Source organism: Gossypium raimondii, chromosome 8 (assembly GCF_025698545.1).
Source record: "Gossypium raimondii isolate GPD5lz chromosome 8, ASM2569854v1, whole genome shotgun sequence".
NCBI classification, from domain to species: domain Eukaryota; kingdom Viridiplantae; phylum Streptophyta; class Magnoliopsida; order Malvales; family Malvaceae; genus Gossypium; species Gossypium raimondii.
Window position 1 is genome coordinate 52,946,073 of NC_068572.1, and position 69,514 is coordinate 53,015,586.

General features: G+C 34.5%; 4 protein-coding genes across 13 annotated transcripts; 3 read left to right on the top strand and 1 right to left on the bottom strand.

The window, feature by feature from the left end:
• Positions 1-25: 25 nt before the first annotated feature.
• LOC105793414 (uncharacterized) lies at positions 26-915 on the top strand. Its single transcript, XM_012622326.1, has 3 exons — positions 26-210; positions 433-509; positions 734-915. Exons 1-3 carry the CDS (start codon positions 26-28, stop codon positions 913-915), a joined length of 444 nt encoding a protein of 147 aa, XP_012477780.1.
• Positions 916-33,722: 32,807 nt separating this feature from the next.
• Positions 33,723-36,790, top strand: LOC105792096 (GRAS family protein RAM1). Its single transcript, XM_012620497.2, has one exon. The coding sequence runs from the start codon at positions 34,356-34,358 to the stop codon at positions 36,528-36,530; it is 2,175 nt and encodes a 724-aa protein (XP_012475951.1). The 5' UTR covers positions 33,723-34,355; the 3' UTR covers positions 36,531-36,790.
• A 1,096-nt stretch (positions 36,791-37,886) lies between these two features.
• LOC105792098 (F-box/LRR-repeat protein 13-like) lies at positions 37,887-52,719 on the bottom strand. Of its 10 annotated transcripts, none has more exons than XM_052634637.1 (9): positions 51,865-51,971; positions 51,429-51,521; positions 51,221-51,319; positions 47,304-47,389; positions 46,500-46,566; positions 39,031-39,976; positions 38,769-38,927; positions 38,267-38,682; positions 37,887-38,179 (listed from the first exon to the last, which is right to left on the bottom strand). In XM_052634637.1, the coding sequence occupies exons 6-9, from the start codon at positions 39,955-39,957 to the stop codon at positions 38,158-38,160; spliced, it is 1,524 nt and encodes a 507-aa protein (XP_052490597.1). In that variant the 5' UTR covers positions 39,958-39,976; positions 46,500-46,566; positions 47,304-47,389; positions 51,221-51,319; positions 51,429-51,521; positions 51,865-51,971; the 3' UTR covers positions 37,887-38,157. The 10 variants fall into 10 exon arrangements, with proteins under 10 accessions (XP_052490597.1, XP_052490594.1, XP_052490592.1 ...); XM_052634634.1 differs by having other exon boundaries at positions 39,031-40,057; XM_052634632.1 differs by lacking the exon at positions 51,865-51,971 and adding an exon at positions 52,491-52,719 and having other exon boundaries at positions 39,031-46,566; positions 51,429-51,487.
• A 2,424-nt stretch (positions 52,720-55,143) lies between these two features.
• On the top strand, positions 55,144-58,390 carry LOC105792099 (acid beta-fructofuranosidase 2, vacuolar). Its single transcript, XM_012620500.2, has 7 exons — positions 55,144-55,609; positions 55,795-55,803; positions 56,197-57,053; positions 57,144-57,305; positions 57,397-57,632; positions 57,705-57,792; positions 57,867-58,390. The coding sequence occupies exons 1-7, from the start codon at positions 55,168-55,170 to the stop codon at positions 58,179-58,181; spliced, it is 2,109 nt and encodes a 702-aa protein (XP_012475954.1). The 5' UTR covers positions 55,144-55,167; the 3' UTR covers positions 58,182-58,390.
• Positions 58,391-69,514: the final 11,124 nt, after the last annotated feature.

Sequence of the window (69,514 nt, forward strand, 5' to 3'; positions counted from 1 at the left end):
TAAGAAAAAAGATGGGTCAACGAGAATGTGTATCGATTATCCACAGCTCAATAAAGTTACGATTAAGAATAAGTATCCATTACTACAAATTGATGGTTTGTTAGAGCAGTTGAAAGGTGCAAAGGTATTCTCGAAGATTGATCTATGTTCTAGTTATTATCAGTTACGGTTTAAAGATTCAGATGTGCCGAAAAATGCATTTAGGACCAGGTACGGACATTATGAATTTCTTGTGATGTTGTTTGGTTTAACTAACACACTTGAAGTATTTATAGATTTGATGAATAGAATTTTTCGACCATAGTTAGACAGATTCATCGTGACTTTTATTGATGATATTTTGATCTATTCCTGAGACGAGATGGAGCATGCTAAACATTTGAGAGTTGTGTTGCAAACCCTGCGTGATAAACAACTTTTTGCCATCTTTAGAAAATGTGCATTTTGGCTTCAAGAAGTCGATTTTCTGGGACATATAGTATCAGCTGAATGCATTAAGGTTGATCCGAGTAAAATTTTAGCAGTTGTTGAATGGAAACCTCTAGAAACATATAAAAAATTACAAGTTTTCTAGGTTTAGCTGGTTATTACAGAAGATATGGTGAAAAATGTCACATTTATACTGATTACAAGAGTTTGAAGTATTTAATGTTGCAGAAAAAATTGAATATGAGACAACGCAGATGACTCGAGTTGTTGAAAGACTATGATTTGATTATTGATTATCATCCAGGTAAAGCAAATGTAGTGGTTGATGCTCTGAGTAGAAAATCTCCGTTTGCCTTGCGAGCGTTGAATACACGGTTGTCATTGTCTATTGATGGTTCGATTTTAGCTGAGTTAAAAGCTAAACCATTGTTCTTACAACATTTTTGTGAGGCTCAGAAAGTCAATGATGCATTGATAGCTAAATAGAAATTTTGTGAGTCGACTCCTGATTCATATTTTCAAATTAGGTCCGATGATTCTTAATTTTTAGAGGTAGAGTTTGTGTACCGAGGGATTCAAAGTTTAGTCGGAAGATTTTGTGTCAAGCTCATTGTGGTTGATTGTTTGTTCATCCTGGTAGCACTAAAATGTACAATGATTTGAAACAGATGTATTGGTGGCCGGGAATGAAACAAGCGATCTCTAATTTTGTATCGAGATGTTTGGTATGTCAGCAAGTGAAAGATGAACATCAAGTACCTTCTAGTTTATTGCAACCAGTGATGACACTAGTGTGGAAATGGGAGCGAGTTACTATAGACTTTGTATCGGGTTTACCCCTATCTCCGAGTAAGAAAGATGTCACTTAGGTTGTTGTTAATCGTTTGACGAAGTCAACACATTTTATTCCGATACGTATAGATTACTCACTTGAGAGACTAGCTGAGTTATACATCTTTGAGATTATCAAATTGCAAAGGGTGTGATGCGGTCATTGAAAGCACCAAAAATATCCTATCCCTAATAAATAATGAAAAAGAATAATAAAAGGGAAGTAAGGTTAAATCCTCAGGGACTGGATTTGCACAATATCTTGTTCCGTCAAATCCCAAGTAGAATCTTGCCCAAGAAAACCTGCGTTCCTTGAAAAAAATAAGAAAATAACAGAATTAAAGGTTTCAATCTGGAAACGACAAATAAAATAAAAACAAAATTAAGAATATTGAATTGAAAATTCGAGAAATTAAAAATAGAGTTGAAAGAAAGGAAATTCTTATGGGAGGTTCCAGCCTTCAGTTGTCTCGTTCCGCTTTGGGTTCAATCCTCGGCTTTAGATGATCCTTCCCAAACTGAATAAGCCACTTATAGTGGAAGAGGACGCCTACGACCACCAGCTCCAAGGATTTAGACTTACGATTTAGTGGAACCTGACTCTAGCCAACAATCGCTTCTGTGGGATCATCTTATGCTAGATCAATGCTTTTCAATGGTGAATCCCGCGCCATTTTGTCTCTTTGGCTCACCAACCTCTGACGCAGTAAGCTAACGAACCGGCTGTGCAACCTTCCAGAACATACAAAGCGGCTGCCTTTGCATACGTTGAAAAGCTTACTTCTTAAGGGACATAGACGGAAGCATCAGCCCCGTAGTACGGAGAAATGATGAATACTCGGCGAGGAGGCTAAGTACGGACTCTAAGCCTCAAGAACCCTTTTTGGGGAATATCGACAACCTTCGGCTAGATGGGTTTAGTGGCTCATGGTTGTGGTGGAAAAGAAAATAAATAAAATAAAAATGGAGATTTTATTGAAAGGAAATATGAGAAGAACAAAAGCCTACACTTTTGGGGAGAGAGTGTTTACAGAAAATGATGGATGCCTTTTGAGTCACTTCACTCCCTATTTATAGTGTTAGGGATGATAGTCTAACCCTACTTAAACTCCCAAAAGATAAATACATTTAATTGAAGATAAATAAAGATAAATTAAATAAAATCCTAAAATTAAATAATCATTAATAATTATCTTAATATTAATTAATCCTAATATAATTAAAATAGAGTCTGATAGAATAAAATCTCTTCTTTTTGCATTTCAACCCTTGTTTCCTCCATGCTTTCACTTTTGGCACCAAATTTTCCTTGTGTCGCACATTGGCCCATTTTATCTCTAAATTCATGCTTTTGGCCCTTAATTTTGCTTTTGCCTCAAATTTAGTCCCTATGAGATAAAAGATCATAAATAGCTTAAATTAGCAGGATCATACTCAGAATAAATACATAATTAATACATAAAAATACGTTATTCTAGAGTGTTTTCAAGGTGCCAGTTTCTATTATTTCATATAGAGATCCTCGGTTTACGTCACGATTTTGGAGTAAGTTGCAACAAGCTCTAGGTACGCAATTACATTTTAGTACTGCATCTCATCCCCAGATAGATGGTCAGTCTGAACAAGTAATTCAGATACTCGAAGATATGCTTCATTGTTGTGTATTAGAGTTTGAAGGCAACTAGGAGAAATATTTACCGTTTGTTAACTTCATGTATAATAATAATTACCAGTCAAGTATAAAGATGGTGTCGTACGAAGATTTGTATGGTTGAAAATGCTAAACTCCTTTGTATTGGACGAAGCTCAGTGAGAAAAATCTTCATGGAGTTGATTTGATTCGAGAGACTGAAGAAAAAGTGAAAGTAATCTGGGATAGTTTGAAAGTAGCTTCTGATCGACAAAAATCAAACGCAGATTTGAAACGTAAAGATATTGAATTTCATATTGGCGACAGAGTATTTCCAAAAGTATCGCCTTGGAAAAGAGTTCTTCGTTTCGGTCGCAAAAGAAACCTTAGTGTGCGATATATCAGACCATATAAGATTATTGAAAGAATAGGGCCAGTGGCATATCGCTTAGCTTTACCATCAGAATTAGAAAAGATTCATAATGTGTTTTATCTATTCACGTTACGACGGTATCGATCAAACCCTTCACACATCATTTCTCCTATAGATATTGAGATTAAACCTGAAATGTCGTATAACAAAAAATCGATCAAAATTTTGGCACGAGAGGTTCAAGAGTTAAAAAATAAAAGCATAGCTTTAGTAAAGGTTCTTTGGCAATGTCATGGGATAGAGGAAGCCACCTGGAAGCCTGAGGAAGCTATGATAAAGCAATATCCGAATCTATTTTTTGGTAAGATTTTTAGGGACGAAAAGTTCTTAGGGGGAGAGTTGTAACAGCTCATTTTTAGTGAAATCAAAATAGTGGTTTCAAGAATACAAATTTGACATCAAAAAATTTATTTTAATATTATTTTAATGTTTACAGCATGATAGTAGTTTCAGTATAAAAAATTAAATGAAGAAATTTTATCGTTTGCATGCTTAATATGATAAAAAGGACTAAATTGTGTAAATTTCAAAACTTGTGTTCTATTAGTAAAAGGTGTTAAATTGCTATGGAATCTAAATATGAGTGGTTGTTTAAGTGGTCAAATATGGGCATTTAATTAAGTGTTATGCATGTTAGTTATAAAGGTTAAAAATGTAAATTAATAAATTAAATTAAGAAATAGAAAGACATCATCTTTCTTCTTCATTATTCAACCAAAAATTAGAAAAAGGAAGCCATTGAAGACCTTTTAAGGTTCAGCCAACATTTCATAGTGCATGTAAGTGTATTTCTGCTCGGTTTTTAATGATTTCTATGCTTTTAGACTCGTTGCAACTGAATCTAGCTAGCCCAATGACTATTTTGCAAAACTATTAAAAGTATAGGGTTTTCATGAATAAATGTTAGTTTTTTATGTTTGATGGATGAAAATGAACATTTGATGATAGTTGAGCAACTTTTGTAAAGGAATTTTTGATGAATTGGTCATAAAAGGATTAAATTGAAAAATAGAAAAATCTCCATGGTGAAAATGTGAACTAATAAAAATGTAGGGCTTGCTAAGGGCTTAGATGATATTTGGCTATAGTGCGCTAGGACTAAATTGCATGAATTTTCATTTTTATGAGCTAATGACTAAATTGTAAAGAATTCAAACTTTTAGGGGAAAAAGCGTAATTTTACCAAAATATGATTTTTGGATTATTAATAGAATGAAATTTGAATGAGCTAAATTTGAAATCGATCCAGAAAAGCAACGTACGGATTTAGATCAGGGAAATTATTGGATTAATCGATCGTATTTCTCCGTTCGTGTTTTGTGGTAAGTTTTTTAATTTAAATAGCATTGAATTATGTTTGGTTTAAATGTTTCATGTTATATATATTGAAATTACGACTCTACGAAAAAATCTAACGAAGTTTCAGCAAATTTCGAATCCTGTTTGTATCTTAGGAATGTATAGGATACAAATGACATGTCATTAGGGGTTACCGTGTTTTGGGTGCTGGTCCTGTACATCCTATCAGTGCCTGAGTTTTCGGCATGTGTTGCGGTTACTTGACAGCTTGTGTGAACAACACCGAGTAGGTACGTCTTGACTAACAGCTTGTGTAAGTAGACCCATTTCTGGCACGAGAGGGAGCATTGATATGAGATATGAGATAGTAATGGTTTTGACCACATGTGGGCACTTAGTGTGCAAGATTTCTCGTGTATCTAATATTATTTTAGTGGTTCAATGGGTATGAAAAAGGGAAGGTTCGATAAATGCTTCAATAAGTGATGCTATAAAAGTATGAAAATATACGAATTGATGATGTTGAATTATGCTTAGCCATTTGTTTGGAAGCATGAATGCTTATAAGTAGTGTGTATTAAAGATATGTTGTTTTGAGTTGAACTGCTAAGCTATGTGATTAACTAACTTGAAAGGTTGTTGTTGCTTAGACTAATGCCAAGCCATGTTGGATTGTTTCAAATTGTTTTTATACTTATAAGAGAATGGTAAGCTTTGCTTGTGAATTACGACCTTACTAAGCATTGTATGCTTACTTCGTGTTATTTTTCCTTTTTGTTCCTAGATAATCGGAAGCTCACTCAAATTGGAAGTTTGTCGGAGATCCATCACACTATCCATCGGCTAAATTGGTAGACCTTAATGATTTTGAGTCATGGTTATAATGGCATGTATAGATGTTTTGTTTTAATGAATTTAGCCATCATGTGTGGCTTGTATATGTATTATTTTGATTGATGATCTAGCTGGTATAATATTGTATTAGATGGTATTTTGTTGTGGTTGCTCTTTTGATATTGTGATAGTTAAAATGATATGGTAATGGTATTTTATAAAGTGGTGAATGGTATGAAATGAGATTGTCCCTAATGTTTCTTATGGCTTAATTTTGTAGTTTAGAGATGATCATCTTTGGTCAAGATTGATGTGGTATATTTTTAGTTGTGAAATGGTGATTTGGTTTATTTTGTGCATGAGTTTTTGGTATATGATCTTTATGGCAATTGTGATATTGAAAATTTTCAATTAGTAATTTGAATGATGAATGAATTGGAAAGTTGTTTAGGTAAGTTTGAATATTGGAGTTGAGGTGCCATTTTAGCATATTGGTTGAATGGATAGTTTACATGTTGTGTAAGCTTGGAATTGTTTATGTTAAGTGAGTTTTTAATCCTTGATTTTAGGCACAATTGGCTTCGGCATAAGGTGGAAGTTTGGGTGAGAAAAATGGGTTATTTTTCGTCCACACAGGCAGAGACACGAACGTGTGACTCAGCCATTGTGACACACGGCTAGGCAACACAGCTGTGTGTCCCCTATAGCTTTCAAAGGGTTGCAAGTCAGCCTGTTACACGGCCTAGCACAAAGCCTTGGCACATGGCTGTGTGGCTTGGCCGTGTGGCCCAAGTCAGTGAGTTACATAGGTGTGGACATAGGTTGGGACACGATCGTGTGTCCCTATTTTGAATGCCCACACGGCCTAAGACATAGGCTTGTCATTTGGCCGTGTAAGTCACACGGCCGTGTGACCCTACAATTTGAAAAATTTTGCTTTTCTTTGAAAATTTTCATATGTTTCCTATTTAGTCCCGAATCATTTCTAATCTCTTTTTAGGGCCTCGAAAGCTCGTATAAGGGACAGTATGTATGTTTTTTATTGATATTTCTATGATTTACTTTAAATTTTGTTTATAATAATCAAATTATTTGTTGTAAGACGTTATTCTTTGGTAATGCTCCGTAGCCCTAATTCGGCAATGGATACGAGCTAAGGGTGTTACAAACTTGTTGTAAGACCACACTGAGCTTTATAACTCACACCCTTTATTTTTTTATTTTACACATAACCACAAGGTTAGGATGCGATGATGGGATTTGGAGGAGTTTCTCAGAATTCTTTTTAAATTAAAGTAATTAAATTTTACTTTCATATTTTGAGTTTGTAATAAGTTTGATTATGGACTGTGGCATGGGATTTTACTTTTGGGATTTTTCATTCTGATTTGCATGAATTGCTTGCATGATATTAAGTTTTAAAAACTGCATAAATTAATATTTGATTAAGATTATGCATAAAACTTGGTTTTTATTAAAACTTGACAAAATCACTCTTTTTCGCTACGCCAATCAAAACGAGTTTTAGAAAAATATGACTTAGTTTTTTTTTTTTGAGGTTTTAAACTGTCTATTGATATTTTATCAAACTTATACGAAATATTGATTTTAGCAAAATATGGGTTTAGCAAAATGGTCCGTTGCAATTTTTCTAAAAATATACCAATATTACATTTTTTTTTTGTAAATCTCGAAATAAGTTCTTAATAAAATTAGACTTAGTTTTAAAATTTATAATGTTTACAAATGAGGTTTCTAAATACATTTGATTTTATGGATTTAACATGTTTTTTAATAGTGACGAATAGTCAAAGTTCTTTAGTTTGGAATAAATGATTATGAAATATGATTGAAATTACGAAGTTTTTAACAACAATCAAACTTTTACAAAAAAAATGCCGAAGTCATCGATTTCTAAAATTTCTTGATTTTCTTAGTTTGAAATGATTTACACAAATGGTTTAAAAAGTACATTTAAAAACTATGAAAGATTTTTTGGGCCATTTCGGTGGCCAATGTAGCTTTTCAAATTTGGCCATAGCGTCTAGGCTGGGTTTTTGGAGTTATATGAGATCCATGAGGAACTAATCCTCTTATGGGGGATTAGCAAGTTAAGGTGTGATTGACTCATTTCTATGCAAGGTTTTCTTAACGAATCAATTGTTTGGGTAGGGATGAACTTAAACCCTAGACATGACGACCCTAGGAAGTCATTTAGGTGGGAATTAACCCAAAATTGGTATGGCCTATCGGTGAACATCTTAGCCCCAAATCAGTCTGGACTCATTAGTTTAGTGGAAGATCGAGAGATCCTACTAGGTTAATGACTAGTTGATTGAATAAAAAGCCAAAATAGGAATTACTTATAACCACCAAAGCGAGGTAATCACCCATAGCTAGATTTGATAAAGTTTATCAATTAGTTTTCTTAAGTTCATTTTATTTACGTTATTTTTATTTATTTCTTTATAAAACACCAAAAAGTTTTATTTATATTTTATCGTAATATGATTTATTTAAAGTACTAATTACATCTATTTGCATTTATGTTAGAATTAATTTAGTACTTGCCTCCCTTGGGTACGATTCTCAAAGTACTTACCTAATTCGTTTTAAATATATTACAACATGACCCGTATACTTGCGGACATTGATTCAAATCTCTATCTTTAGTTGCAATATTCACACTATGAACGTTGGTACGTCCGGAGGTAGAAACTTTACAATCTTCTCTCTCCTCTAATCCAGGTTCGTCTCCTCTCACACTAATGGCGGACTCCTCCCAAGCTCTGTCCATAGAATATAATCTTTGGAGTGGTTTCCTTTAAGAATTCGATGACCTCTATAAGGCAAAGATTGTTGTAACATGCCAAACCCGATCCTTTAGGAGGATCCAAGTATGTCGTGTCACTACTTTGAAACCATTATATTTAAAACTGATTTTGGCATAAACGTAATAAAACTATAGTTTGAATTATTTTTGATACGATGAAAGAAATAAAGTTTAAGCCATTTGGTTTTCAAAACTTAATAAAAACATGTTTATTAAATAAAGCATAACACTTGAAAGTCATTCCAACATTAATGAAACTTCAATAGAAACATAGTTTATCAAATGTAAGTTCTCTATAAAAATTCCATATAAAAGTAAACTTCTAAACATCACCCCCACATGTCATGCATAGTACGTAATAACAGAAGTCTCATAGCAAAAGATGTCCTCCAACGTAGTCTAACAAAAATTCATTTTCTTCAACAACAAGCTTGAGAAGAAAAGGTAACTATGTAAGTTCAAAAGAACTTAGTGAGTTTCAGAAAAAAACATTTCAATAATTACTAATACTTCAAGCATATCCTTTCAAAGATTCAAACTCAAATTACATAATTTTCTAGATAGCAAGTACCATACATAGACAGAAAATACGCCGGTTTACTTTTCCTTTGGTGAATACAATACACCCATATGACCATAAAGGCAAACCTTCTTCATGTTAGCCATATACCAGATCCATAGTTAGATTATTATCATTCATTTCTTTCATATTTGACCACCTCTAGACATACCAACGTCCAGAGTAGAAATCTTGCACAGAAGATGTGAAAAGCAATATCCGCAAGTATATGAGTTAGGTTGTAATATAGTTACAACGGAGTAGATAAGTACTCTAAGGATCGTACCCAAAAGAGGCGAACACTAATTTAATTCTAATCTAAACATTAATAGATCTAATTAATATTTTCATGGAAGCATGGCTGAACCTTTTGTTCTTCTTGCCATGGTGTTTCAGTGAAGAACATAACAATTAAAAAATAAAACCTTTTGTTTTCTTATTTTATTAACCATTTTTTCTTTATTTATCTTTATGTTTTAACAATAATATTATAACATATAAAACACATAAAATATAACAGTCCATTTTTCAATGGTGTCGGAAGCAGTGGTTTCGGGGCCACCAAATCCAACAAGTAAGTTTGTAAATATTATTATTTAATATTTACAAGTCAAATATAGTTTTAAAAAGATTTTCAGTTTGATAATTTATATTATATAAGCGGTTTATTAAGTTCAAATGGTAAGACCTTAAGGTCAAGTGGTTTTAGAAAATGAGGTATTGGGACCTCGTTTCTATAAATCGAGTCGTGAATATTTTTATAATTATTTACGAAACATCATTAAGGTGGTACTAAATTTTCATTTAAAAAATTTAACGTTTCAATAGTTAATTAAGCGAAAAGGACTAAATCGTAAAAGTTGAAAAATTCAATCGCTATTAGTTTAAATGTGTTAATTGATTAAAGAATCATAATTGGATGGCTTTAATGGGTAAATTACCACTCTTAAGATGGTGGACGGTTTAAGTTTTAATTTATACATTATTTTAAATATTAAAATAATATTATAATGTTAAAATAAGAAAACATAAGGTTTTCTTCTTCATTTTGGCTTTGTTCACCACTAAATCCACCATGAAAATGCTTCAAGGTTCGACTATGGGTATACCTTTGTATGATAAGCCATTTTTCACCCATTTCTTTTAATTTTTATATTTTTAAGATCGTTGCAATTAGGTTCAGCTAGCTCGTACCTTCGATTTTGAAACTGTTAAAGATTTTCAATGTTGTCATTGATGAATCTAGTGATTTTTTATGTTAAATGATGAATTTGAGATATTGGTTGTTATTTAAAAGTGTTTTGTTAACTGATTTTTGATGAATTTATCGATTAGGGGCTAAATTGTTGAAATAGTAAAAATGTAACACCTCGATTTTGGGGTTAGAATTTTTGATAATTGTAGGTAGGGTCAGTGTCTGAATGGGCCTGATTGTCTAGTGGTTGGTTGTGTGTTAGTTTAGTTGGGGTTTTTGGTTCTAGTCCTCAGGTGTGCTTTAAGGGAATTATTTCGATTTAGCATTGTTTTGTTTTAAAAGGGTTAGATATTTACATTTATTAATTTTATTTTATTTATTTTTATTTTTATTTTGGTTAAAAAAGGAAAAAAGTTTTTGACGTTCTTTCTCTTCATATCTTTTCTCTTCCTACTCTCTCAATTTTTTTTGCACAATTAATTTATTTGCTTAACCTCTTGGATTTTCTTGTGGCATTGGTTTGTTTATATTTTTCGTCAACTAGAGCTTCGAGTTCATATTCAGGTCATCGACGTGTGTCGATTGAGTTCTAGGTGTTTTGATCGCAAATCAGGTGTGGATTCTGAACTCTTCTTTTTTGTTATTGAAATAATGGTGTGTTTCAGAAATTCTTGGAATGGGGGTCGATTTAGTAATCGAAAAGCTTATTTTTCAAGCTGATTTTGGGTGGTTTTGTGACTACACGGGTGGCCACACGAGCCTGTGGCCGCACACGGGCGGTCTACACGGCTATGTACGATTTAGAACTAGGGCTTTCGAGCAAATTTTGGTGTCACACAGTCGTGTGGCCAATTTGGTGATTTTAGTCAATTTCTACACTGTTGTGTCTTGTAGGCACATGGGCGTATGAGTTTGGGATTTAGAGTTTATGTAATGTGGTGCCATACGGTAGTGTGGCTAATTTGGGGATTTAGGGACACCATACGAGCGTGTGTTTTGGGACACATGGTCGTGTTCGCCCTGAACCTTATTTTAGCACAAACGAACAGAAAGTTACACGGCCTGTTCACACGGCCATGTCCTTAGGTCACACAGGCGTGCGCCTTAGTCACACGGCCCGTGTACGTTCTCTCACACGGGCATGTGCTTACTCACACGAGCATGTGCCTCCTCCACATGGGCATGTTTACCCCACACGGCCTAGGCATTTCTACATGGCTGAAGCACACGACCGTGTGGCCCTATCTCGTCAAATTTTATACTGTGTCGATTTAAGGCTCGATTATGTTTTTGTGTGTTCCAACCCTTAGCGAAGTCTTAGTAAGGATGGTCGAGACTTTGTAGGCCTAAATTTGTATGTTGTTCGTAGCCACCACTTTAATTGATTGATTCCAATTCTGTCTAACTATATGTATGATGTACTCATTATTCTGTGAGACTGTTTGTGTACATGTGCATTTCTGATTCTGTTTAACTAGTGTATGACTGACTGGAAACTGTGTAAATCGATTTTGTATTTGAATGATTGATTACAAGCTTATGTTTCTGTGTGACTAATGGTGTTGGGTGTGCATTCTTGCATTTGCATTATGATTTCGGGTTCGAGATATGAAGAGAAGGAAATCTATTCTGATCTGGCAGTTTAAACTACAACATATCTGTACAGCGGTTTACCGCATTACACTATACTAAATATACGTCAGCTTTACTACGTATTATTATCTGAGTGGCTTAGTCCACATATGTGGTGTGTAGGGTTGGATGGGCCTTTTCGAGGTCCTGTGTGGTGCGTTGGGTTGGATGAGCTTGCACAGCTTTTTTGTGGTGTGATCGGGGGACGGAGAGGTGTTTCGGCTGGATGGGTGGGTTTTCACTACTTGACTACATTCATAAGCATCTGATTAAGTGGCTGGGTGTAAGTTTGTTTGTCTGTATTCTATATGTTTGACTTAACATTTGTGGTTGATTTTGCGTGCAATGACTTTTTGGAACACCGTGCTTGTAATGATAATTACTTTCATTGATTACGTTCGTTTGGGATGTTGGCTTTGTTTGTACCTTTTAGTTCTGTATATCTTTGTAACTACATTTCACTATTGAACTATTATCTAGAATTCAAACCCATAATTCTGTTATTAGTCATGTCTCCAACTTACACTGAGCTCGTGTAGCTCACCCCCTTAGTGTTTCCCCTATCAGGTACACTTCCGTCTTTTGTAGCTGGACTAGGCTCGCTAGAGGCATTGGAAATGTCACGTTTTTAAAATCGGTTAATAAAGTGTTTTCTGTAAATTTGGGTTTTAAGTAAACGATTTTGGACTGTAAGTTTTATTTTAAATACTGTGGTATGAAATTTTGTGTTAAATGCAAGTAGACGTTATTTGGATTGAACAAGTTTTTTGAAATATCGGGATTTGATATTTGAAAATTTTTACGTAACCTAAATAATGTTTGTTTTCTCACTTGCTAAACCAAAATTTTTCTACGATCACTTCGGTGATTAATGTAACCTCTGAGATTAGGTCTAAAATTCTAGGTCGGGTTTTGGGGCGTTACATCTATTGGTATCAAAGCCAAGTTTACAAAAACTCAGCCTCTATTTTTACATAATCGTGTGTAACGCCTCAAAATTTGGGCCTAGAAGTATTGGGCCTTGAGCAAGGGAACGTTTAGGAAACTGTGCATAAAAGTATGTCTGTTTTAGTGGTTAAGGTTCCTAAGAGGAGTCGGAAAAGTCCTGGGTTCAAACCTGGGCTTTAGCAAAAATTTTGGTTTAAGTGGATAAAACCCTGGATGCTTGGATGTTGGGCTTTTAAATTTTTGTGTTAAAAAATGTTATAAGGAAGCATGTGGTCTAGTGGTTTTGGCATCATTAAGGTTACAAGGGAGCCTAGGTTCAAGTCTTGGCTCCTGTAATTTATTTTGTTCTTTTAAAGGAACCTAGCCTTTGGCCTTTAGACCTTTTTATTAATTCAAGATAAAATGTGACCCAAAAAAGCTTGTGGTAAGGAGGCAAGTGACTTGTTGAACTATTGAGGGGGGCTTGAGTTCGAATCCTATTGCAAACAAAAAGGATATTTATTTTGCTAGTATGAGGCGGCAGGAGTTTGAAGTGGAATTCGGCTGGGGGGAATAGGGAGCATTTTCGGCACTAGGCATTTCTTTGTTTGGTTTTGTGGGGTTTTGGAAGAGAGTGCCAAATTTTCTTTAGGTTTTTACCATTCAGGGATTTCTTTCGGGTTTTGGGTTTTAGTTATTGAGGTGACCAAATTTGTTGTTATTTCCTTCCTTTCTACATTTGTCGCATAGGTAACTTTCTTTTTGTGTTTTCTTTTTCTTTCTTTGCTTTGCCGAAATCTCTTTCCTCTCCCACTTTTGGTTCTGCTTCTTCTTTTCTTTCTAAATCCTTCACCTCTTGACCTCCCTTCTAAACAAAACCTACTCTCTATCTTCTTTTTCTCTGCTTCCCACTCTCCTCCAATCATAGCCGAATTCTTCATAAGGCTTTTTGTGTACGTTCAATTTATCATCTTTCCCTATTGTGTTTGGCCAAATACACCTAAACTTTTCCAACCGATCCCATCATCATCAATTCTGGGTTCTAAAATCTCTAGAAGGGAAATGGAGGTTTCCGATTATATGTTGTGTAAAGAGATATCAATGGTGGCAAATAGTAGCCATTCTGAGGGAGGATCAGGAATTGTGCTCGCTGAGAATGGGCACGTAGCCCCTGTCCCAAAGTTAAGTAGCGTAAAGTGTCAGCTGTTCGGGATTTTTCACTGGGGTGCGACAAGGTGGCTGTACAAATCTCTGGACCAAGTGGGAAACCACAACCGACTGATCTAGTCAAGGGAGAGGTAATCTATTGGACAAATATTTTTTTCGGTAGAGGCTATTTTGATAAGTTGATTGGGATTCGATTAACCCGATTGACAAATGATTAATGGACTGGCTTGATTGATTGTAGGTTGGAGCTCTTGTAAGTCATTCACACTTTTCGCAATCAGGTGTGTATCTGTACACCATAAATCATTACTGTCGTAAAGCTGAAAGAGTGTGTGTAATCACACCCTCTCTACTGAGAATCGACAAAAGCTAAAAAGCCGTGAACACGATGTTTGAGACCACAGGGGCATGCGATCACTCGAGTGGTAAGCCTAACGTACGATTCGTGGGCAAATTACTGAAATACCCTCAAAGGGTAAAATTACTAAAATACCCTCGAAGGGTACAATTATTGAAATACCCTCAAAGGGTAAAATTACCGAAATACCTTCGAAGGGTAAAATTATCGAAATACCCTCAAAGAGTAAAATTATCGAAATATCCCCGAAAGGTAAAATTATTAAAATACCCTCGAAGGGTAAAATGACCGAATTACCCTCGAAGGGTAAAATGACCGAGATACCCCTCTAGGGTAAAATGACCAAAATACCCCTATAAGGTAAAATGACAATAATGCCCCCAGAGGGTAAATGACTATTTTGCCCCTCGACGTTAAATGATTGATTTGTCCATAATGAAATGACTGATTTGTCTGTGATTGAAATGATTGTTTTGCCTATGAATTGTATGACTGATTCTGAGCATGGCATTCCGCATACACGACATACTGCATGGGGTTGGGATACTGTTATGAAGTATTGTACTAGTGGCTCTGCCACAATCACTGTTACTGGTGGCTTGGCCACATATTCTGATTATTGGCAGCTTTGTTGTGATACTGTTGCTGGCAGTTTTGCTGCGATGTTGCTAATGGCTTTGTGTAGATCATATTACCGTTACTGATGGCTTTGTACAGGTCATACCACTGCTACTGATGGCTTTGTGTTGGTCATATTACTGTTACTGATGGTTGTGTGCCGATCATATCACTTCTACTGATGGCTTTAGGTCGATCATATTACCGTTACTGATGGCTGTGTGTCGATCACATCACTGCTACTGATGGCTTTGTGCCAATCATATTACTGTATTTATGGCTTGTAGCCATTCTATTTATAGCTTATAGCTTGTTTACGGCTTTTAGCCATTCTGATTACTAGCAGCTTTGCTGCGGTACTGATTAGTGCCGCAACCGGTGCTGATATTGGTGTGATGGCTGGGTGGGTCGATTTTATCCCTACATGGCGTGTTGGTTGGTACGGGCGGTGTATTGGCTAGATTGGGATGGGTTGCATTATTACATTGTACCGATACTGTATTGCGCTAAGGCCCACTCTGTTGCTGCATGTTGTATGCTGACTATTTGATAGGGGATTACACAGTGAGTTTTCGTAAACTCACCCTTCTGTCTAACTGTACAGGTAATCCCCAGCCTTAGGCGATTTGGAGCCGCGGGAGACACGAAGGTGGCCACACACCGCTGATGCTCTGCTGTAGACTTTTCATTTGAATTTTATATTTTGGGTTTTAATTTTGTTATAAGGCCTTTGAGGGATTAATTTTTTTTAAAAGGGCTTTAGATTTCCTTATTTAAAACTACTAAACACAAATTTTCAAAATTAACAACTATTTTCCAAAACACTTAAAAACAGACATTTTTACATTTCAAACTTTAGTAGCTTCCGCGATTGGAATAACCTAAATTATCAATGCCAAACATTAAGTAAACGTTTTTGACGAGATGATTTGCTAAACTAGAGCAAAAGGATTTAAACATATAAATGAACCTTTAATGAAAAACTCAATTTTTGATCGACGGTTTAATGTGACACTCCAAATTTGGCCATAACGTTTGGGTCGGGTTTGGGGTGTTACATCGTGTGTTCATTTTAAAAAAATTAGGAAATTATACCACAGTTTTTGAAATGACTTGTGTTTAGAAAAAGTTATGAAAATGAGATGCTTGAGACTCTGGTGTCGGTCTGTGTGAAACTTAGGAAATTGTAATACTAGTTCTGTAATTTTAGAAATGTAGCAACTAAATACTTCTGTTTGTATTTGGTTTTGGGTTCGAAGACTCGTAAATATAAGTAATGGATCTGGTCAGTGGGTGTGTGTGATAAGATAAATATGTATATGCTTCAGTGGTTGTGTTCTGATTGTGTGTTTAAGGTCTTGGGATTAAGTCTTATTCTTGGAATGTGTGTGTGAGATTTTAAAGTTTAGTGCGGTAGTGCTCCGAGATCAGAGTGCGCAACAGGAGTGTAGTGGTGTAGCTTGTGTTGTACCACTGTTCTGTTAGCTGGAAATTTCAAAGACGAAATTTCTTTAAGGAGAGGTGAGTTGTAACACCTCGATTTTTTAGGTTAGAAGTCTTGATATTTGCATGCAGGGTCAATGGCTAGATCAAGCATTTGAGTTTGTTTCAGCGTTTTAGTGTCAGAATGGGCCTGCTGGTTTGGTGGTTGGTTGTCTATTAGTTTAGCTTAAGGTCTTGGGTTTGAGTCCTCAAGTGTGCTTTGAAGGAATTATTTTGATTTAGCATTGTTTTGTTTTAAAAGGGTTAGTTCAACTTGAGCTTCGAGTTCGTCTTGAGGTCGTCGACGTGTGTCGATTGAGTTATAGGTATTTTGATATCAAATCAGGTGTGGGTTATGAACTCTTCTTTTCCATTATTGAAATACTGAATTGATTCTAAGTAATTCAACATAATGAGCGTGTTTTAAACTGTATAACTCGGTACCGAATTGCTTTGAAATTCGGTAACCCTTTTTGTGTGATTTGGTAGTTGAGTAATTAAGGTTTGTATTGGCTTTAAATAGCATGAATTCAATTTATTATGGTGTGTTTCGAAAATACTTGGAATGGGGGTCGATTTAGCAATCGAAAAGATTATTTTTTAGGCTAATTTTGGGTGGTTTTGTGACCACACGGGTCATCCACACGACCGTGTAAAATCGAGAACTAGGGCTTCCAGGCAAATTTTGGTGCCACACGGTCGTGTGGCCAATTTGGAAATTTTAGTCGATTTCTACACGGTCGTGTGCCTAATTTGGGGATTTAGGGTTCCCACACGAACGTGTGTATTGGGAAACGTAGCCATGTCTGGCGGGCACACGGGCATGTGAGACTCTCACACGGCCGTGTCCGCCTTAAGCCTTAAACTTGGTTTTGGCTTGATTTAATTGTCTTCTATTGGTTTGTGAATATGTTCAAGTGTTAATATAGGTGAAAGGCAATTTTGGGTGAGAAATATGGCTAGAAAATGACTTTATTTCGTCCACACGGGCAGAGACACGGGCGCGTGTCTCAGCCGTGTGTGACACACAGCCTAGCACATAGATGTGTGGTTTGGCCGTGTGTCCCCTGCATCTTTAAAATTCAAAACAGAATGCTCAGAATTTCTCACACAGCCTAGCATACGGGCATGTGGCTTGGCCGTGTGACCTAAGTAAGAATGCTCCCAAATTTGGACACAGGCTGGGACACGGCCGTGTGCTCTACTTCGAATGCCTACACGGCCTAAGATACGAGCATGTGTCTCAGCTGTGTGTGACACACAGCCTAGCACATAGGTGTGTGGTTTGGCCGTGTGTCCCCTGCATCTTTAAAATTCAAAACAGAATGCTCAGAATTTCTCACATAGCCTAGCACACGGGCGTGTGGCTTGGCCGTGTGACCTAAGTAAGAATGCTCCCAAATTTGGACACAGGCTGGGACACGGCCGTGTGCTCTACTTCGAATGCCCACGTGGCCTAAGACACGGGTATGTCTCTTGGCCGTGTGAGCCACACGGTCTGACCACACGGGCGTATGTCCGTTGCAACTTGAAAAAATATTTTGAGATTTTGCGAAAAATTCTTTGAGTACCCGGTTTAGTCCCGACTTGTTTCTAATGTATGTTTTGGGCCTCAAGGGCTCATATAAAGGACTTTATGAATAATATCTGACATGAATGTTAAATTTTATCAAATATATGTATTTGATCTGTAAGTTCTGGTAATGCTTCGTAACCTTGTTCCGGCGACGGATACAGGTTAGTGGTGTTACAGCTTACTAAGCATTCATTACTTACGTAGTTATTTTTCCTTTATCTTAAAAATTATCGAAAGCTTGATCGAGTTAGAAGTTAGTCGGAGATCCATCACACTATCCATCAATTTTATTGGTAGATTTCTATGTTTTGGTCACGGTTATAATGGCATTTAGAGGTGTTTTGTACTTAATGATATGGCCACTAGTTTGGCTTGTAAATACGGTTTTATGATTGATGAAATTTTGACATTTTTGGGCTTGATGGCTAATGTTGAAATGGTCTAGTGATAATATGTTTGGAATGACCAAATTGGTATGCTTGTTTGTGATATTGGCATGAAATGTTGCTTTGAATTTGTGAAACTTATGTTATTTTGATGCATTGATGGTTGGTGTGCTTTTGGCACTTTGATGCTTAATGGTTGGTGTTTATATGATCAAATTGATGCATGGTTTTATGGTCAAAGTGGTATGTGTTGGCATGTTAGCAAAGTGATCATTCAGGGCATATTTTGATATAAAAATTTAATTAAGTATGTTTAGTTGAATTATGACAATTTGGACCTAAGTTTGGTACCATTTGGTAATGGCTAATTTTGTGTCATTTATATGGTTTTGATACATGAAAGAAGTGGTCCAAATGATAAAATTAATTTGCTATGGTATGAACCTAATATAGTAAGGTTGGTATGTGTCAATTATGGTATGTTTTGGTATGAAAACAAGTAAATTGATAAATGGTTAAATATGCACAAGTTTAGGTATGTTTAATGTATGTGTTTGAGGTGTCTTTATGGCATATTGGTTGAATAGATTTTGGTCATTTGAAATTGGTCATTTTATGCATGGTTGAACATGTTTTGATACATTGCTCATAGGTGCAAATGGCTTGTTTAGGTGTGCTTAAATTGGGTGAAAGAAATGGCTTGCATTTGTCCTATTTCTTTTCCACACGGCAATGCGACATGGTCGTATGTCCTCTGTAGGTTTTTAAAGGTTGCATTTTGAGAGTTACACGGCTTGGCACACGGGCGTGTGGCTTGGCCATGTGAACCAAGTTAGAGAGTTACACAGGCAGAGACACAAGCTAGGACACAGCCATGTGTCCCTACTTCGAATGTCCGCATGACCTGAGACACGGACATGTGTTTCAACAATGTGAGTCAGACGACCTAGCCACACAGTCGTGTGACCCCTACAGTGTGAATTTTTCTATCTTTTTCCATGAAGTTTTAAATGTTTCTGATTTAGTCTCGAATTATTTCTAAAGTGTTTCTAAGGCCTCCAGGGCTCGAAAAAGGGACATTATGCATGTGTTTGATCGGATTTTGCAATGATTATGATATGTTGGAAATGAATGATTTGAGCTACACTTTTACGGTAATGCTCTGAACCCTATTTTGACGATGGATACGGGTTAGGGGTGTTACATAAAATTAAAATAAATTAAAGCTTTAACTTTAACGCCCTAAAATTCTAGTATTTAATTTTTGTATGTTTTAGCACAATTAAATATCTGCTTTAGTGGCTAAGTGATTTGGGTGTGTAGAGGAGTGTTTGAGAAGCTTGGGTTCAAGTCTTGGCCTTGGCAAAATTTTTAGTTTTCCCTAAATTGAATATGGACGCTAGGTTATAGGCTTTATAAATATTAATACTTGTTTTATGTCACAAGGAATCTATTGGTCCAGTGATAGGTGGCATGTGTTGTTTCCTTGAGGTCTGAGGTTTAAGTCTTGTGGTGTGCAAGGAAGCAATTATTTTGCTACTTGAGCTATGTAGGAGGTAGTGTTGGGCTGGAACACTATGGTGGAGAGTTTGAACTGGTCGTAGAGAGGGAGTTAAGGAGAAAATGGTGGAGAAAATTGAGGAGGGATAAGGGGAGGATTTTTAGGAGGAAATCAAGAAGTTGGATGGGGAACGGGAAGTGTGTGATGTTTAGGGTAAGTGAAGGCTTTGGAATTCAGCTAGAGGGGTTAGTTTGGCATTTTCGGCTTTTGGAGGTTTTCTTTGGGGTAGCTCTGCCAAATTTGGTTTTTAGATTCTCAAAATACTCAGTTTTGGGTCATTTTCTTTGGGGTTATCCTTTTGTCTTGTACCGAATTCTGTCTAGTTTTTGAAGAACATTTCGGGACTGACCACTTTGCTGTTCCTTTCTGCTTTTCCTCTTTTTGTTTTTCCCATTGTCTAAACCTCCTTTTTCTTCTTTTCCTCCTCGCTTTTTCTTTTCTTTTTCCTTCACTGGCTGAATACTCTCTTTGATCCCCTCGGTTTGTCCCTGTCAAGTTTCTCCTCTCTTGTCTTTTAGCCGAACATTGTCCAACCATTATATCATTCTCTATGTTGATCCTTGTTGTTGCTTCTTGTCGTATCTACGCTGTAGGTCTCTAACTTTTTTTAAGTGGCGTTACTAATCACTTGGGTATATTTGTTCTTCTTCTTTCTTGTTCAAAGCCGAATATCTTTCTTCCTTGACCTCTGGTTGTTTCCTTTCTTGTATGGTGTGGATCGTTGCGATTTTAGGGTTACTTCAAGGAGTGGTGGTTTGCAAGGTTGTTGAAATAATCAATCTTGGTTTCAACATTCAATCGAGGTAAGGAGGGTGCTTGGGTTTGAGTGCTCTTAAGACGGTGTTGTACTCTATCGATTATGAACTAACTATGGGACATGTTTGTTTCTAGGTGGACGTTCGTGGAAACAATACTTTTTTTCGTAAACAGGTGTGTATCTGTACACCTTAAATCATGACTGTTGTAAAGCCGAAAGTGTGTGTGTAATCACACTCTCTTTCAACTACAAAGCGGCAAAAGTCGAAAAGCCGTGAACACGGCGTTCGAGACCACACAGGCGTGCGAGCACACAAGTGGTAAGCCAACGTGCGATTCGTGGGTATAATTATCGAAATACCCTCGATGGATAAAATTATCGAAATACCCCCAATGGGTAAAATTACCGAAATACCCTCGATGGGTAATATTACCAAAATACCCCCAATGGGTAAAATTACCAAAATACCCCTAATAGGTAAAATTATCGAAATACCTCTAATGGGTAAAATTACCGAAATAACCTTGATGGGTAAAATTACTGAAATACCTCTAATAGGTAAAATTACCAAAATACCCCCGATAGGTAAAATTACTGTAATACCCCCGTTAGGGTAAAATGACTGCTAGGGTTCTATGATATATATATGATTGTTACTGAGAAAGACATTCTGCATACACGAATAATTTATGACATGACATACTGCATGGGGTTGGGATTTTGTTATAGAGGAAGTACTATTTCTGATGGCCCTACCACAATTACTGTTATTGGTAGCTTTGCCACATATACTGTACTGGCAACTCTGCTGCGTTATTATTACTGGCAGCTATGTTGCAATATTGGTGTGTGAGCTGGGTGGGTCGACTTAGTCCCCACATGGTGTGTTGGGTTGGTACGGGTGGTGTGCTGGCTGGATTGGGGTGGGTTTGCATACTTGCATCATACTGATACTGTATTGGGCTTAGGCCCACACTGTTTCTATATTGGGCTAAGGCTCACACTGTACTGATACTGAATAGGGCACGGGCCCAGACTGTTACTGCGTGATAGGGGATTACACACTGAATTCTCGTAACTCACCCTTTTCTTTTGACCGTGCAGGTAATCCCCAACCTTAGATGATTTAGAGCTGCGAGGGACTCGGAGGTGGCCACACGTTTGCCAATATTTTATTCTGGACCAGTTATTTAAATTTTTACTTTAGAGTGATTTTTATGTAATAAGGCCTCTGGTATTTTAATTTTCTTTAATTGGGTTATAATTGCTTATTTTGAACTTCTTAACGGATACAAATAAATTTTTACAACAAAAACAGTTTTTCAAGGCAAACACGTATTTTTCAACCTCAAGATATCTGTATAAGGAGTAGCTTTCGCGAATTTTAAACCCACAATAACAAACCATTTTACCATGTGGTTTTTTTAAAAACTTACCAAATGGTGCTAAGAAGTAAGAAATAATTATTATTTTTTGTTGTTGAACGAATTTCTCCATTAGACTTTGGTTTCATAAGACACTTCTACGTGACATGTCAGATTCAGTCGTAACGTCTAGGCCGGATTTAGGGTGTTACATTAACCATCCACCAACTTAAGAATGGGTAATTTACCCATTAAGGTCACCCAATTATAATTCTTTAATAAATTAACACCTTTAAACTAATAGTGATTGACTTTTTCAACTATTACGACTTAATCATTTTTGCTTAATTAACTATCCACACATTAAAATTTCTTAACAAACTTTAATACAATCTTAATAACACTCTATAAATATTTATAAAGATATTTACGGCTTAGTTTATAGAAATGAGGTCCTGATACCTCATTTTCTAAAACCACATGACTTTAAGGTGCTACTATTTGAACTTAATTAATCATTCATATATCATAAATTACCATATAAAAAACCTTTTTAAAACCATATTTAACTCATTAATATTAAATAATAATATTTACGAACTTACTCGTCAAATTTGTGGCCCCAAAACCACAGTTTCCAACACCATTGAAAAACGGGCTGTTATAGTCGCGACACAACCAAGGGATGTCGCAACACACCTCTGAAACTACCCTGAATGTGAGCATACTACCTTCGATATCGTGACACAAGCAATAGGGCGTCAAGGCACCGATCCTGTACGAGAAATACTTACGAGTCAGGGGCGTTTTAGCCAGTACTGTAACACCCCTAACCCGTGTCCATCTCCAGAATAGGGTTATAGAGCATTACCGGAGTTTACAAATTAATTTACAAACATTTCATTTCATCAAGCATTCATATTTATAACCAGTCAAAATCAAAACATTAATGAGCTAACGTTGGCCAATTTAACTTATACATGCCATTATAACCAGAATCAAAACATCCAAAATTACCAATAGAATTAATGGATAGTGTGATAAACATTCATACATCAATTCAATGCATCATTCCCTTTTAACAAATATATCAATGTTTCATCAATTTTCATACAATAAACATTCAAATCATATTCACATCAATAACATGCATTTCAAGCATTTAAGAATATAATTCAAGTTACAAGAACTTACCGGACTAAATTGTAGAAATACCAAAATTTAGGGACATTTTGGTAATTTTCTATTTTCTCAATTTCCACCCAATCTTGATCTAAATTAATATTTCATTCAATTTATTAATTTAAATAATAAAAATTTCATTTCATGCAATTTGGTCACTTTTTGACATTTTACCAATTTACCCTTAAAATATTACTTTTATTCAATTTAGTCCCTGAACCTAAAACATGCAAATTGGTCATTTTAATGAAAACTCATGCTAGTTGAATAATCATATATTTTCCTCCTCCTCTCCATTCAACATCCTTAATGTATAATATGCTTATATGTAACATTATCTATAATTCCACCATTTATTTATATATTCATTCAAAGTCATCCACTTGAGTTATAGTCACTAAATTATTTATATCTTCGTCTCTGAAACTCTAAATTAAGATCTGCTAAATTCCTATGAAACTATACTCACATATATTCTTACCATAAAATTTTCAAAATTTATGGTTTAGCCAATAATTACAGTTTATTCTTTAAAATAATATTTATTCTTATGTCCGACAATTTCGACACTTCTTCACTAAAATTAATTATCTCCTCGTACACAATTAGGATGATGTTCTCGTTTATTTCTCTTGAAAATATACTCATTCAATATTTTATACATATAAATTTAAGCCCTAATCATTTTTATCCAATTTTTATGATTTTCCAAATTTAGAACAGGGAACCCAAATCATTCTCCTTTATCTCACAAAATTTATTATAACTCATGATTTATAATTACATTGCTTACATCGTTTCATTTATAAGAAACTAGACTTAATAAGATTTAATTACATATTTTTTCATCCTCTAATTAAATTTCTATGATTTTTGGTAAAATTTCAAATTCAGGACTCTTCGTCATTGTCTCAAAACTGTTTTAGTGTAAAATGTTGATAACTAAATTTATAACACCTTCCTTTCCTTTCTCTTCAATATTTTCCATCACTTTCTCTTATTTACCTTTACATAATAACAAGAATATAGAACTTTATATAATGAAACTCTACATTAACATCAATTTCCTACTTTTTCAATAATATCAAACTCAAAAGTATATTAAAATCTTGATGTTCTTACCTTGTGCTATTGATTTCAATCTTTAACTTGATTTTCTCTCTCCTCCAGCTTCTATTTCTTAAATCTAACTTGATATTCTAGCTCGCCATTGTCTCCTTATTATTTTTCTCTCTTGGAAGCTATGGAAATTCTTTTGATTTCTAGGTGAAAATAGTGAATTTTTGGTAAAATGGCCAAATTGTAAAGAAAGAAAAATTTCTTTCTTTTCCCCTCTTCTCACGTTGGTTGCATGGGAAAGATGATGGTTTCTCATCATCTTTCCTCCCTTTTATATTAATCATTTAATAATAAAATAATACTAAAAATATTAATAAAATATTAATTAAATAATATTTATCTAATTAATTAATTAAAAATAGCACAAACATCATCATTACCTTCTAGAATTCTCTCTCTCTCTAATTGACCATTTTTCCCGTTGTAATCTTTTGAAATTTCATCCTTGAGTCATCACTTAATTTGGTAAAATTATAATTTAGTCCCTCAAAATTCTTCACCTTTTCAATTTGGTCCTAATTCATCCATTTTCCTTAGTTTCTAGATTATTCCACCCTTAAATTATTTACACTATTGTTCCTTCAAATTTTTCGTATTTACACTTTAACCCCTCAAAATTTGAATATTTACTCTTGGGCAACAAAACTTTTCTCACTTTTGCGATTTAATCCTTTCTTGAATTAATATGTCATAATATACTTCCTAATGTTGACATAACTCAAAATTTCCCTTTTTACCACTTTATTTCCTTATTTTACTATATCAGGGATATTATCTTACTTTCTTACTGTAGAAATTTTCGGGGTATTACAAGCACAATCAAATATTAAACACGAGAGCGTCAGCTAACCTATGGTTGAGGATGATGGCAACCCTAACTCTATAAATAGGCTCATTTAACACTTGTTATGGACAACTTTTCATATTGTATAATTTTCTTCATAGTTTCAGTTTTTAGTTTTTCTCTTTTCTTTGACTTTAGGTTATTTTCAATTTTACATTTTTCGAGAGATCTAATTTGTGGAACTTGATCAACTCTTTGTGGATTCTGTACTTCAATTCAATACAATCTAGGCTTCTCTTAAACCTTAATCTCTTGATTTGTTATTAATGTTCATCTTTTACATCAAGTTTATCATGTTTTTGAGATCTATGAGAAACTAATCCTCTTGTGGGGGATTAGCGAGTAGAGGTATGATTAATTGCTTGTTGTGAAAGGCTTTCTTAAGCAGATAAGCTATTTAGGAAAGGAATAATTTAAATCTTAGGCTTGACGACCCTAGGAAGTCATCTAGGAAGGAATTAACCCAAAATTGGTATGACCTATCCATGAACACCTTAACCCCAAACCAGTCTGGACTATGAGTTTGAGAGGTAAGTAGTTCTTGTTAACTCATTATTCTAGTGGAAGATCTAGAGATCCTACTAGGGTAACTACTAGTTGATTCAACAGATAGCTCAAAGCAATAGTTAGTTATGATTATCGAAGCGAGCTAGTCACCCATGCTTCGATATGATTAAGTTTCCATAGCAAATTTTCCAAGTTTTTATATTTATATTATTTTATTTCTTTAGTTATTAATAACTCTTTCTTTATGTTTATTCGTAATATAATTTATTTAACGTACTAATTAGCTCTATTTTTGCTTAGGTTAGAATTAATTTAGTGTTCGCCTCCCTTGGGTACGATATTCAGAGTACTCACCTACTTTGTTGTAACTATATTATAACTTGACCCATATACTTACGGATACCGTCTATCTAGCATATTTTGTGCAAGATTTTTACTCTGGACATTGGCACGTCTGAAGGCGGTCAGGCTCCTTCCAGATAAGTTGTTTGCGAACTGGTTGAACTAGGCTCTGATTCTAACCTGTAACACCCTCAACCTGATCCAATTTACCGAATCTGGATCTGGGGTATTACCGAATGGAAAACTAACAAAATTTAAACTATTAACAAAACTTTGTAGAGTTTACAACCTTACTTAACTTCATTCGTATGAAGAAAATAGTAAACTAAATGATAACACTTAAATAATTTTATTTAAGTATTTCTAAACACATAACTTATTACAATTATTTAAAGAAACAGACTTTTGAAGACTATATCCTACAACTCTATTGATTAGTCAACAAAATAGCGATGTATGCATAATAATCTGACATGCCTCTTTCCTTGGATTGGTCTTAACCTCATCCCTCTCGGTGCAGTTGTACTTCTACAACCCTTGTAAAAAAACATAAAATACAGATAAGTTCTCAAGAAATTAGTGAGAAAATACATAATTTACCTTAACTTGAAAATGTCAGTTGATAATTCATCATGATGATCTTCCCATTCCTAACATTTAACTTTTATTCTAGCGAATACTTTCCCAAATTTAGTTCTTTTTATTCACACTAGTTATCATACCTTACTCTAAATCCATTTCTATTTCTCATTGATGACTTCAATTCTTCACTTATGTCCTTCAATCTAAACATTCATATATCTATACCAATTTCCTTTCGAAGACCAATGCAACCATAATATCATTTCATGCACATACTTAACCCAGAACCAACGTACAATCACAATTCATAAATGACACAAACACAATTGGCGGATACCTTAATCAAACATTCAAATTCAAACCTTTATTTAAAACAAATTTCAATTCCAACCATTACTTCTCTATATCTCTTCAATTCATTATCTTCAGTCTATTTTTAGCCTTATAAAGTACTTACCATGTAACTGATAGATACATTATATCATGTTGATTTTACTGAGTATTTAAAGAATTATATTGAACATGCCACTGAGCTTCATACGGAACACACCACAAGGGCATCTGAATCAAAATATGCCACAAATGTTATTCATTCAAAGTTCGCCACAGAGGCAGTTCTTTTAGAGTTCTCCAAAACTGCTAATAGGATGCCACCTAGACATCCCAACACTATCGTGTTTGCGATATGGATTACTCACATCGCGTGAGGTTTGCCCATTACCACTCTGGGACACGCAGAGAACCCTTAACAATATACGTCATCCTTAGTTCCTTTTTTAGAGTATGCCTTGGCCATGGACTTTTCCTTTAGATTTTCATATCGGAGTTCGTGATTTCTATCATGACAGGCTTCATCAGATACCACCGTGGTGACTAGACATAGACTTACATTACAAACTCTTCATACACTGACACAATCTATACCAGAAATTTCAATTCACTAATTATACACCCAAAGGAACTCACATCCAAGTATGCTAACTCATTTCTTTAACCAAATTATACCTCAATACATGCTTCAAACATATCAACAAGATCACATCTCACAGCATACATTCCAAGTAAACACATACATAGTCATGATTCAACATCATAACACTCATGCACAATTCACCACATACTTAGACTCATAAAGTCCCCTATCAAATGTTCATACTATCTTTAGCAATCATTTGTGCACTCATTTACTATTTCTAGGACTTAGATTATGAAGGATTGACCACCTTTAGACATACTAACATCCAGAGTGTGAATACTATAATAAAATATAAAAAGACAAGACGGTTTCTACAAGTATACGAGTTAAGTTGTAATATAGGTTTACAACGAAGTAGGTGAGAACTCCAAGGATTGTACCTAAGGGAAGTGAGTGCCAGATCAAGTCTAACCTAAACATTAAAAGATCTAATTAGTACTTTTAAATTATTTATAGTATGAAAATATAAAATAAAGGATTTTTAGGGTTTTTATAATAATAAAGACAAAATAACATAAACAAAATAGACTTCAAGAGATATAATGGGAGAATAAATCAAATTTTTATTGTGGGTGATTAGTTTGCTTCAGTAATCTCTATCAACTGTCGTTTCAAGTTCCTCATCAATCAAGTAGTCGTTACCATACCAGTATCTTTCGATCTTCCACTAACATAACGAGTCAGCAAGAACTACTTATCTTCCAACCTTATAGTCCAAATTGGTTTGGGGTGAAGGTGTTCGCGGATGGGTCATACCAATTTTGGGTTAATTCCCACCTTGATGACTTCCCGTGGTTGTCAGGCCTGGGGTTTGTTCCACATTCTTCCTTTCCCAAATAGTTAATCCATTGAGTAACCCTACAAAACAGTTAACAGATCACACCTCCACCCGCTAATCCCCCATAGAGATATTGGTTCCTCATGGCTTTCATAGACAATATAGAATCGATGTAAAGAGAAGGCATGTTAATTAAATCGACAAGATAGAGTAAATGAAAGAGTCTGATTGTATTGAGATTAATCGCGAATCCAAAAAGTTTTAATGCTTCCACAATTCAGATCTATTGAAATCAACAAGAACAACTGAAATAAATCTAAAACCTAAGAATGAAAGAAAATATTAAACTAAATTTTACACAGGATAATCTAGGCTAAAGGAATGGTGTCCATAAAAAGTGACAAATGAGGCTATTTATAGCCTTTAGGTGGTCATCGTCCTTAACCCTAGTTTAGCTGTTGCTCCCAAGCTTTAAGTTTGATTGTACAAACCAAAATGGCCCTACTTCATTTTTAATTTCCGTTACAAAGTCGATGTTGTGACACACCAAGACCTGTGTCGCAACATAGTAATCAATATACTCCTCTTCAGCTATCTTCAGAGATATGTCGCGATATCCTCTATTTAATTTCGATACTACATAACTTTTATACATACATATTCGATTAAGACAATGCAGATTAATTCAGTTTAATGATTATATTAAAGTGCTATTCAAATCTCGGAATCCATACAACACTTATGTTAGAGTGCGATTAGGTGACAGATTATGTAAGTACTTTATCGAATCGTATAATTGAAGGATTATTTATTTAGTAACCTGTTCTAATACGTGTGAATGGTTTTAACAATAGAGGCTCGAGAATTGAAATTTTTTGTTAGAAGTTAGAATCGAGATCCTTGTAGTCGGATTTGCAAAGGTGTGGGGAACTATTTGATTTAAATAAATAATATTATAATTAACCAATATAAAATGTTTAAATTTGAGAAATGTTTAATTAATGTTTAAATAAGTTTTTGAAATGTGATATTGGACAAATACTTTAAGTATTCATAAGGATTGATAAAATCGATAAAAGAGGATCCCAAGTAAGTGTTCGAAAACTTCAAATCTATGTTGTTGATATATGATTTAGTGATTTTCTATTAAATGTGATAATGCGTGATTCCTAATATTTATGGTATGTGATATATGGTGATTTGAATATGTATGAACGATAAATGTGATATTGAGTTATTGATGTTTTGATTTACATGTTAAACATGTTAATATTCTGATGTTCTGATTCGTATGTTAAGTATGTCATATTTCTGATTATGATTCGCATGTTAAACATGTCATGTTTTTTATTCTAATTCGCATGTTAAGCATGCCTACTGTAAAATATATTATGTATGCCATATCACATGCATGGGGTTGGAAAAATGTGTATGGAGGAAGCATCTAGCAATATATCTCCAAATTTCTTGTGGCTTGTCCATAATATTCTGTATCTAGCAGTAAATCTGCATTATCTGGTGGCTCGATCACAACATTCTATTTCTGGCAACATGACTACACTATCTAGTGGCTTGTCCACAATTTTGGTGTGTTAATGGATAGACGAGTTCTGGAGAACTCATTATGGTGTGTAACGGAGATGGGTAGGATCTGTTTTCTGAAATTTTGCATTACTTTCTAAAAAAGTGTTGCATTGACATCATCATTATGCATTCTGATAAATGTGATTCTGTGACTGAAAATTTAGTATGTCTATTTTTTGGTTAAACTGATGGTATTATTTGTTAAATTCTGTTATTGTGATTTGTAACCCACATTGGGCTTTTTAAGCTCACCCCTTTAAATTCTAATTTTCCATATAATAATCGAGGCTAGGGTGGGCTTAGCTTATGGAGGTGCTCTCGATCATTTTCAGAAAATCTTATTTATTTGGTATTTGATATACTTTGGGTGTGTTTATCATTTCTGTGGACTTTAGTTTGGGACTTTCTTTTGGACTTTGGATTTATCTTGGTTTTTGGATGGTTTTGCATGATGTACATTTTAAACTAGTAATTAAGAGGTTTTATCAAATAATAATTAAATTATGGATTTTTTTTCACAATAAGGTTAATCCAACTCAACGATAGTGTTTCCAAACTCGATACTCTGTTTTCAAAACTCAACATTACTTGCTCACAAAACTGATGGTTTACAAGTTATATTAAATTTACATTTTCAAAATGACGAACAGGTTTTAAATATATAAATTGTCTGTTGTGAACTAAAAACGATATTTTCTAAAAACTATCAATACTTGAATTTTTCTAAAAGAAAGACGATTTTGACGGATTCTTTCAAAAGGAAATTTAAAGACAATATTTGGCCTTTCTTAAAACAACTCAAGATGACGTTTTTAAATTAATGACGATTCTTGAGAGAAAATAGTAATGGTTTTCTACGCCATCAACATGGCCAATGTGATATTCAAAATTCGACCATTACGTCTAGGTCAGGTTTATGGGGTTACAAACATAACATCATCACTATCACTTAGCATGTTTAGCATGCTCACAACTAATATATTTCACAAGAATTAACACATCATATGTCACATATCGCATTACACATCATATTACTCAATCCACATCACATAGTCACAAGTTTTGCAAAATGAACGAAAGGAATAAGAAAGTTTACACTCAGAACTTAGAGTAGGGGTTTAGGCTACTCCTAAGCTCCCATTTAACACTATGAATCGTGACTACAAGCAGTGATTCTAAACACTCAGTTTACACTCAGAACTTAGAGTAGGGGTTTAGGCTACTCCTAAGCTTCCATTTAACACTATGAATCGTGACTACAAGCAGTGATTCTAAACACTTACCGTTCACGCTTTCGCCTATTTGTCAAAAGCTTAAACTAGCTTTTCTTTTCCTTTCGCCTTGCTCGAGGAAGATCCTAATGATTCTGAAGCTTCACCAAAGTAAATCACACAATAAACACAATTAATTTACAACTACAACCATATCTCAACAAGTAAAAATGCAAGTCTAAGGTTAGTTCTTCTTGGAACTAAAATTTTCGACTAGCAAACTCAAGACCCAAATATTTTAATCTTTACTCATTCTCATTGCCTAAAATCATTTCCAATCATATAATTACTCATCTAAGAATAATTCTCAACCTTCAAACCACACAAAACAGCTTAGATTCATGTTCCGAAAATCCAACATACATGTCCCTTTTTAACGAAAACTCAACAAAACCTTCGAATTCTTTAACGAAACTTTTAAGGGAGTTTAAAAATTTTCTAATCACATCAAAACAAGTTGAAAAATAATTTGAAATAGTAATTTCATTCAAAATCTCGAATTTCACCACTAACATCCCAAATTTTGACTTCTACTCAAACCCTTTGATTCAATGGCTTAAAACTCAATTTAAATGGCTAGATTACATCAAAAACTATTAGGAAATCGAAACGTCACCCTGATTAAGGGAAAAATAAAATGATTGGTGTAAATCTAAGGAAACCCACAAGTTAAGCCATAGCAAAATTAATGGTTCCTTGATGCTCTTTTTGAAATTCTAGGGAAGTTTAATGTTTGGGAGATGATGGAAACCAAAAGGATGGAAGTAATGGAGATCAAAATTGAAGAATGAAGTTTTGGGGTTGTTCTCTCTAATGGACGACACAAAGAAAAAGGTGAAGGGGTGTTTCTCATCTTCTTTTTTTCACGTCAAAAATAGGGTGAGAGGGGAAAATATGAGTTGATTTTAAAACTTGGTATAATTTCTTTAAAGCTACTCCTAAATTAAGCTATTTTATAAAATAGTTCTCTTTTTAAAATTTAAAGCCTATTTCACACTATTTTTATAAATTAGTTTAAATTTTCTAAAGCCATAGACGAAGATATTTTCGGGTTACCACATTCTGAATTTCCGAACTCATTTCATGCTTTAATTCTAAAATTACCCTTGAAACTTCTATACCCAATTTCGAGATGTGACAACTGCCTCATCCAGAGTTTTCCTCAACTTTCCCTTCTTTGGAGTAACTAGGGAGGATGATACAAAAGAGAAGAAAATAAAACAGAGATGAAAAGAATTCAGCCTGCAGAATAATCCTCATCATACATATATATATCCTTCCCACACAGTCACCAAAACCCCTAATAACCATCCATTGATAATCATTATGTCTCTCACTAAGAAATTAGTTGATTCCAATTTAACTAAACTAGAATTAAGGTCCAACTAATTATCATTTAGTCACTAAAGTTTTCAGATTTTCCAGCAGAGTCCGCCAAACTTACTATCTCTTTCAGTTAACTCTCAAATCTTCCTTAATTTTCGGACATTAATGAAAATCGGTTGTGACATCAAAATATTTATAATTTCAATAGTATTAATATACTTCCTCTATAACCTAATTTGTACAACTTTCTTGATGGACTTTAAAACCTCAAATTTTTGTAATCCGACTCCTTTTAAAATGCCTTCATTCCCTCTTTCTCCATATGAGATAAATGAATGCATTTCATGCTAATTTTAAAATAAAAGTAAGCAAAAATTTCCTCTTGAGACGAAAAACTACCTACTAAACCTCTTGACTCCAAATCATATTTTCTCTATGAATATGACCTAGATTAATAGTAGGTTTGGATGGACAGTATGTTTATCTGCGGTTAGTGTAAAAATAATGATAGTGTGAGATTAGATACTATAACAGTACTATAGCGTGAGACAAAAAGTAAACTAAACAGATCACACCGACCCCATTACACATCCAAACCTACCCTAAGAACACTTTTTCATACATTCTTCATATATATTCACATCCAAAGAACAAATAATCTCTACTTTCAACTTCCCTTCTAAAAAACTACAAAAACTATCAATGTGAACTCCTCTAATACCAATTCTCTGCTTACTTGGTAATTTTATCAAAGAGTGATCCAAGCCATCAATGAAAGCTTAATAGTGAAAATACTTTCTATATCAAGAGAAAAAGGAGCGGGTGAATTCTGGGACAGTAAGGACTTGTTTTCTCTTGATTCACCCATATGTTTTCTCCTTATTACAGCAAAGGGGTCACAGACTGTTTACGCGAAAAAAGTAATTATTGACCTTTTTCGTTGATTTGGGCGCCCCTGAATTTACCTCTCCACGTTGCAGCATGAGTAAAAAGTCCATCATAGAGTTGTGCCACACTGCCACTGCCAGGCACTAGTAGCAGGCGATTTCATTTCTTTTCATCAGTATTTACTATTGGTAAAAAAAATGGTTAACTGAGTAAACTTTTACAATGGGAGAGTGTTCCGAAAGGTCGAGAAATGGAGGAGTTTGTAAATCATCACTTACCCTTGTTTTTGAGCATGGAAGTAGTAATGTTTTATTTTTTTACTTAAGCGTAATATAGGCCTTCTTTTGAGCATGGAAGTAGTAATGTTTTTATTTTTTTTACTTAAGGGTAATATAGGCCTTCTAATATAAGGCAAAGACAATACTGTAGGGTCGGGGTCGCATTGAACCAGGAATATATAAAGAAGAGAGGGGAAGGTTTGTTCATGGATGCATAGAGTAGAAAGGCTACAAATTTTAGAGAATATGGAAAAATATATTCAGAGAGATGCATAGAGTAAAAATGAAAAATCTTTTAGAGAATTTGAAAAAGAATATATTGAGAGAGAGAGAGTAATGGTGGAAAGCAAGACACAAGGGTAGAACTTAGAAGAGAATAATACAAAAGGAAAAAGAAATTTGAGACTACATAGCTGCAAATAGTAAACAAGCCCAGAGAGAGGAGCTTTTTAGAACTAAAAACTGAACAAATGTATTTAGAGAGGAGAGAGATGGAACTAAAAACTAAAAACTCAAAAAAATGGAACGGTTGCAAGGTTGAGTATGGGGGATAAGGAGGAGGATGTAGCTAAAACAAAAGAGAAAGAATAGGGTGAAACCCATATGTTTTGGTGAAATGGGCGTTGGGAGATAAATTTCATGGCATGCCAAGAAAGATGGGGAGGGGGGGGGGGGTTTGATAAATCTTGAAGGAAGCCGTACATTTAATTTATTTCTCTTGCTTTTGTAGGAAAAAGAAATCGTTTTTCTTCAATCTCTGATCCTCCAAACTAGCTTATTTTGTCTTTTCGTTTCTATAAAATACATATGCAGTTTCAATTACAGGTTAATGGGGCGGTAGAACTCCCGGGTTTTGGTTCGATTTGTCAACAAGACAAGTGGATAAAGCAACAAGAAGGTGTTGCAAACGGCTTCTACTACAACAACGAACAAGAACCAACTTCTGTTCTTCATATGAGAAGAAGCCAAAGCCCACCCACATCAGCATCCACTCTCGCATCGTCTTTCAACGGTGGAGCCGGTGGAGGTAATTCCACCGAAAACACCACCAACACGGAGGCCACCATAGCACCGCCTAACGACAAAGAAGAATGGGCCACGGAGCTTCGGCAGATCCCGAGTGAAATAGACCTTGTTCCAGAGCATGAAGGTACTCAAAGATGCAACATCGGATTGGGAGATTGGGAGACTCTGCTGTCTGAATCAGCCGTTTCACCTAGTCAAGACCACTCGCTTCTGCGTTGGATTGCTGGTGACGCAGATGACCATTCCTTTGGCATCAAACAGCTGCTCCAGAGTGGGAGTACTGGTCCTAATCAGGGTCATGATTTTGAAGGCAATGCAGGGTCGTGGGTTGTTGACCCATGTCCAGGGTTTGACCCAATTGGTAGCCTTGCTACTTCCGGTAATGTGTTATCAAGCGCTGCTCCTATTTTGGGTGGTTTTCCTGATTCTGGGTTTGTGCCAAATCCCAACAATAATGAGAATGGGAAGGTTGGTGTAGCGACGCCAAGTTGTTCTTCAGTTGAGGGGGTTAATAATCACGAAGTTCTTGGTGCTACTGTTGGGTTGGATATTAATATTCAAGATATAATGTCTACTTCTCCAGCTAACAATATTGGTCTTCCTGTTACTTTGCCTACGCTTTATCAACTGCAGCAGCAGGACCTTGAGAAGCCTCAGATTTTGATGGGCCAGCAACGGCATCAACAGCGTCCTCAAAATCCAAACTTTTCCTTTCCATTACCTCGAGAACAGGACCTCCTTGAGCCCTTGCCAAAGCGTCTCAATGCGGGTAACTTGGAATTTTCTTCTCAGATCCCAAAACTCGCCGGGCATGAGTTGTTTACCAGAAAGCAGCTGCAACAGCATATGGTGGCAGAAGAGGAAGTGTTGGAGCTGCTTCACAAGGCTGCAGAGTTGGTAGGGACTGGGAATTTTGCACACGCGCGTGGGATATTGGCGCGGCTCAATCACCAACTATCTCCAGTTGGTAAGCCCTTTCAAAGGGCTGCTTTCTACATCAGGAAGGCTTTACAATTACTTATCACGAATAACTCAGTCTCTCCCCCACCTCCGAAAAGCCCCACCAGTTTTGACGTTATCTTCAAACTGGTAGCTTACAAGGTCTTCTCTGAAGTCTCTCCGTTTATCCAATTTGTAAATTTTACCTCCAACCAGGCTCTGCTTGAAGCCCTTGATGATGCTGAACGAATTCACATTATGGACTTCGATATTGGATGTGGTGCTCAGTGGGCATCCTTTATGCAGGAGCTTCCCATGAGGATTAGAGGAGTTCGTTCATTGAGAATTACTGCCTTTGCCTCACCCTTGACCCACCATCCTATTGAGCTTGGGCTTATGCGTGAAAGTCTTATGCTATTTGCTAATGAGATTGGTTTGAGTTTTGAGCTTGTGGTGCTTAACTTTGATTCTTTAGATCAAGCCCCTTACTCTTTGCCCTTGTTTCGAACAAACCAAAATGAGGCAGTGGCTGTGAATTTCCCAGTTTGGTCTTCTTCGAATCAGCCATCTGCTTTGCCCAATCTTCTGCGCTTTGTGAAGCAGCTTTCCCCAAAAATTGTGGTGTCTTTAGACGGAGGGTGGGATAGAAATGATCTGCCATTCCCAGAGCTTGTAACCTGTGCTTTTCAGTCATATAAAAACATATTTGAATCACTTGATGCTGGTAATGTGACTTCTGATGTTGTAAACAAGATTGAAAGGTTCCTTATTGTGCCAAGAATTGAAAGCACTGTGTTGGGGCGACTGCGAGCACCTGAGAATATGCCTCTTTGGAAGACACTTCTATGCTCGTCTGGGTTCACCCCTGTAACATTCAGCAACTTCACCAAAACTCAGGCAGATTGTGTTGTAAAGAGAGCTCAAGTAAGAGGGTTTCATGTGGAGAAGCGTCAGCCTTCACTTGTGCTTTGCTGGCAGCAGAGGGAACTTATCTCAGCTTCAGCTTGGAGGTGCTGAAGAGCAGAGCATTGAACAGGCAGCGGAGGTTTGTTGTTGTAGCAACTCACTCTCTATCAACTCTATCCTCAAGTACCAAGCTTTTATGACTGATTGCTTGTGAATATCCTCTGCTTGTTGACAGTCTAGTATGTTTTAGACACACTGATCTTGTTGCTATGCATTCTGGTGTTCTTTTAGTGAGAATCTGTATTTTGTTCTGGTTAAGGTGGTGATGTTATGTTGTATTTTTTACAACAAATGAGAGCTAAAATTTCAAATTCTGACTTTCCAGAATTTTTTTGTTTCTGGGGTAATTGTATCTTAATTTGAATTTGAAACCTAGTACTACTTATCTAGTATGTTGCATAAAATCCATACTTTAACAGTAGAATTGCATGACTTTTGCTCTGGTTGGATATATTGTCTAGTTTTCAACTGGTTCGTCTGATAACAAATGATTGAAAATAATGTTTTCTTGTGCGTAATTAGACAAGTGATTTGTCTTAATGATGTTGAGATTTAGTGGAAAAGGTGCCAAAGGAATCAGGAAAATATGTCCATGGTGGTGTCCCTGGCCACACTGCTATAAGAATATAGCAAAGGTCTTCCACGCTGCTACTTGGTGGTTATGTAAATCACGAATTTTTGCATTTGGTATTGTCGACAATTATGAGGTGTTTTGTCATTAAGAACATAACCACCATGGACGTTAAGAAATACCAAGGTAGATATCATTTAGCTGGAACCTTCACTCAGTGCCTTCCTTGGGAGACCCTGAGAGCATTTGGAAGATAACACAAAAACACCTAAGATTAGCTATATCTGCTCAAAGTCTCTTAAACAGTCATTGCTGGCTGCCTTGGCTTATCAACTACTTGATTGCTGAATGATTTTGATTTATATATTTGCTTGCATGTATTACACCAAACACGTAACGCGTAATTCTCCGTTTTTTAATTTCTTTAATAAATTCTCAGTTCCCTGCTATATATGTTTAGAGTCTTTTGGATACAAATTATTGTCTTTTAGCACTTTGAACTTGCTGTACCATTTCTTTTTTTCTCCTGATTGGTTATTGGGACATCTAATCAAAGTCACATGGGTCATGATTAATCTGTATAAATACTAAACATTTAATTTAAAGCAATGAATTGATAATAATTCAATATTTAACTGTCAAGTAATATATCATTTTAAATTATCTACAGGATTACAATTATACCGACTTTGAGTTTGGGTTGGATGGTTTTTAGTTGAACAAAACATAGGTGCAGTCTCATCTCATGAGACGAGCCAGCTTGTGCCTCTCCTTTTGCTTCTTTATATATATTAACCAAACTAGAACCAACTCAGAGTGGAAAGCACAAGGGAAAGTGATGAAATTGTGAAATGATCATTCATGTGGGTCGCAGGAACAAATACCCCTCGAGGGGAAATATGCAAAAAAGTAAATGGTAACGGAGAACATTAAAATTGAAACATTTATAACTAATACTTGATATGTGTAAAGTAGATGACACTAGAAATAGGTGAAGGAAAGGAAGAAGAGGAAAAAAAAAAAAGCAGTCGTCAAGATGGGCATCACTCCATATGCATTGGTGTTGAAATTCAACCATTGATTCTTCAATACAGAGAACATGAAATTCTAGTCGCCAAAATGACGTCTCCTGAAATCATAAACAGAATACATATTGGTTATAATTAAGCATTGATTGATTTGGCAACAAGTAATTAAGGAGTTGAATAGTAGTCACCAGGATTCAATTCGCCATTCTTGTCCAAATTTGATTCGAGCACGAGGAGAACCTTTACGAAAATCAAGGATGGTTGCTATAATAGAATTAGCTTCTTCCTGGATTGTATCAGAAAGTTGTTGAGGGTAGCCAGATTTAGTAATATCTTGTAACACATTATCATGCATCACACTCAGATCACCCAGCCGCCAAAACAGCCATAGTTTTCGAAGATTCACAGCCTTCTCCAACAGCAACCTCACCAACAACATTTCACCATTAAATCCTGAAAAGCATCTCACCTCAGCTATTTCCAGCTTTTCCAGATTTCCACCTTCGTACGGATTACGTTGTGAACTCTGGCCCTCCTCATATTCATCTGCCACGTGACCTTCGCTTATACATTGGCAGAACACAGCCCCACTTTCCTCCCGAAACTGTTCATTCATTTCACCAACCCGTAATTATAAGAAAAGCATCATTAATTTCAATTGAGTTCTAAAAGTATTGGTCCAGAACTTACATCTACTGCAATTTCTATGAGAGAGGGACAATCCCCTAAGAAGGCAACCAGGTTGTAAACCGCATTTGGAGATTTTAGTGGACCATACCAAAAAACATGCGTGAGATTTTGGAATGTTTGGAATGGGATGCCTCTTGTGTAGTACTCTTTTGCGACGAACTTATTTATACCAAAGCAATAGATATATATCAGAAACAACTATATATCGAAGAAGATGCAAGATTCAAACAATGTACGAAAAATAAGACGAAACAAAAGGTACCTCCACAACCGCAAAATTTAGAATCATAGTGTTCACATGTCTGATTTGATCGATCAATTCTCTAACGTGGACAGTATATGCCTCATTCATTGGCTCCTCCCTCCCTTGCAAGAGTAAAATTTGTAATACCGGACAGTTGTTCAAATAAAATTTGGTCAAGTCACCTGAGTAAACCAGGTTTCCAACAAGTGGAGCATCAACACGTATTGACCTAAACTCCCCATCATCACTATCTTCAAGACACCTAAAACTAATCAGCCTAAGATTTGGACCACTGATGTTAACATTCTTAAGCCCCTCACACATATTAATGACCAATTCCTCAAGAAGAACGCATTTACGTAGGCACAAATCCACAGTCGCATCTGCAAGTTTGCAGTGGGTGAGAACAAGAAGCTTAAGAGAAGAAAAGACTGACGCAGCAATAGGTTGACCAGGACGAGGTGGTGTAAATTCAACAAAGCTTAAAACAAGGTGCTCCAGTGTTTTACTTCGATTGGAGAAAAGAGAATCTGGCAACTGAAAGAATCTCCTTGCTAAAGAAACTGACATGAGGCCTATCGTCAGTTGACGGACGTTTTTGGAGAGTGCAAAATTGACCCATCTTAGTACATCAGGGTTAGAACGCTCGCTAACGTGGCCAACAGCGGTGAATTTTATGATCTGAGGAGATAGGAGGAGGTCTAAGCAGCGAGTAATTGGAGAATAGTCGGCTTGGTTATCGGAGAAGGGTAAACTGTGGAAATCTACGCCTTGGGTGTGCTTCCAGAGATTACTCCACCTTTTACTTAAGATGCTGGTTCGGACAACCGAGTCCATGGGCATCTTGGATAGAATGCGGGAAAGCACTGTATTAGGTAATGCACTGAGTCGGTCTCGTCTACGAGTTGTTCCGGCGTTCCAATCTGAAACCTGATCCTTGGTCATTTCCAACCATTCCAGCCTTCTGTTCACAAGACGACGAAGACTAGAATCCATGACAACTTCCATCTTTGATCAACAAAATCCAACGACTACAAACTGGAAACTAAGAAAGCAAGAAGATTGTTGAATCAAGTATAAAATGGGAATCCACTCTTTCTAAAAGAAAACAAGAACAAGAATGAAAGAACATGGAAAGACTCTTCGGTTTTTTCTGTTTTTGGTCGATCATTTTTTCCCCTTTAATTAACTGATTAATAGCAGTTTCAGGTGACTGGATTCGGTTTCCACCCAAATGGATTTAATATAAGTGCGAAACAGGGCCCAACACAATAGGCATACTGATTGTGCGGTCAAAGATTTTATCAGGGAGATAGACATGGACCACTCTAATATAACCAAAATACATTGGCATGGAACTGTTGGGGAAAATAATTAGAAAGGAATATCTGAGACAAAGCAAAACACCTGATATGTAGTAGCAAACCAGAGTTCTTAAACTGGGTTGAGATCAATAGGGGCGAGAAAGAGATTATTGATGAGCTAGTTACCATGGAACTAAATAGAATTAGAAGCAATTGTTAAAGGCGGGGTGAGGGTTGATGAGACTCCTTTCATGTAATGTTTTTGGTGTTGGATCAAGACCAAAACAAATGGCTATTAGAAAATCGATATAGGATATTAAAGCGGATATGAAGTTGATCCAGAAGTCAAAAGTTGATGAGGTTAAATTTGGTGTTTGATTTTTTTTTATTTTTGTAGGAACTTAGAAAACAGATCAAGAAATCACAGTAAAGTCCTGAGCTAGAAGCTACTGTAACTTGCTGAACAAACAAGGAAATCGGCTTGAATTGTAACAAGAACAGATTGCTCAATAAGAACCAAAACAAGAAGAGAATTTTGGTGAATGATTCATCATCTCATTTCTGAAACAAAGCATTACATATATCAAGTAATCAACTTGTCAAAAAGATAAAAATATTACCTAAACACACCTATCTCCACTAACAAAGTCTTGAAACTTATAAAACTTTGCTTGTACACTTGGTTAAGATGATTTATCAAATCTATCAGCACCAAATTGCATCAAATACCTTACATACTTAGTTCTAGTGTAACTAAGTAGCAAAAACATCAACTAAAAAGTAACAAAATAGCAGCATATTCTTCAGCTGCTACTTGCATGGCTCGAACTACTATGGTATACATGAAAGCCATCTTTTAACATTCCTCCTTGGCCTCCATGCTGCAAACTCCTAATCTAGCTCTCAAATTCTCGAACCTTGATACACCAAGAGGCTTTGTCAAGATATCAGCTAACTGATCTTTAGAATTGCAATGAACCAGTTTGATTTCTTGAGATTGTTCCACTTCTCTAACAAAATGAAACTTGATCTTAAAATATTTTGTTTTGCCATGAAATACTGTATTATTTGCAATTGCAACAACAGATTGATTATCACTTCTAGTCTCTGTTGCTTCTCTTTGATGTAAGTTCATATCTGCCATTAGCTTTCTTAACCAAATTGTTTGATTAATAGTTGTTGCAACTACAACATATTCAGCTTCAACTGTTGATTGAGCAACAATGGATTGTTTCTTTGAACTCCAACAAAAAAAGTTGATCCAAAGGTAAACAGATACCTTGAAGTGCTTTTCGTATCATCAATTGATCCTGCCCAATCACTATCAGTAAAACCAACAAGCTTCATGCTGTCAACCTTGGTGAACATAATTCCAAAGCTCAGAGTTCATTTGATATACCTGAGAACTCTCTTTGCAGCTTGAAAATGGTTCACATTACAACAGTGCATGAACCTGGATAGAAGACTGACTGCAAACATTATGTCTGGTCATGTGGCTGTTAAGGAAAACAAACATCCCACTAGGCTCCTATAGGTAGATTCATTAACCTTCTCAAAACCACCTTGGCTAGATAGCTATTCTTCAACAGCAACTGAAGTACTGGTTGCTTTGTAATTTTGCATGGAAAATCTGTTTAGAATTTTCGAGGCAAATGCCTTTTGGCTTATGAAGATCCCTTGCTGAGTCTGAGATACCTCCATGCCAAGTAAATAGGACATTTCACCCAAATTAGACATTTCAAACATACTCCTTATTTTGTGTTTGAAATCTGTCAGCATAACATCATTCCCACCAGTCACTAACAAGTCATCCACATACAATGAGATTATAAGCAGTGTTTCATCACCTTCCTTCTTCACATACAATGTTGGTTCACTGAAACTTCTCTTAAACCCCAAGCTTGCTAGGTAGTTGTCAATTTTGTCATACTAAGCCCTTGGTGCCTACTTTAAGCCATACAAGGCTTTTCTTAGCTTGTACACTTTATCCTCTTCACCAACAACTTTAAAATCATCTTGCTGTTCAACATGTATCTCTTCATCAAAATAACTATTGAGAAAGGCAGAGTTTACATCAAGTTGATGTATTTTCCACTGCCTTTGAGTAGCTAATGCTACCAAGAGTCTGATAGTATCAAGTCTTGCCACTGGTGCAAATGTTTTAAAGTAGTCAATCCCATACTCTTGACTGAATGCCTTCACAACTAACCTTGCCTTCAGCTTGTTCAAAGTTCCATCAGCATTTTGTTTAGCTCGAAACACCTACTTTACTCATATGACCTTTCTGTAAACTAGTTTTGTAACTAGATCCCAAGTTTGATTTTTATGTATCATGCTCATTTCATCAAGCATAGCTTGTCTCCAACCCTCTTGTGCTTCAGCTTCTTCAAAACTAGTTGGCCCTATAGTAGTTATATCAGCCCTCTCATATACTTCACTGAGGAGTCTGGTTCCCTTAACTGGCACATGATCAATGTACAGCTCTTGATCATTCTAATCATCAGTTTGCACTGTCACTAAGTCTTCAGCAGCACACTCTGGTTCACCTTTACTCCAATTCCAGGATGACATCTCATCAAATACCACATCCCTATTTACAAAGACCTTGTAGGTTGTAGGATTCAGAACTCTATAGCCCTTTTTGACACTGCTATAGCCCACAAGGATGCCAGGCTAAGCCTTCTTTGCCAATTTGTCCCTCTTAACTACAGGAACATGTGCATAACATATGCAACCAAAAACTTTTAAGTGAGCAACTAATGGTTTGAACCAAAATTAGGCCTCAAATAGAGTGTTTTCAAGCAAGGCTTTAGTTGGTAGCCTATTATGAAGATATACTGCAGTATTCACTACCTCAACCCAAAAACTTCTAGGTAAATTCCTTTCAAACATTAAGCATCTGGACATATCCATCAGGGTTTAATTCTTTCTCTCACTGACACTATTTTGCTGATGTGTATAGGTGTTGGTGAGCTGGTGTTCAATCCCTGATTTTTCATAAAAACTTTGAAACATATCCAATGTGTACTCACGTCCCGTTATCTGACCTTAGTGTCCTAAGTTTGCAACTTGATTGAGTTTCTATTGCAACCTTGAACTTCCAAAACACTGAGGCTACTTCTGACTTGAGCTTTAAAAAGTAAACCCAATAGAATCTTGAGTAGTCATCAATGAAGAGAATAAAATACCTACTGCCATTCAAAAAACCAGTCCTCATAGGGCCATACGCATCAGTATGGACTAGTTGTAGTTTTTCAGAGGCCCTCCAGACCTTGTTTGCTGGAAATGGTAATCTAGCTTGTTTTCCTAGCTGACATACTTCACAACATCCTATTTTCCAACACCTTTTATGAAATTTTCAACCAAATCTTCTTTGGACAACTGAACCAGTAACCTGTAGTTAACATGGCCCAACCTTCTATGCCACAATTTGGACTTATCTAAGACAGTTGTGTAGGTACTAACAGACCCCATATTCCAATCAACAACAAAGCTTCTATCAGTCATGGCTACTAACATGAGCTTGGATCCACTTGGATCATTGATCATGCACTCTTTGCCTTTGAACATAATAGAATATCCTTTTTCAAGTAGCAGAGCAATACTTAGCAGATTTTTATCAATTTCAGGTACTAACAAAATATTGGAAACAAGTTTGGTACCTGAAGGAGTGTCAATCAGTACATCTCTCTTCCCTTCTACTTTGATGTATTGGCATTTTCCCACTTTTACTCTTGAATTGAAGCTTCTGTCTATGCTCTTGAAGATAGTAACATCAGGTGTCATGTGGTTAGTGCAGCCACTATCAATCAGCTGCCCTTTTGTGGTTTTTTATTTACAAAACAAGAGACAACAAATACTTGCTTTTCTTGAGCATAACTCTCCTCTGCCACTTGAGCTTCTATTTTAAGCTGCTGAGGTTGTAGTTGCTTTTCTTAGCCTTTATTTTTACAGACCTTCTCAACATAGCCCATTTGCTTACAAACATTGCATTGCACATCAGGTCTGTACCAGTAATTTACTTCTTGATGGCTAATCATTTTACAACGTGAGTAGGGTGGATATTTTCTTCTTGCTCCATCTCTTTTAGGCTTGTCTAACTAAGTTTTCTTCTCTTTGTAACCAAGGGAGCTTGAGGTTGGTCTGTTCTTGGCTTAGAATGCACCTTCATGATGCTCCTATCTGTTAGCTCTCATTTATTCCTAAGCATAAAGAGCATTAATCAGCTCAGTCAAAAAGATGCTTGATAAGTCTCTCAAATCTTCTAGGAAAGAGATTTTGGCTTTATATCTTTTAGGTAAGGTTGAAATAACCTTCTCCACTATTCTGGCTTCATTAAATTGGTCCCCAAGCAGTCTGATACTGTTTACAACAGCCATGATTCTGTCTGAATATTGTTTGACTATCTCTGACTCCTTTATCTTTAGGTTTTCAAAGTCCTTCCTTGAGTTTAAGAGTTGTTGTATTTTTTTCAGTTCCTTGAAACTCTTCCTTAAGCTTGTCGTAATCTTGTTTTGGAGTATCACAGGCCATGATCCTTGTGAAAATCAAGTTTGACACACTATTTTGGATAAATGACATTGCCTTGTACCTCCTGGCTCTATCATCAGAGTGTTGCCTGATCTGAGTTACCGTAGGGTTAATTCTCAAGGGTGGTGGTTCAAGATCAGTATTGACAACCTCCCACAAGTCAAATGCTTACAAATATGTATTCATTTTCACTATTCAAATGTGGTAGCCTTCACCATTGAATATTGATGGTGGTGCTAGAGAGAAACTTGATGAAGATATTGTGTTTTGAGAGTAGAAAAGAGAAAGGTCCTCTAAGAAGTTGGCTCTCAATACCAATAGTAGGAACTTAGAAAACAGATCAAGAAATCACAGTAAAGTCTTGAGCTAAAAGCTATTGTAACTTGCTGAACAAACAAGGAAATCAGCTTGAATTGTGACAAGAACAGATTGTTCAATAAGAACCAAAACAAGAAGAGAATTTTGGTGAATGATTCATCATCTCATTTCTAAAACAAAGCATTAAGTATATCAAGTAATCAACTTGTCAAAAAGATAAAAATATTACTTAAACACACTTAACTCCACTAACAAAGTCTTGAAACTTATAAAACTTTTCTTGCACACTTGGTTAAGCTAATTTTGTAACACCTCTAACTCGAATCCGTCACCAGAATAGGGTTATAGAGCATTACCTGATATTTCAAAAAAGATCGGATAGAAATTTCAAACAATTCATTACATGTCATTATTTATATCAAAATCAATTCAAAACATACATATTGTCCCTTATACGAGACCTCGAAGCTCTAAATATGCGTTAGAAACAAATCGGAACTAAATCTGAAACTCAGAGAATTTTTCAGAAACATTTAAAATTTTCAACACTACAATGGGTCACACGGCCAAGAGACACGCCCATGTCTTAGGCCGTGTGGGCATCCGAAATAGGGACACACAGTCGTGTCCCAGCCCGTGCCCATGCTCGTATGAGTATACTGACATGGGTCACACGGCTAAGCCACACGCCCGTGTGCTAAGCTGTGTGAGCATACTGACTTGCAACCCTTAAGAAGCTACAGAGGACATACGACCGTGTCCCTTCCCATGTGGACGAAAATAGGCCATTTTATAAGCCACATTTCTCACCCAATTTGACACCAACCTACGCCCAAAAATGCACACATACACAAGCTATAATCAAGCATCCAAAACAAGCATATACCATATACAACCAATATGCCCTTTGGCACCTCGAATGACAAGTATGAAATATATGCAACCATGTGATCCATGTAACCAAGTAATCAACTAACTTATATATATTATTGCATCAATACAACACATGTAAATGATTTACCAAAACTTACCATTTGATATGAATTGTACCACATAATCAATAGCATCAAATACATATATGCTTTCCCTAGCATAGCACCAAACCACACCAAGTTATAAAACATACATCACATACATATTCAACTACTATTTTACTTTTCATCTTTTAACTACAAATCAATCCACACATCAACCTTATAAGCAGATTATGCATATACCAAAATACCAAAAACAAGCCAAATAAATGGCTAATCTCAACAAAACACATATAGGCTAATATTAGTCAAAATAACCTATACATGACATTATAACCAAAATTTAACCAATTAAAAGTACCAAAAGATCCGATGGATAGTGTGATATAGCTCCGACAAGCTTCTAACCAGAGCGAGCTTCTGAATTACTATAAAACACGAAAAATAACACAGAGTAAGCATTTAAGCTTAGTAAGTTCGTATAACATAGAATTTAACTTACCATTTAACCATACTTTAGATAAGTAAATATAGCATATCCCAACTCAATTTGGCCAAATGCCTATGTACAGATTCACCATGTTAGCCATGTAAAACACATATAATAGCCAATACACATGGATGAACTCAACAATTACTCAAGTACCATATACATGTATCTATATCAATATATCATGTAACATCATTTCTATATATTTCATGTAAATACTTGTAATAGTTCGTATCAAACTCATATAATATCGTAACAAAACTGTGTCCATTGAACCATTTAGAATATCGTTGGATACTCGGGTAGCACAAATGAGGTGTACTGAACTATAATCCATCAATTCATGTACATGTATGCTCATACGAGCTCTGTATCGGTATGCTCTTACGAGCTATAATCAGTAAGCTCTTGCGAGCTGAGTAATGATCAGCTCATGCTAGCTAAATATCAGTAAGCACATACGAGCTAAGAATCGATAAGCTCTCACGAGCTAAAATCGGTAACCCTAATGACATGTCATTTGTATCCTACGAATTCCTAAGGTTCAAAAGGGGCTCGGTAGTCGTTGTACGTCGATAGATATGCTATCAGTATTCATACATGGCAATTTTACAATTCACATATATATAATTCAATTAAAACATATAAACGCACAATTTAATTACACGAACTTACCTCGATGAGTATACGTAGATACGGAGGCGATTAATCCGAGACTTTCTCTTTTCCCCGATCTAACTCTGTACGAGGTCTAACTGGATCTATACAAATAAATTTAACCTAATTAAATTTATTTCTTATTGAATTTAGTCTAACATATAATTTTGGAAAAATTATTATTTTTCTCCTATACTTTTATTTTTTTTGCAATTTAGTCCCTAGGCTCATAAAATGAAATTCATACAATTTTTCCCTTACCCAAGCTTAGCCGATTTTTATACATACTAATAGAAGCCCATATATTTCACAAATTCATAATTTTTACCATGAATTTATTACATTTTTCAATTTAGCCCCTAATTGATAATTTCATAAAAAATTCCTTTACAAAAGTTGTTTATCTAACAACAACCATTCATTTTCTATCATCAAACTTCAAAACTCACATATATTCATCAATTTTAAAACCCTAATAGTTCAACAATTTCACAAATTATTCCCCGGGCTAGCTAGATTAAGCTACAACGATCCTGAAAACGTATAAATCATTAAAAACATGATAAAAATCATACCTAATTGGGCAATATAAGCTTGGTCGAATGTTGTTAAAAAAAAAAGGCTTCCTTTCTTCTTCAAAATCGGTTGAATAAAGAAGAAAAGATGACACTTGGCTTTTATTTTACTTAATTTTAACTTTAAATACTTTATTACATATTTAACCTTTTTAAACACTAAAAATTACACTTATACCAAGCCATGTACATACACTATCACTATTATTGGGCTAATTACCCTATAAGGACCTTCACTTTAAAGTTCTACAGCTATTTAATACCTCTAGTTATTGGAACTCAACTTTTGCACTTTACACGATTTAGTCCTTTTTATTAAATTGAACGTGTAAACGGTAAACTTTCTTAATGAAGTTTTTATACGGTAATTCTATCATGTTGTAGACCATAAAATAATAGTAAAATAAATTTTTGACTTCAGATTTGTGGTCTCAAAATCACTATTCTGATTTCACTAAAAATAATTGTTACAGATTTATCAAATCTATCAGCACCAAATTGCATCAAATGCCTTATATACTTAGTACTAGTGTAACTAAGTAGCAAAAACATCAACCAAAAAGTAACAAAATAGCAGCATATTCTTTAGTTGCAACTTACAAGGCTCGAACTGCTATGGTCTGCATGAAAGCCATCTTTTAACAATTTTGCATATTGTGTTTCAGTTGGGAGTTCGAGGGTGTACTATGAGTTGGGATTAAACATATTTTAAGCTGAAAATCATGGTTAAGAAAGCATTTGTTAAAGGTACGTAGGTGAAGATTAAATTCTAATGGGAAATTGATTCATTGATGTCATGGTGGATCCCGCCCTTGACCATAATAGTTGGGATAATTTCTTTTCTAGGAAACTATGTAAGTTAACTGTTGAATGAGTTGAAGATTTTAGCCTTTTAGATTATGGTTGTGAATTCAAAATCGGATGTTCTTTTTCGTAGCATGATTCCAATCTTTTTCGGTCCAAAAACTTATCTCAGCTATCGTCAAATATTACAGCAATGAAGAAATAGAACTAACTGAAATCCATTTAAAAGCTAAAAATCCTTCCTAACCTGTTCAGTCAGATTTCAATGACAATAGAAGGAATTATGTCTCACGAACCCACCAAAAACTCATCTAAACCTTGTTTTCAACGACAAAATTCAAAATCCAATGAGTTTTTTTTTTCTTTTTAAGTCCAGACTTCGATTCCTTTCTTATCCCATTCAAAACTTATGTATTATTTTTCTTAAAATAACATATACTTTCATAAAATAATTAATGTTAGATGAACCTCTATGATAAAAAATAAATAAAGCATGAAATTCAAAAACTAAAAGAATTTTAGTGGATTATGATGTACTTTTGTCATTTTTATTTTAAATAAGTTGCAAAGGTTAAGATTTGAACCAATACTATTTGCATCTATAAATTATTTTGGTATTTTCAATATCATTACACTAAAATAAACTTACATATTTTAAATAAGATATATAATTACAAATAGTGTTGAGATTTGAACCTATGCTCTCAATATTTATAAAATATTTTCTTTACCACTTTAACCCAAACGTTATTTTGACTTTTTTTATACATTTCAATGTTATTATACAAATTGTTTCACCCAATTTGTTTGTATATTTATATTATCATTTAAGTGTGTAATTGAATAAATGTATTGGGAACAGAGAGCCAGAGCTAATTGATTGCGCCAAAGGGATAAAAATATGGTTTTCTTTCATAGCCAAGCATCTCAAAGACATAGAAGGAATAAAATTCGAGGGATAAAAAATATTGACGGTATTCTTAAAATAGAAGATGAAGACATGAAAAACATTATAAGAGATTATTTTATGGGAATTTTCTCATCAAATGGTGTCGACGACACGAACCATCTTCTTTCAGGTGTTAAGAGATGCATTAATGAAAACATGAATCAGATACTAACAACGACATATAAAGAGGATGAAATTGTTGCAGCGCTCAACAGTATAGGGCCGACCAAAGCTTCAGGCCTGATGGGTTCCCAGCCATGTTTTTCCAGAAATTTTGGCACATTGTAGGTAGGGAGGTAAGTAATTTTTGTTTGGAGGTCCTTAATGAGGGCAAATCTTTAAAACCTTTGAATCACACGAATATTATTTTAATTCCGAAGAATGCTCATCTAAAAAATCCTACGATTTTTAGACCAATTAGTCTTTGCACAGTGTTCTATAAAATCATTTCAAAAGTTGTAGCGAATAGATTTCAAAAGGTACTTGATCTCTGTATTGATTCAGCTCAAAGTGCTTTTGTCCTGGGAAGATTAATTACTGGTAACGTGTTTCTTGCCTATGAAATTCTTCCTACCTTGCGAAATAAAAGGGTGGGAAAAAAGGTCTTATGGCACTCAAGATCTACATGAGCAAGGCGTATGACCGGGTGGAATGGGATTTCTTGAAACAAATGATGACCAAAATGGGTTTCACTGATTCACAGATTGATCTCTTCATGCATTGTATTAGTACTGTTTCGTATTCAGTTGTTTTAAACGGTGTAGCAGGGAAGGATTTTACTTTAGAGAGGACCTTGCGTCAAGGTGATCCTTTAAGCCCTTACTTGTTTCTCATTTGCAATGAGGGGCTTTCAACTCTGTTGAAGCTTGCAAGCGAGGAAGGGAATTTGAGAGGGGTTAAGGTGAGCAGAAGAGGGCCTCAGATTTCCCACCTTCTTTTTGTTGATGAATGTATTTTGTTCGGGGAAGTGACTGATAAAGGTATCATGACTTTCGAAAATGTTCTAAAAGAGTATGAGGTTTTTTCAGGCCAATGTGTTAATTATGGAAAGTAGACAGTGTTTTTCAGTTCAAATGTCATAGACACGGTCTGAGTTACCATTTCTGATAGGTTGGGGGTCAAAAGGTCTAACAATTTCGAGAAATATTTGGGTCTGCCAAATATGGTGGGTAGAAAGAGATGTTTGCCATTCCAACACTTAAAAGATCATATAAAAATGAAGAGTGACAGTTGGAATACCCGTTTATTATCGTAATAAAGAAAATAGGTTTTCATAAAAGCCGTGTTACAGGCAATTCTAACTTGTACAATGGCTTGCTTTTTATTACCGAAATCAATATGCGAAGAGATGGAGCAAATAATGGCAAATTTCTAGTGGCAAAAGGGTCATGAAAGACGTGGTATTCACTAGTGTGAATGGAGAAGATTATGTGAGTTAAATGAATGTGGTGGTCTCGGTTATCGTTGTTTAGCTAAATTTAATTTGGCCTTTCTTGCAAAGCAAGGTTGAAGATTAATTTACAATCCTGAGTCTTTCCTAGCCCGAACTTTGAAAGCTAAATACCATCCAAATTCTAATTTCTTAAACTTAGAGCTAGGAAATTTACCTTCATATACTTGGAAAGGTCTCCTACTGTCTGGACTCTGTTGGAGGATGGGAACTGGTCGTAACATTAAAATCGAGGAAGATGTTTGGGTCTCGAATGCTGAAGGTTTGTTGATTAAAAAAATGATTAGTAGGTAGAATATTATGAGGGTTGCGGATCTTATTGACAGTGATACTAGATCATGGAGAACTGAGTTGATTTTTAATACCTTTTCTGAAGGCGATGCTCAAAAAGTTCTACAAATTCCACTGGCATCATGATGATTTTCTGGTTTGAAAGGGCGAATCAACGGGTGAGTTCACTGTATGTAGCGGTTATAAGTTGCTTTTAGAAGGTAATCTTCACAAAATAAATAATTACAACCCGAATGAAAACACAAAATGTTACAAAAAGCTTTCGAACATTGATCTCCCTTCTAAAATAATTGTTACAGCTTGGAAAACTACTCCCAACTATCTTCCTACGCTAGTGAATCTAAGGATAAAAAGATTAACTAATGAAGTTGTTTGTCCAAGATGCATGCAAGGGTTGGAAAATAGGGAACACGTTTTTAGCGATTGTTCTGTTACAAAGGAGACATGGGAAAAATTAGACTATGCTTGGTCTCGTGATTTATCTCGAATGGAGTTTATGGATTGGTTTACCTGGGTCTTGCTAATTAGTAGGGCAGATGTATGTTGAATTTTTGTTCGTGCCATTTGGATTATTTGGAATACTAGAAATCAATAGATTCATGAGGGGCGAAAGAAATCTGGAGCAGAGACAGCGAAGTTCATTATACAGTACATACAAGACTTAAAAGATATTGATAGAAAGAATCTTGCCTTGAGACTGATATCTGATAGATAGAGACCTCCGAAGCAAGGTTTCTTTAAAATAAATTTCGATGCTGCTTTTGATAACAAGAAAAATAGATCATGTTCGGGAATCATTGTCAAGAATTCTAAGGAGATATTTTGGCTTAAAAAAAATGGTCCACGACAACATACCTTCAGGTTTTGCAGCTGAGGCCATCGCATGTCTGCAAACAGTTACTGTGGGTAAAGATCTAGGGATGAAGTATGTTGAGATTGAGGACAATTCCTTGACGGTAATCAAGAAAGTTCAGAATACGAATAGGGACAAATCGACAGTAGAACCATATATTCATGATATTAAAAATCTGTATTAGGCTTTTTATGACTGCAAGTTCTAACATGCAAGACGAGTAGCAAATGAATCTGCATACTGTTTAGCATCTGAAGGTTTAAAAGTGGGTAGAAATGAGTACCTTGTTTATGAAACTGCTGGTTAAGATATCACTGAACCGGAAGTAGATCCGGGATGGAGATGAAGTCTACACCGAAACAACGTTCTCAAATAGTTATGTGGATTACGAGAAGATATTGAATCGATTTATTTCTACTTGTTTGTCTTCTCCAAGAGCTGTTTGTTGGGGCGCAGATATTTTCTTAAAGAAGTCTTTAGAAGATGACAATTGTTTTGTTTTGTTTTGTCGATTTGACTATTGTTTCTTTTACTTTTTTTTTGATAGGTTTTTAGTCTTAACTTTTTGAGGTTGGGCTTTGCTTAGTTTTTGGGCTTTATTTATTTAGACATTTTATTTATTTATAAAACCCAGTGTTTTAATTTAAAAAAAGTGTGTAATTGAGTTGGTGAAAATTACTAAAATAATCTTACATACTTTTAGATTATATTATTACGAGGATACTTTTCTCTTAGATTGAGTTCTAAATACATAATATCTACACTCCCGCTCCATTGGATTTTAGTAAGATGGAGCACAATCTTCAATTCAGAATTTTTAAACAGCAAATCATTCGCTCCACCACAATTCTACATCTAATGGATACGATGGAATGGAACGATTAAAACTCTAAAAATAAGAGGTGACGTGATTTAAGAGGAAAAGGGGGGAAGAGTAAAAAAAAATTAACTTAGAGGTTAATGAACAATTCTTTAACACCAAGGGGAAATTTGAAGCTCGCAAAAAAAAAAAGAAGAAGAAAAAGAGATCTGGAGTACTCGACATTAGTTTGATAATTATTTTTCTCTCTAGATTATTTCTTTTTACTTTCTCTCAATGCAAGTTTGTTTTGAATTTCTTCTTGTGATATTTTCTCAAATCAACATGAACTATATTTTCTTGGAACGATGATGAATCATATTTCTTAGTTAATTAATTAATTTCTCTTCAATTGTTTCGGTCAATGTTAATTATTTATTCAGTCCTATGCTTATTTAATATACTTACTTGGCCATCAAGTTGTATTAATTTGATAATATTGATTTGTCTTGGAAGAGAAAATTAAAGTTTAGATCTAGACTAAATAGATTAGGATTAATGTTAGTAGCACTGGCGATCAAGTTAATTTGTGACTAGGATAGCAATATACCTATTGTCCTAATCAACCAAAAAGGTTTGGTCGTAATGACTTCGCCCAACTTGCTTAGCATGGGAATATAGCTAGTGGGGAAGGGGATTAACTTAGTTAGATACTGGAAGAGTCTAATTAATGTCATTGAATCCTGAGTTAGTAATTACATAGATTGAACAATTGGATGAGAGATAATTGATTAACTAGATTATGTGAAGTTAGAGTTCCAATATCTTTAAAATTGATTAAGAAACTTAGTAATTTTCATTTTTTTTAGTTTAACTGAATTTTCATAGTTAGCTTAGATTAATTTTAATAGTAATTAGAACTTATTTTATTGATTCGGATTAGATAAAAATTGAATAGTTGACACTTAACTTAGAATTTGGTTCTCGTGAGAACAATATCTTTCTTATCACTTTATTATTTGATTCAACAGTTGCACTTATGTAACAATTTTTACACATCATATATTAACTTGTCAATGACAAAATAGTTTTTTCTTTTTGTGTTATAAAGGTGTTTTTAAGAAAGTTTTGTATTATCATTGTAACAAAAATAAATAATGATGTTAATTATTTGTACCAACTAATGTCATTGTAAAAGATCACAACTACAATTTAACCATTATCTTATAACGGTGTGTCAATTGTAGGAATGTGGGTGTTCATTTAATATATAGGTAATAGATTATAGGTTACATTCTCTTCATTATTTTGAGATAAATCTCAAAATTACATATGAATTATAGTTTAATATGTAATTTTATAAATGAAGTTCGATCTTGTGGCTTGGATTCGAGTCCGACCATCTACAATTGTAATACATTTAGTTTGACTTTTGTCGAGTTCTCTGTATTATACATTGGAAGACCTGATAAATTAAAGAAATTAAGATAATTAAATTATCTAGGTAATATTATTATTAAATAATTTCAAATTAAAATGTTTTTAAATAATTATAAAATTAAGGAGAGGAAGGAGATGGTATTATTATTAAATTACTTGAAGTTAAAATATTTTGATATTTAAAGACACTTATTTAAAATATTGAATAGAATAAAAATTCTTTAATGATAAGAATCTAGCATTAATTAGTGTTCTTGTATGGATCTTAAATATTATTGAAATTATATTAAAAATTAATTGATAAAAGAATAAGGTTACAGCAACCCCAAATTATCACTTTTCGGAAGTCAGTATTTTATATTTTTGTTCCACTCAAAATAATCTACAAATTCAAAGCCAAACGTACAAATTAAAAAGAAATACTTTATTTATCATAAGTAGAAGTATTGTTCAAATATGATTCGGTAAATTTTCAATCTTTCTTCTTTTTACCATACATGGCAGTAAATGTACAAAGTACACGGCAGTTCCGATTAATCAGATGAAATTATTGGGCAAGTTTTCTATCTTTCTTCTTTACCATTCATGGTCCCATTCGATCAGGTAAACCACCCGCCTTATTTGCCCACCGAAGCACTTCCCATATATAGCAACAGGGAACACTTTTAACATACCACTCACTCCCTTCCCTCCCGTTTTCTTTATCCAAAATTTACCAACAATGGTGGATACTAAACCATTGCTTCCAGCATCCAACTCCGATGGGTCTTATCTAACAGGCTCTCGTGTAAATATCCTGAAACCCATCAAAGTTTATCTTACAATCTTTTGTGGGTTGTTGGCGGTCGGCTTGTTCGCGGCATTGTTGATAGGAAACTATTGGTCTGATCATGCTCGTATACATGGCTCATTGGCTACGTCAACCTCTAAGAGAACTCATCCTTTACGTCCTGTATCACGTGGCCCGGCTCAAGGAGTTTCGGAGAAAACGAGCGGGATTTGGGCCGGCGTATCACGTGGCCCGACTCAAGGAGTATCAGAGAAAACGAACAGGGTTAGGGCTGGCGTCCCCTGGAATATCTTGCCGGAACCATGGAACAGTACCATGTTGGAATGGCAAAGAACCGCTTTTCATTTTCAACCTGAAAAGAATTGGATGAATGGTATTATTTGATTCACTGTTCTGAAAAATACTATATTGCACTTAATCTTTCATTTGCAATGATTAAAGCTGGGTTATTAGTTTATTTTTAAGTTTTCTACCTGTGATGATATCTAATATCTTGAATTTTTGGTATGGCTTGTGCTTTTTACATGTTTTGCTCGGACATCGGAATCTGGTTTTCAGATCCAAACGGTAAGGCCTCATTTTCTTAATTTAATATGATTTTGTTGTATTAAAACAAAACCATCATAACTCAGGTTTTAGGTTTAACTTAGTTCAGTTTATAAATCAAACATTTCTTTGTTCAAATAGATTGTGTTATTTGAGGTTAGAAGGAATGGCTCTTTTTTATCTGATTAGTCAAAATCAGATTTAAAAATATTCTCAAAAAAGATGAATCCCACTTTTTCTATTAAAATATCTAATATTCTCATATGCTGCATATTTATAACCTAATGTATGATTTAATGTAATATCGTGCCAATCAGTTCCATTTCCATATAAAAAGTCAGAACAATTGTAAAATGAGGGGACCAAAATTTTATTTTTGCTAAGATTTCAATACTGGCAAAACATATGTAACAGGTCCACTGTTCTATAATGGATGGTATCATTTCTTCTACCAGTACAATCCCAATGGTGCTGTTTGGGGTGACATTGTTTGGGGCCATGCGGTGTCGAAAGACTTAATTAATTGGTTCCACCTCCCATTGGCAATGGTTGCTGACCAATGGTACGACAAAAATGGCGTCTGGACCGGTTCTGCCACCATCCTTCCTGATGGAAAAATTGTGATGCTATACACAGGATCCACCACGGAGGCTGTTCAGGTTCAAAACCTTGCTTTTCCTGCTAATCACTCCGACCCTTTTCTCATCGATTGGGTCAAGTACCATGGGAACCCGGTTCTAGTTCCACCCCCAGGCATCTATAAAAAGGATTTCCGTGATCCAACCACTGCCTGGTTGACCTCTGAAGGGAAATGGCGCATTACCATAGGGTCCAAGAGAGATAAAACCGGCATATCTTTGGTATATGATACCAAGGACTTCATAAACTATGAGATGTTAGAGGGGGAACTTCATGCAGTGTCCGGCACTGGCATGTGGGAGTGTGTGGATTTCTTCCCTGTTTCTAAAACAGAAGAGAAGGGCTTGGACACATCTATCAATGGACCCGAAGTTAAGCATGTGGTGAAGGTAAGCCTGGATGATGACAGGCATGATTACTATGCTCTTGGGACGTATCATGAGAAGAATGGTTCATGGATTCCTGATCTACCTGAAATCGATGTTGGCATCGGAATAAGGTATGATTATGGAATATTTTATGCTTCCAAGACTTTCTATGATCAGAACAAAAACAGAAGAGTTTTGTGGGGTTGGATAGGGGAAGGTGATAGTGAAGCCGCGGATATGGAGAAAGGATGGGCATCGCTTCAGGTAACTCTTTTCTGTTTCAAAATGGGCCATAAAAACGTTTATTAAAATCCAGGTTTTTTCATGTTTGTAATGTGCTACTTTCACTTACAGAGCATACCAAGGACGATATTGTTTGACAATAATACTGGTACTAATTTGCTTCAATGGCCAGTGGAAGAAATAGAGAGCTTAAGGTTGAACAGCACCGAATTTGAAAAGGTTGAAGTCAAGGCAGGATCAGTTGTTCCTCTTGATGTCGGTCCAGGCTCACAGGTTTGTCATATTCCTTCATTAACAATGATTGATTTGTATACCAAGATCTTGTTAGTTGATAAGGAGATCCCATTCCTTGGTAATGTAACAGTTGGATATCATAGCCGAGTTTGAGATGGATAAAGAAGCTTTGAAGAAAGCAACCGGATCCAATATAACATTCAGCTGCCAAACCGGCGGTGGAGCTGCCAAAAGTGGTGCACTGGGACCATTTGGTATTTTGGTGCTTGCAGATGAGAGCCTCAGTGAGCAAACTCCGGTGTACTTCTACATCGCCAAAGATTCAGATGGCGATCTCAAGACCTTCTTCTGCACCGATCTGTCTCGGTACGTGTAAAGCTCAGCTGCTCTTTCTTATCGGATATATAAGCTGACACTCACCATATTTTATTGTTTCAGATCATCTAAAGCACCCGATGTTGATAAACAAATTTTTGGGAGCTACGTTCCAGTACTCAAAGACGAAAACTTATCCCTCAGAGTATTGGTAAAGTTTTAACTTCATGTCTTTTAACATAAGAATCAATAAACATGAAAATGTATTAACATTTTCTTTTCTAGGTGGATCATTCGATTGTGGAAAGCTTTGCACAAGGTGGAAGAACAGTGATCACATCTCGGATTTATCCAACAGAAGCAATCAATGGAGCAAGTAGAGTGTTTTTATTCAACAATGCTACTGAGACCTGTGTTATTGCTTCCGTTAAGATCTGGCAAATGGACTCTGCTTTCATTCGGCCTTATTCAGATGATGATGATAAAGATGATGACGACCGGAAATCCTCTGCGCCCTGTCTCCTTTTGTGCCCTATCAATTATATAGTGTCATGTGTCACTTGTCTTTACTTCATATATCTCGTTTCAAAACTTAGTTAGTGGGAGTCAGGGTTAGATTTTCATAGATATGGGTTCCTAGATGACAAGAAGTTCTAAAGGACCAAAAAAGGAAATGCCTTGATCCGTACCCAAATTAATTAAATTTTTTGCACTTCTTCTACCAAATAATATGTCATCCCATCACCTTAATGCATTAGATGTAGTTAGGGAAGAACGTGCAGACATTCATGGGGAAGATCATCTGCATCTGCAGGTGCCACCTTGGTTAGATTGTGAATATATTTATTCGATTTTCAATAAATAATAAACAAATAAAATAATTTTAAGAAGCACTTTTTCCCCCTTAAACATTGATATTGTTTCTTTTCGAAACTAGGAAAAACCTAAATATGAAAGATAATTGGGTTTTTTTTGGCAATCCGATAAACCATCTTAATTTCCGATTTATTTCTTAATAAATTATTTATTTGTTTAATCTTTTATTAATTTTATAACTTTAAACCATACTTTATTAAATGTTATCACAAAAATCAATCCAAAAATTTAGAATTTATTAAATTATTTATTTTATTTTTAGGGTAAACTACAAAAAGAGTCACTTTTGTTTCCCTCAGGTTACATTTTAGTCACTTATGTTTGAAATGTTACGTTTTAGTCACTTATGTTATTATTTTGTTACGAAGTGATCACTCTTCCGTTAAGTTCCGCTATCTCCTTACGGTAATTCTACGTGGCAGTCCAATTAGATTTTAAGTGCCAACTTGAATTTCCTAATGGGATGAGAATAGATTTTTAATTAAATAAAGTTAATTAATTAAAAATTTTAAACCCTAAATCTTAGTTAAAAAATCATTCATCTTCCCCCCTTTTTTTAGTTTTCTTTTTCAGTTGACTAAGAAAGCTATTATCATCAGAATTTTTTATTCACCTACAAAAACAAAAGAGGATTCAATAGAGGGTCCATGTATGTCTTCTTCACCGACAAATTTATGTTCTAAAACTTAAAATCAAGTGGTTGTCGACAAATTTATGTAATAAGATGAACTGCAATGACTGCAGCATGTGAAAAATGATGTTCCAGTTAACATCCTAGAATGAAAAGCCAAAACAATTTATTTCAATGGCTGAACCAACTTTTGTTCAACTTGGGGATTTTTCCATTTTTATTTGACATGGGATTGTTTATTCAGAGAAAACTCAGAATTCCTATGTTTTGTTAATTTCCTACTTGATCGGTTTCAAGTAAAAAAGATGTAAATCGGAAACCGACTTGGAGTTCTTAATGCGTTGCATGCAAAGAAAGACAATGGTACCATTTCACCGCAATTGTGATTCTTGGAATGGGTTTCTTCAACGACGCTTATGACCTTTTTAGCATCTCTCTTATCACAAAATTGCTCGGTCGTATTTACTACTTCGATGCACTTTCTGAAAAGCCTGGAACTTTGCCTCCTCGTATTGCAGCTGTTGTTAATGGTGTGGCCTTTTGCAGAACTTTAGCTGGACAACTTTTCTTTAGTTGGCTCGGTGATAAATTAGGCCGAAAACGAGTTTATGGACTCACCTTGATGCTCATAGTGATCTGTTCCATTGCCTTTGGACTTTCCTTCGGAAAGTCTCCAGATGGTGTAATGGCAACCCTTTGCTTCTGCAAGTTTTGGCTTGGTTTTCACATGCTGCAGTCATTGCAGTTCATCTTATTACATAAATTTGTCAACAACCACTTGATTTTAAGTTTTAGAACATAAATTTTTCGGTGAAGAAGACATACTTGCACCCTCCATTGAATCCTCTTTTGTTTTTGTAGGTGAATAAAAAATTCTGATGATAATAGCTTTCTTAGTCACCTGAAAAAGAAAACTAAAAAAAGGGAGGAGATGAAGGTTTTTTAATTAAGATTTAGAGTTTAAAATGTTTAATTAATTAAATTTATTTAATTAAAAATCTATTCTCTTCCCATTAGGAAATTCAAGTTGGCACCTAAAATCTAGTTGGACTGCCATGTAGGATTACCGTTAATGAGATAACGGAACTTAACGGAAGAGTGATCACTTCGTAACAAAATAATAACATAAGTGACTAAAACGTAACATTTCAAGCATAAGTGACTAAAATGTAACCTGAGGCAAACAAAAGTGACTATTTTTGTAGTTTACCCTTATTTTTAACATACTTAAATACAGAAGATTTATCAATTTGAAATAATTAAAATTTCATATTTTTTCTTTAAAGTAGTTCTATTTTTAAATATTAATTAATGTTTAAATAAATAATAAAATTACATATATAGATAGCATAACTTTGTTAAATTTAAAAATTTAAGGGGTATTTATGTTGTTCCCTTCTAATGGTTAGTTTGAAATTTACACTTATAGATAGATTGATATAATTTTTTTACTTTCATTTTCACTTTTTTAAGTTTTAATTTTTAAAGGAAAATACTATCATTAATATTAACTCTGAACAATAAAAATACAAAAATATAATCGGCTTAACCTTTTACAAGGCCCATTTGACAAGCCCCAAAGATCATAAAGATTGAAGCCCAACCTTGGATGTGATAAATGTGTGGATGGAGTAAATTTTATTAACTTAAATTCATCAAAGTTATTTTTTTTAAGCTCAAAAGACCAATCGATTTGCAACAAATTTTTGGTTAGGATCTAAGCATTTTTAGGTTGAGATGTTTGCATATCGATCAAAGAGCTACCTCTTAGCTTCGAAATGAACTTTGAATCACCCAATTTCAAGTCCGAGAGCTCAAGTTAAGATCGTTTTAGTAAAGATTGCTCGAGTAGAATTTCTGGATGAGATTATTACGGGAAATTACGAATTTAGGGCTTTAATTTGAGTTTAAATCATATTGAGATCGATTTTAAGGCTTAATTTTGATTATATATGAGCCTAGTATTGTATTTATTAGGTTTTATATTTTATTTATTTATTTATTTCGAATTTTAGGATATTTCAAAATATTTAAGTTGTTTAGAAGTTTATATTTCTTAGTCAACATGAAAATTTAGTTCGGTCGAACTATTTCTTGTTTAGATTAATTAAAGTTCTATTATACTTGAAGTTTTATTTTGATGTAATTAGTTAACTTATATAAAGACATGTTCATTAGTCATTAGGTACAACCTTCATTATTTGATTCAATACAACTCTTTTGAGTTTTTTTTTTTGCAAGATATCTCTCTTATTTATTTTAGAATTTGTTTTCTTCTTGGTTTTTTTCTCCACCCTCTAATTTATTAGGAGTTGGTTAGAACCATTTGTGAAGGTTATTGGTTGATTAGAACCATTTGTAAAGGTTGTTGGAGATTCTTCTTCAAAGGGTTTTATAGGATATTGCATTTTCATCAGCTTACATCCAATCTTTTTCTATTTTCTCTATATCTTTATTAATCTTGATTATGTTTATTATAATCTCTTTTTTTCTAATGCTTTATCTTCTCACTTGATTTTAGGTTTCAAGATCCTAAGTTATTCTTTAAGATTGTGTCTCACACTCAAGACAAGACCCTCTTTCACTTCAAATCGCTTGAATCTTTCTTTACTGTTCTTGGATTCTTTTTTTTTCCTTAGTTTTTGCTTTCCATCAAATTACCCTATTTCTCACTAGGTTTGTTCTCATGTTTCAAGTTGCTTATTCTCAAAATAGGGTTTTCTCTATTCAATTTGATTTTCTCTTCCCTCAAACAACTTGAATTCGATCCTATTCGTTGCCTCTGCCATACGGAATCAACCATGATAGTGTGGATTGAAACAAGAACTACTAAAGTTTTCAGAGAAAACTGAGTTGGCTGGAATTAAAAACAGAAGGAAAATCGAAGAATATCGTTGAAGAGGCCATGACCAGCAACTAGCCCGAAGGTTAGCCTTGTCGTCGACAAGGCTAAAATCTGGTTTTAGAGAGTTCAACTACTAAGGTTCTTTTCCTTTAACCTAAACATTCCAATTAATTTTTAATTTTTTTAAGTTGCAACTAATTTTCAATAATAATTATTTATTATGAAAAGTAAATTAAATAATTAACACAAATTAATTAATTAGAATAAATATGGAGAAGATGCCACAAATAAATAATACACTAAATTCAATGATGCCTATTAAACTAACTAAAAATCGACTAAGGCAAGTGTACCTATCAATTAATAGTATAGCTATGGTGAGCACAAATATTGTTCCCTTAAAGACTACAATTACTAGTAATTATCGTTTTTCTATTATTTAACTTAATAATTTAAAGGATCCGATTAAAACTAAAATTAACTAAGGAATGCGTCAAAGAAATAAAACACAAAAAACAATCAAATATCAACCAAGTGACACAACAATACCTAGGTAGGAATCTGCCTAAACTTCATCTATAATTCTCAATCTAATTTATGCAAATTTTTTTCTTAGTTTCTTTGATCCGTAGAAATCTCTAATTTATGCTAATATCTCTTTTCGAGTATAAAAGTAACTAACTCTAAGTTGATTAATTGAAATTTCTTTCTAATTAAAACCCCTATTAACACATTAATTCGCTCTATAGGCCCCCTATTAGATTTGACTCTAATCCGGTAGATTTATGTCGTCTCTAGAATTGCATACAACTCCATTCAAGTATTCAATATCTAATCACAAGAAGTGTTTATTCAACCTCAAACTTATGCACATCAAAACATGGATTAATACTCTAGAATTATCAACCCATGAACAATTAAGCATTCATAATTGAAAACAAAGACTAAGGTTTCATTGCATAAAACTAGAAATCAAACAATAGGCTCCTCCCAGGGTTCATCTCTTCTAGGTATTTAGAAAATTAGTTCATACTTGCAAGAAGAAACACAAAAAATACAATATAACAAAAAAAATAAAAGAAAGTCATGATAACTCCCTTAGAAATCAACTTGGACTCTTGAATCTTGATGGAGAATTGCTTGGAAATTGACTTCAATGGTGTTATTCGAGTAATTTTCGTGCTAAACTCAGACGACTGTTGTCTCCCTCTTGCATTTCCTTATTTATACCTTCTTAAAGTGCTAAAAAAACCTAAAAATCGCAACTGTCAATTGTTAGTGCACATGGTTCCCGAAATCCACACGCCCATGTGAGAGCGCACATGTTTCCTGAAATTCACACGCTCATGTGGCTCACATGGCCGTGTGAAACTCTGTTGCCCATGTGTAGCTTCCAAACTGTTCCAATGTTTTGATTTTCACTCGTTTTTTGCTCCTATTGCTCCCAGGTGCTCTATTAACCTTTAAATTATGAATTTAAGGGATTAAGAGTATATAATTCACAATTAACACCACGTAATCTACTAAAAATGTATTAAGAATGAGGCTAAAATATGTTACTTTTAACACTTATCATTCCAATTCTATATAAACAATTACGAGCATCTATTTATACTTAAAACTTAGCTAAATTTAGTGCTTTTGACTTAGGTGTTGTTTGATAAATTGAAAAATTAAGTCTTTGAAAAAATAAATGTTGAAAAATTAAGTATTGAATTTAAATTATAAAATTCTTTGATCTAATACTTAAAATTAATTATGAAATATAATTATATAGTTTGATAAAAATAGATTTTAAATTATAAAAATTAAAATTCTACATTTTTCCTTAAATTTTAAAACATTCCACTCTCTTCTATGCAAAAATCAAATTTTAGATGTAAATTTTAATAGGATAATATAATATTAAAATAAATAAATTAAATTAAATTAAATTAAATTAAAAATATTCTTCATTAAGTGATAAGTAGCTCTTATCTATTTATTATTTTTCATATTTTTATAGAAAAATTCTATCGATTGTTTTTATTTTGAATTATCAAACATGCATATAATTTTTTTTCAAAACAAATTAATTTTTTCAATTAATTTAATTTTTTAGTGACACAAATGAAAAGAATAGCCACAATTTCATTTCAATAAACTTATCAAATAAAGATACATCATTTTCTATAAAAAAGTCCACTAAATTATTCTTTTATTTTTATTTATACTAATAAATAATTGACACTAAAAATAGTTATTTACTTAAAATTATTTTTAAATGTGACAAATGGGCATAGATCCAAAAGACATACCTAAGACGGGTTTCTGCATCCCAAATAAACATTTTCAATGGACAGTAATGCCTTTTGGGCTTAAAACTGCTCCATCACTATTTCAGAAGTTCATGATAAAGATCTTTCAGCCTATTATGGATCAAACCATGATTTATATAGATGACATCCTTCTTTATAGCCCAGAACAACTTTATAAAAGACATCGCCTATAGAAGTAGAAGACAATCTTGACAACTCATATGATAGTCTTGAACAAAAGATTGAACAGATGGAGATAAAGTGCTACAGAGCTAAAGAAGAAAAAGCAAAGATGATAGAAGAACTGAACCACACTTCTGATGTTAGTACAGACTATGAAAGTGATTAGATGTGATTAGATGTATCACTATTTTGTATGAGTCATAAAAGTAAGTTTGTTTGTTATGTAAATCTATGAGTCATAAAAGTAAGTTTGTTTGTTATGTGAAAGTATGAGTTAAAAAAGTAAGTTTGTTTGTTATATGAGTCATAAAAGTAAGTTTTTTTATTATGTAAATGAGATTCCTCCTTATCATAGTCTTAGGATAAGTCCTGAAAACTCCTCCAGAGGAGGGAGAAAGATTTTCCCTATATAAGGGAAAACAATTTTCAGTTGTAATCATCGAATAGCTTTAAAATAAAAATACCAGTGTGTTTTAAAAACATATCTTTCTAAATATTTCATGTTCTCTTTCTGATCAACATAGGCCAATCTTTAAAAGAAAATCTCCCGTGAGTTTAAAAGTATGCTCTATGCTTGCCATACAATGGATCCTGCACAACAGAAATTAAACTTACCCCAGGGGTACTAATTGATATTGGATTTAAGGAAGTATTCAGAATTAATGGTTTGACAGACCAAATCTAACAATGATAAAACAAATTTATTAGAATAGAGACTAGAGAGGCAGGCTTGTTGCTACACATCTACTGTGTAACAACCCGATTTTGACCCTAATCAGAATAGTGGTTTTGAGACCACAAATCTGAGTCAAAAAAATATTTTAATATCATTTTCTATGTTGATTATGTGTGAATTTGCATGTGTGAAATTTTCTTGAATTAATTCTATTGTTTGTGTGCTTAATTTGAGAAAATGGCTTAATCGCGTAAAATGAAAATTTGAGGGTTAAATATGAAAGTGCTCAACTGTTATTGTCTTTATAAATTGGAGGTTTTATGTGGTAATTAAGCCATTTTCCAAGTTAGTGGAAGCATTAGGTATAATATATAGTTTTCTTATATTATTAATATAATATATAAATGTTATAATAAGTATAATATATTAATATGTTATAATAAACATTAAAAGAAAGCCATTACCATTATTTTTTTACTTCATCTTCTTCACGAAACAAAACAAAAGAAAATAAAGCAACAAAGCTAGGGTTCGACCATTGTTAAGCTTGATTCAAGGTGAGTTCTAGCTCGTTTTTTGATAATCTTTATGTTTTTGAAATCGTTGCTTTTGAATACTTCAAAAGCCATGTCTTAATATTATGAATTGTTGATGATTTTGAAATGTGCCATTGATGAATGTTTGAGTTTCATGATGTTAGTTGATGAAATATGAAATATATGTGTTAGATTAACATGCTTTGTCTTTGAATTTTTGGTGAATTTGAGTAATTAGGGCTAAATTGAGAAAATAAATTTTTGAGGCACTAAAATGCGAAATAAATGAAATGCATAGACTTGTATGAATACAAGGAAGATTTGGCCTAGCTATATTGTTGTGAGATTTTGTGTATTTTGTGTTTTATGCAATAGGGACTAAATTGTAAAAAGTGTAAAATATTAGGGGTAAAAAGGTAATTTTCCCATTTATGTGTTTTTGGATTAAATTGAATGAATTAGTGAATAACAAGGTTAAATTTGAATATGTTTAGATTGAGAATCGAAGAAAACGGAATTAGATCGAGGAAAGTCGAAAGTAGTCGATTAGTCAATTTTATCCGTCGAAATCTAAGGTAAGTCGATAAGCATTTAAATGTTGTTAAATTCAAGAATATATAAATGATATGTTATAAATTGAATTATTTGATTTGTTTTATGCTTTGGCCGAATGTGATTATTGAGATAGGGATTTTGTTTTGAGTTCGATTCGATCAATAATCAATGTCTAAAAGTCCCATACGAACCCTAGGAATAGATAGGATACTTATGTCATCACATAGGATTTTTGATATGTGTTTTCATGCAAGACTAAGTCTGGGACGTTGGCATCGATTTGTTTTTACGTGTAAGACCCTGTTTGGGACAACAACATCAATCTAAGATTAAGACTATGTCTGGGACATTGGCATTGTACGAGCTTTCTGACTATCCGAGTATCCTTTTTAATTCTGAATGGTTCAACGAGAAATGTTAGGTGTGAGACCGAATGTGAAAACGAAATAAAAGTTTCAGGTATGTATTTATACCATGCTATGAAATTTAGGAAAGTATGTTTGTATTACCAAGTGACTTGGCTTATTGAAGTAATTGCGATATAAGAAGATTTGGCTTATTATTATAGTTGTAACTTATGAAATGATGAATAAACATGTATATGAGTATTTAGGCATCTAATTTATTAAAGTTAAATGCTCAGTTATAGTTGATTTAGTTGGCTTGGCAAATTGGTTTGAAATTAATGCTAATATGAATAATGTTTGCTTATGACTTACTAAGCTGTGAAAGCTTACTGTGTGTATATTTATTCTTCGTTTTATAGATTTTGGAAGTGGTTACGAGCTTGGGGATCATCAGCATGACTTATCACACTATCGACAGTTTCTTTCTGTACTTTACTAAGTTGATTTTGAATATATGGCATGTATAGCATAGTTGGAATGTTGATTTTGGATCAAGTGCTTGCAATGTAATTAAAAGCCATGCAAAAATGGCTTATGTTCTTTTGATCAAGTTTAGTGTTTATGCACATAGTTGTAATGGTCATTAAAATGAAGTTATATGTATGCATATTTAATTTTGGTATAGGTCTATGATAGGTAAGTAAGTGTGATGATTATAACTTAAATATATATTATATTCAGTTAATTGTTTAGTATATGTATAATGGTATGCATAAAGTGATAGATTAACTTAGTTATGGGATGGACTAAGGGTCGAATGTGTGTCTTGATATAATGGTTGATGCTAAGCATAATGTATGTGAGAATAGGTAATAATAAGTATGACATACTTGTATGGTGTGAATTGGTTTTGGTTTTAAATAGGTTTGGTTGGGACAAATAGGTAATAAATTATATTTAGTCCTTAAGCCTTGATTAAAATAATTTGACTTGATATTGTAAGCTATGTATATTCGATTGTGGTAGGAGCTTGTGATAGGTAATTAAAGGTGATGCAAATGGATTTGGACTTGTGTTTTGATTATGAAAGTTGTACATATTTGAATGTACATGGATTATGGATCAAATGTTATTAAATTGTATGTGTGTGAGCTTATTAATAATTTAGATTAGTTTTGAATCATGTGTATATAGGTAGCCAAGTGGAAATGGCCTATTTTTCTTTATGCTTGTATTCGGTTTGTTTAATCATGACTTATTCATTTTTTTTAGCTATGTCTGGTCTTGAAGCTTTTGTTAAATTTGATTAAAATAACATTTTAGTTTATGCATATTCGGTCATGGGTTAAATTCATGTTAGGCATTATGTTTTATAGTTTAAGAACATAGTTTGTTATTCAAGTTGTATATATGTTTGATTAATTTATGTATATGTTGATTAAGATTTTGAGATATGATAAATAGGTATAAGGAAATATTGTATTTACAAATAGATTATATTTGAAACAGGTTTAATTTGGAAGTGTTGGCGACTATGAAATTTGATTTGGTGTTATATTATCTTAAGGAATATATAATGTTTCTTGGTAGTGGTAAGGTTATATTCGAATATAGCATGAAAAATATTTAACAACATTGATATATGTAAATGTCTTGGTGAATATCATTATATATTCGAATAAGCATAGTGTATTTTAATTGATTTAAATTGGTAAAATGTACACTTTTAATTTATTTGAATGGTTAGTCTATGTACTTAAGTTAAATATTAAGCATGCAAATTTGGTTATTTGAATTGTTATATTTTAATTATGTTGTACTAATAAATATATATAAGCATAGTGCATGATTCATTTTTGGTTTTATCATTTGTTAACTAAAATTAGAAATAAGTTTTTGTTCGGTAATGCCTCGTAACCCCATCTGGCGACGGACACGGGTTAGGGGTATTACATTTAATTGGTATCAGAGCCACGATTTAGTCGATTCTAGGATTAAGTAGCGCGTGTGAGTCTAGCTATACATGCCATATTTTATACTGCAATAATGTGATGACTTCTGACATCTAAAAATGTGTTTTTGTATAGTAATTGATCCCGATCGAGCCGTAGCCGATGATGTTGAGAGTATAGCGCCTGCTCCTGAGTAAGGGACAAAGTCGGTAGATTCTAGACTGACCTCGAGTAACCAGGAGGGAGAGGCTAAACAATCCTTTTACCAAATGATGAACGACTGGTTTACTCAATATATCCGGACTAATCCGGCTGCACAACAACCTCCACCTCTACCTAATACATCTTCAATACCTATTATACCTCAAGTGAGTGATTCGTTGAGATTGCTTAAGCCTCTTGTTGATAAAATCAGAAAACACGGGACTAAAGAGTTCAGAGCTACTGATAATGATGATGCTGAGTGAGCTAAATTCTGGCTCGATAGTACTATTTGAGTGTTTGATGAGTTATCTTGCACCCCTGATGAGTGCTTAAAATGTGACATATCTTTGCTACGGAACACTGTATATCACTGATGGAATACACTAGTATCGGTGGTTCTGAAAGAGCGAGTGACTTGGAAATTTTTTCAGACTGAGTTCCGTAAGAAATACATCAGCCAGAGATTCATTGATCAGAAACACAAGAAATTTCTTGAATTAAAACAGGGTCGGATGACAATGACAGAATATGAGTGGAAATTTGTGAGACTCAATCAGTATGCCAAAGAGTGTGTTTCGACCGAAGCTATTATGTGTAAAAAATTTGAAGAAGGGTGAACAAAGATATTAAACTGTTAGTTGGCATACTTAAGATAAAAGAGTTTGTGGTACTTATTGAACGAGCTTGCAAAGCCGAAGAGCTCGGGAAAGAGAAAAGAAAAGCTGACTCTGAAGTTAGAGATTCACGTAAAAGACCATTCAGTAAGTCATTCCAGTCGACATCAAAGAAGTTCCGAGATGATCTTAGCCGTTTAAAGGCTACTGCGGGGTA

Coding starts and splice junctions, on each gene's coding strand:
- LOC105793414 (XM_012622326.1), top strand. CDS start 26: ATGTGTATCGATTATCCACAGCTCAATAAAGTTACGATTAAGAATAAG. Junction 211..432: donor AAAAATGCATTTAGGACCAG/GTACGGACATTA, acceptor TGCCATCTTTAG/AAAATGTGCATTTTGGCTTC. Junction 510..733: donor ATGCATTAAGGTTGATCCGA/GTAAAATTTTAG, acceptor ATTATCATCCAG/GTAAAGCAAATGTAGTGGTT.
- LOC105792096 (XM_012620497.2), top strand. CDS start 34,356: ATGCAGTTTCAATTACAGGTTAATGGGGCGGTAGAACTCCCGGGTTTT.
- LOC105792098 (XM_052634636.1), bottom strand. CDS start 40,020: ATGGAAGTTGTCATGGATTCTAGTCTTCGTCGTCTTGTGAACAGAAGG. Junction 38,928..39,030: donor TAAATTTTGCGGTTGTGGAG/GTACCTTTTGTT, acceptor GGTATAAATAAG/TTCGTCGCAAAAGAGTACTA. Junction 38,683..38,768: donor TCATAGAAATTGCAGTAGAT/GTAAGTTCTGGA, acceptor ATGAATGAACAG/TTTCGGGAGGAAAGTGGGGC.
- LOC105792099 (XM_012620500.2), top strand. CDS start 55,168: ATGGTGGATACTAAACCATTGCTTCCAGCATCCAACTCCGATGGGTCT. Junction 57,633..57,704: donor TTCTGCACCGATCTGTCTCG/GTACGTGTAAAG, acceptor TTATTGTTTCAG/ATCATCTAAAGCACCCGATG. Junction 57,793..57,866: donor ACTTATCCCTCAGAGTATTG/GTAAAGTTTTAA, acceptor TTTCTTTTCTAG/GTGGATCATTCGATTGTGGA.